The sequence below is a fragment of the Tachypleus tridentatus genome, chromosome 2 (genome assembly GCF_004210375.1).
Source record: "Tachypleus tridentatus isolate NWPU-2018 chromosome 2, ASM421037v1, whole genome shotgun sequence".
Taxonomy (NCBI): Eukaryota; Metazoa; Arthropoda; class Merostomata; order Xiphosura; family Limulidae; genus Tachypleus; species Tachypleus tridentatus.
This window is the reverse complement of record NC_134826.1, coordinates 139888311-139960399: the sequence shown is the minus strand read 5'-3', so window position 1 is coordinate 139960399 and position 72089 is coordinate 139888311. Positions and strand designations below refer to the sequence as shown.

The window sequence follows — 72089 nt, the reverse complement described above, 5'->3', positions numbered from 1 at the left end:
TTATCATAGTCCAGTTCCAAGATATGTAGGTTGTTGTAATGTATCATAGTCCAGTTCCAAGATATGTAGTTTGTTATAATGTGTTATAGTCCATATTCTAGTGTATTATAATCCAATTCCAATACATGTAGATTGATGAAATGTATCATAGTCCACTTCCAAGATATGTACGTTGATGTAATATATTATAGTCCACTTGCAATATATGTAGATTGATGTAATGTATCATAGTCAAGTTGCAATATATGTATCTCAATGTAGTGTATTAGAGTCCAGTTCCAGTATATGTAGGTTGATGTAATGTATCGTAGTCCAGTTCCAATATATGTAGGTTGATGTAATGTATCTTAGTCCAGTTCAAATATATGTAGATGGTTGTAATGTATCACAGTCCAGTTCCAAGATATGTAGGTTGATGTAATTTATCTTAGTCCAGTTCCAATATATGTATGTTGGTGTAATTTATCATAGTCCAGTTCCAATATATGTAGGTTGGTGTAATATATCATAGTCCAGTTCCAATATGTGTAAGTTTATGTAATGTATTATAGTCCAATTCCAATATTTGTAGATTGATGTAATGTATCACAGTCCAGATCCAACATATGTCGGTTGTTGTAATGTATCATAGTGCATTTCCAATATATGTCGGTTGTTGTAATGTATCATGGTCCAGTTGCAATATATGTACTTGCATATAATGTATCATAGTCCAATTCCAACATATGTAGGTTGATGTAATGTATCATAGTCCATTCCAATACATGTAGGTTCATGTAATGTATCACAGTCAAGTTCCAATACATGTAAGTTGTTGTAATTATCATAATCCAGTTCCAAGATATGTAGGTTGTTGTAATGTATCATAGTCCAATTACAACATATATAGGTTGATGTAATGAATCATAGTCCAGTTCCAATACATGTAGGTTCATGTAATGTATCACAGTCCAGTTGCAATACATGTAAGTTGTTGTAATTATCATAGTCCAGTTCCAAGATATGTAGGTTGTTGTAATGTATCATAGTCCACTTCCAAGATATGTAGAGTGATGTAATGTATCATAGTCCACTTCCAACATATGTAGGTTGATGTAGTGTATTAGTCCAGCTCCATTATATGTAGATTGATGTAATGTGTCATGGTGCACTTCCAATATATGTAGGTTCATGTAGTGTATTAGTCCAGTTCCATTAAATGTAGGTTGATGTAATGTATCGTAGTCCAGTTCAAATATATGTATGTTGATGTAGTGTATTATAGTCCAATTCTAATATAAGTAGATTGATGTAATATATCATAGTCCAGTTCCAAGATATGTAGATTGATGTAATGTATTAGTCCAGTTCCATTATACGTAGGTTGGTGAAATGTATCACAGTCGAGATCCAACATATGTGGGTTGTTGTAATGTATCATAGTGCAGTTCCAATATATGTCGGTTGTTGTAATGTATCATGGTCCAGTTGCAATATATGTACTTTCATATAATGTATCATAGTCCAATTCCAACATATGTAGGTTGATGTAATGTATCATAGTCCAATTCCAATACATGTAGGTTCATGTAATGTATCACAGTCAAGTTCCAATACATGTAAGTTGTTGTAATTATCATAATCCAGTTCCAAGATATGTAGGTTGTTGTAATGTATCATAGTCCAGTTCCAAGATATGTAGTTTGTTATAATGTGTCATAGTCCATAGACTAGTGTATTATAGTCCAATTCCAATACATGTAGATTGATGTAATGTATCATAGTCCACTTCCAATATATGTAGGTTGATGTAGTGTATTAATCCAGTTCCATTATATGTAGGTTGATGTAATGTATCATAGTCCAGTTCAATGTATGTTGATGTAGTGTATTATAGTCCAGTTCCAAAACATGTAAATTGATGTAATGTATCGTAGTCCAGTTCCAATATATGTCGGATGGTGTAATGTATCATTGTTCAGTTCCAAGTTATTTAGGTTCATGTAATGTATATTAGTCCAGTTCCACTAAATGTAGGTTGATGTAATAAATTATAGTCCAGTTCCAATATATTTAGGTTGTTCTAATGTATCACAATCCAGTTCCAAGATATGTACGTTCATGTAATGTATCATAGTCCAGTTCCAATATATGTCGGTTTTTGTAACGTATCATAGTCCAGTTCCAATATATGTAAGTTAATGTAATGTATCATAGTCCAGTTGCAATATACGTACTTTCATGTAATGTATCATAGTCTAATTTCAACATATGTAGGTAGATGTAGTAAATTATAATCCAGTTCCAATATATGTAGGTTGTTCTAATGTATCACAATCCAGTTCCACTATATGTAGGTTGATATAATGTATTATAGTCCAATTCCAATATATGTAGATTGATGTAATGTATCATAGTCCAGTTCCAAGATATGTAGGTTGATGTAGTGTATTATAGTCCAGTTCGAACATATGTCGGTTGTTGCAATGTATCGTAGTCCAGTTCCAATATATGTAGGTTGATGTAATATATCTTAGTCCCTGTTCTAATATATGTATGTTGATGTATTGTATTATAGTCCAGTTCCAATATATGTAGGTTGATGTAATGTATCGTAGTCCAGTTCCAATATATGTATGTTGATATAGTGTATTATAGTCCAGTTCCAAGATATGTAGGTTGTTGTAATGTATCACAGTCAACTTACAATATATGTAGGTTGAGGTAGTGTATTATAGGCCAGTTCGGATATATATAGGTTGATGTAATGTATCATACTCCAATTCTAATATATGTATGTTCATGTAATGTATCATAGTCCAGTTCAATGTATGTATGTTGATGTAGTGTATTATAGTCCAGTTCCAATACATGTAAATTGATGTAATGTATCATAGTCCACTTCCAATATATCTACGTTGATGTAGTGTATTACTCCAATTCCAATATATGTCGGTTGGTGTAATGTATCATTGTCCAGTTCCACTAAAAGTAGGTTGATGTAATAAATTATAGTCCAGTTCCAATATATGTAGGTTGTTCTAATGTGTCACAATCCAATTCCAATATATGTAGATTGATGTAATGTAACATAGTCCAGTTCCAAGATATGTACGTTCATGTAATGTATCATAGTCCAGTTCCAATATATGTCGGTTTTTGTAATGTATTATAGTCCAATTGCAATACATATAGATTGATTAAATGTATCATAATCCATTTCCAAGATATGTAAGTTGATGTAATGTATTATAGTCCACAATCAATATATGTAGATTGATGTAATGTATCGTAGTCCACTTCCAGTACATGTATGTTGATGTAATGTATCATAGTCCAGTAGCAATATAGGTACTTTCATGTAATGTATCATATTCCAATTCCAACATATGTAGGTAGATGTAATGTATCATAGTCCAGTTCCAATATATGTACGTACATGTAATGTATCACAGTCCAGATCCAATACATGTAAGTTGCTGTAATTATCCTAGTCCAGTTCCAAGATAAGTAGATTGATGTAATGTATCATAGTCCAGTTCCAATATATGTATGTTGATGTAGTGCATTAAAGTCCAATTCCAATATATGTCATTTGATGTAGTGTATTATAGTCCAATTCCAATATAAGTAGATTAATGTAATGTATCACAGTCCAGTTCCAAGATATGTGGATTGATGTAATGTATCATAGTCCAGTTCCAACATATGTCGAATGTTAAAATGTATCATAGTCCAGTTCCAATATATGTCGTTTGTTTTAATGTGTAATAGTCCAATTGCAATATATGTACTTTCACGTAATGTATCATAGTCCATTTCCAACATATGTAGGTCGATGTAATGTATCATAGTCCAGTTCCAATAAATGTAAATTAATGTAATGTATCGTAGTCCAGTTCCAATATATGTAGGTTAATAAAATGTATCGTAGTCCAGTTCCAATATATGTATCTTGATGTAGTGTATAGTCCGAATCCAATATATGTAGGTTCATGTAGTGTATCATAGTCCACTTCCAATATATGTACGTTGATGTAGTGTATTAGTCCAATTCCAATATATGTTGGTTGGTGTAATGTATCATTGTCCAGTTCCAAGATATTTAGGTTCATGTAATGTATCTTAGTCCAGTTCCACTAAATGTAGGTTGATGTAATAAATTATAGTCCAGTTCCAATATATGTATGTTGTTCAAATGTATCACAATCCAGTTCCACTATATGTAGGTTGATGTAATGTATTATAGTCGAATTGCAATATATGTAGATTGATGTAATGTATCATAGTCCAGTTCCAAGATATGTACGTTCATGTAATGTATCATAATCCAGTTCCAATATATGTCGGTTTTTGTAACGTATCATAGTCCAGTTCCAATATATGTGAGTTAACGTAATGTATCATAGTCCAGTTGCAATATAGGTACTTTCATGTAATATATCACTGTCCAGTTCCAATACATGTAAGATGTTGTAATTATCCTAGTCCAGTTCCAAGATATGTACGTTGATGTAGTGTATCATTGTTCAGTTCCAAGATATTTAGGTTCATGTAATGTATCTTAGTCCATTTCCACTAAATGTAGATTGATGTAATAAATTATAGTCCAGTTCCAATATATGCAGGTTGTTCTAATGTATCACAATCCAGTTCTACTATATGTAGGTTGATGTAATGTATCATAGTCCAGTTCCAAGATATGTACGTTCATGTAATGTATCATAGTCCAGTTCCAAGATATGTACGTTCATGTAATGTATCATAGTCCAGTTCCAATATATGTCGGTTTTTCTAATGTATCATAGTCCAGTTCCAATATATGTAAGTTAATGTATTGTATCATAGTCCAGTTGCAATATAGGTACTTTCATGTAATGTATCATAGTCTCATTTCAACATATGTAGGTAGATGTAATGTATCATATTCCAGTTCCAATATATGTACGTTCATGTAATGTATCATAGTCCAGTTGCAAAATATGTATCTTAATGTAGTGTATTATAGTCCAGTTCCAATATGTGTAGGTTGATGTAATGTATCGTAGTCCACTTCCAATATATGTAGGTTGATGTAATGTATCATAGTCAACTTCCAATATATGTAGGTTGATGTAGTGTATTATAGTTCTGTTCCAATATATGTAGGTTGATGTAATGTATCTTAGTCCAGTTCAAATATATGTAGATGGTTGTAATGTATCACAGTCCAGTTCCAAGATATGTAGGTTGATGTAATTTATCTTAGTCCAGTTCCAATATATGTATGTTGTTGTAGTGTATAGTCCAATTCCAATATATGTAAGTTGATGTAGTGTATCTTAGTCCAGTTCCAGTATATGTAGGTTGATGTAATAAATTATAGTCCAGTTCCAATATATGTAGGTTGGTGTAATGTATTATAGTCCACTTCCAATATATGTAGATTGATGTAATGTATCATAGTCCAGTTGCAATATATGTACCTTCATGTAATGTATCATAGTCCAATTCGAACATATATAGGTTGATGTAATGTATCGTAGTCCAGTTCCAATATATGTATGTTAATGTAGTGTATCATAGTCAACTTCCAATATATGTAGGTTGATGTAGTGTATTACAGTCCAGTTCGAATATATGTAGGTTGATGTAGTGTATTATAGTCCAGTTCCAATACATGTAAATTGATGTAATGTATCGTAGTCCACTTCCAATATATGTACGTTGATGTAGTGTATTAGTCCAATTCCAATATATGTCGGTTGGTGTAATGTATCATAGTCCAGTTCCAAGATATTTGGGTTCATGTAATGTATCTTACTCCACTTCCACTATATGTAGGTTGATGTAATAAATTATAGTCCAGTTCCAATATATGTAGGTTGTTCTACTGTATCACAATCAAGTTTCACTATATGTCCGTTGTTGTAATATATCATAGTCCAGTTCCAATATATGTCGGTTGTTGTAATGTATCACAGTCCAGTTCCAATACATGTGAGATGTTGTAATTATCCTAGTCCAGTTCCAAGATATGTAGGTGGTTGTAATGTATCATAGTCCAATTCCAATATATATAGATTGATTAAATCTATCATAGTCAATTTTCAAGATATCTACGTTGATGTAATGTATTATAGTCCACTTCCATTTTATGTAGATTGATGTAATGTATCGTAGTCCAATTCCAGTATATGTATGTTGATTTAGTGTATTATAGTCCAGTTCCAATATATGTATGTTGATGTAGTGTATTATGCAATTCCAATATATGTAATTTGATGTAGTGTATCTTAGTCCAGTTCCAGTATATGTAGGTTGATGTAATAAATTATAGTCCAGTTCCAATATATGTAGGTTGATGTAATGTATTATAGTCCACTTCCAATATATGTAGTTTGATGTAATGTATCATAGTCCGGTTGCAATATATGTACTTTCATATGATGTATCATAGTCCAATTCCAATATATGAAGGTTGGTATAATGTATCATAGTCAAGTTCCAAGATATTTAGGTTGATGTAATGTATCTTAGTCCAGTTCCAGTATATGTAGGTTGATGTAATAAATTATAGTCCAGTTCCAATATATGTAGGTTGTTCTAATGTATAACAATCCAGTTCCACTATATGTAGGTTTATGTAATGTATTATAATCCAATTCCAATATATGTAGATTGATGTAATGTATCATAGTCCAGTTCCAAGATATGTACGTTCATGTAATGTATCATAGTCCAATTTAAATATATGTCCGTTGTTGTTGTGTATTATAGTCCAGTTCCAATATATGTACGTTCATGTAATGTATCACAGTCCAGTTCCAATACATGTAAGATGTTTTAATTATCCTAGTCCAGTTCCAAGATATGTAGGTTGTTGTAATGTATCATAGTCCATAGACTAGTGTATTATAGTCCAATTCCAATACATATAGATTGATTAAATGTATCATAGTCCATTTCCTAGATATGAACATTGATGTAATGTATTATAATCCACTTCCAGTATATGTAGATTGATGTAATGTATCGTAGCCCAGTTCCAATATATGTAGATTGTTGTAATGTATCATAGTCCAGTTGCAATATATGTACTTTCGTGTAGTGTATCATAGTCCAATTCCAACATATGTAGGTTGATGTAATGTATCGTAGTCCAGTTCCAATATATGTATGTTGATATTGGGTAATATAGTCCAGTTCCAATATATGTAGGTTGATGTAATGTATCATAATCAACTTCCAATATATGTAGATGGTTGTAATGTATCACAGTACAGTTCCAAGATATGTACGTTGATGTAATGTATCTTAGTCCAGTTCTAATATATGTATGTTGATGTAGTGTATAGTCCAATTCCAATATATGTAGGTTGATGTAATGTATCGTAGTCCAGTTCCAATATATGTATGTTAATGTAGTGTATCATAGTCAACTTCCAATATATATAGGTTGATGTAGTGTATTATAGTCCAGTTCGAATATATGTAGGTTGATGTAATGTATCCTAGTACAGTTCCACTATATGTTGGTTGATGTAATGTATCATAGTCCAGTTTCATGTATGTATGCTGATGTAGTGTATTATAGTCCAGTTCCAATACATGTAAATTGATGTAATGTATCGTAGTGCACTTCCAATATATGTACGTTGATGTAGTGTATTAGTCCAATTCGAATATATGTCTGTTGGTGTAATGTATCATAGTCCAGTTCCAAGATATTTGGGTTGATGTAATGTATCTTGTCTAGTTCCACTACATGTAGGTTGATGTAATAAATTATAGTCCAGTTCGAATATATGTAGGTTGATGTAGTGTATTATAGTCCAGTTCCAATACATGTAAATTGATGTAATGTATCGTAGTCCACTTCCAATATATGTAGGTTGTTCTACTGTATCAGAATCAAGTTCCAATATATGTCCGTTGTTGTAATGTATCATAGTTCAGTTCCAATATGTGTCCGTTGTTGTAATGTATCACAGTCCAGTTCCAATACATGTAAGATGTTGTAATTATCCTAGTCCAGTTCCGAGATATGTAGGTTGTAATGTATCATAGTCCATAGACTAGTGTATAATACTCCAATTCCAATACATATAGATTGATTAAATGTATCATAGTCCATTTCCAAGATATCTACGTTGATGTAATGTATTATAGTCCACTTCCATTTTATGTAGATTGATGTAATGTATCGTAGTCCAATTCCAGTTTATGTATGTTGATGTAGTGTATCGTAGCCCAGTTCAAATATATGTAGATTGTTGTAATGTGTCATAGTCCAGTTCCAATATATGTAGGTTGTTGTAATGTATCGTAGTCCAGTTCCAATATATGTAGGTTGATGTAATGTATCACAATCCAATTCCAATATATGTATTTTGATGAAGTGTATTATAGTCCAGTTCCAATATATGTACGTTTATGTAAAGCATCATAGTCCACTTCCAATATATGTAGGTTGATGTAGTGTATTAGTCCAGTTCCAATATATGTCGTTTGTTGTAATGTGTAATAGTCCAATTGCAATATATGTACTTTCACGTAATGTATCATAGTCCACTTCCAACATATGTACGTTGATGTAATGTATTATAATCCACTTCCAATATATGTAGATTGATGTAATGTATCGTAGTCCAGTTCCAGTATATGTAGGTTGATGTAGTGTATTAGTCCAGTTCCAATATATGTAGGTTGATGTAATGTGTCATATTCCAGTTCCAATATATGTCGGTTGTTGTAATGTATCATTGTCCAGTTGCAATATATGTCCTTTCATGGAATGTGTCATAGCCCAGTTCCAATATATGTATGTTGATGTTTGGTATTATAGTCCAGTTCAACATATGTAGGTTGATGTAATGTATCGTAGTCCAGTTACAATATATGTAGGTTGATGTAATGTATCACAGTCCAATTCCAATACATGTACATTGATGTATTGTATTAGTCCAATTCCAATATATGTCGGTTGGTGTAATGTATCATAGTCCAGTTCCAAGATATGTAGGTTGATGTAATGTACCTTAGTCCAGTACCACTATATGTAGATTGATGTAATAAATTATAGTCCAGTTCCAATATATGTAGGTTGTTGTAATGTATCACAGTCCAGTTCCAATATATCTAGGTTGTTGTAATGTATCATAGTCCAATTCCAATATATGTAAGTTAATGTAATGTATCATAGTCCAGTTGCAATATAGGTACTTTCATGTAATGTATCATAGTCCAATTCCAACATATGTAGGTAGATGTAATGTATCATAGTCCAGTTCCAATATATGTACGTTCATGTAATGTATCACAGTCCAGTTCCAATACATGTAAGTTGTTGTAATTATCCTAGTCCAGTTTCAAGATATGTAGGTGGTTGTAATGTATCATAGTGCAGTTCCAAGATATGTAGGTTGTTGTAATGTGTCATAGTCCATAGACTAGTGTATTATAGTCCAATTCCAATACATGTAGATTGATTAAATGTATCATAGTCCACTTCCAAGATATGTAAGTTGATTGAATGTATCGTAGTCCAGTTCAACATATGTAGGTTGATGTGATGTATCGTAGTCCAGTTACAATATATGTAGGTTGATGTAATGTATCACAGTCCAATTCCAATACATGTACATTGATGTATTGTATTAGTCCAATTCCAATATATGTACGTTAATGTAATGTATCGTAGTCCAGTTGCAATATATGTAGGTTGATGTAATGTATCATAGTCCAGTTCCAATGTATGTTGGTTGATGTAATGTATCATAGTCCAGTTGAAATATATATGTACTTTCATGTAATGTATAATAGTTCAATTCCAACATATGTAGGTTGATGTAATGTATCATAGTCCAGACCAATATATGTAGGTTGATGTAGTGTATTATTGTCCAATTCCAATGTATGTAGGATGATGTAATGTATTATAGTCCAGTTCCAATATATGTAGGTTGATGTAATGTATCGTAGTCCAGTTCCAATATATGTATGTTGATGTAGTGTATTATAGTCCAGTTCAATATATGTAGGTTGATGTAATGTATCGTAGTCTAGTTCCAATATATGTAGGTTGATGTAATGTATCATAGTCCAGTTCCAGCATATGTCGGTTGTTGTGATGTATCGTAGTCCAGTTCCAAGATATGTAGGTTGTTGTATTGTGTCATAGTCCAGTTGCAATATATGTACTTTCATGTAATGTATCATAGTCCTATTCCAACATATGTAAGTTGTTGTAATTATCATAGTGCAGTTCCAATATATGAAGGTTGTGATGTAATGTATCATAGTCTAGTTCCTACATATGTCGGCTGTTGTAATGTATCATAGTCCACTTCTAATATATGTCGGTTTTTGTAATGTATCATAGTCCAGTTCTAATATATGTTGGTTGTTGTAATGTATCATAGTCCAGTTCCAATATATGTAGGTTGATGTAATGTATCACAGTCCAATTCCAATATATGTAGGTTGATGTAATGTATCACAGTCCAATTCCAATATATGTAGGTTGATGTAATGTATCATAGTCCAGTTCCAATCTATGTAGGTTGATGTAATGTATCACAGTCCAAATCCAGTAAAAGTAATACACAGTTAGTAAATGTTAAGAAGTGTAAAAGTAATACACAGTTATTAAAGTTAAAAAGAGTAAAAGTAATACACAGTTAATAAAAGTTAAGAAGGGTAAAAGTAAAGCACAGTTAGTAAAAGTTAAGAAGAGTAAAAGTAATACACAGTAAAACTTAAGAAGGGTAAAAGTAATTCACTGTTAGTTAAAGTTAAGAAGAGTAAAAGTAATATACAGTTAGTAAAAGTTAAGAAGAGTAAAAGTAATACACAGTTAGTAAAAGTTAAGAAGAGTAAAAGTAATACACAGTAAGGAGAAGTTAAGAAGAGTAAAAGTCATACACAGTTAGTAAAAGTTAAGAAGAGTAAAAGTCATACACAGTTAGTAAAAGTTAAGAAGAATAAAAGTAATACACAGTTATTAAAAGATAAAAATAGTAAAAGTAATACACAGTTATTAAAAGTTAAGAATAGTAAAAGTAATACACAATTAGTATAAGTTTAGAAGAGTAAAAGTCATACACAGTTAGTAAAAGTTAAGAAGAGTAAAAGTAATACACAGTTAGTAAAAGTTAAGAGGAGTAAAAGTAATACACAGTTAGTAAATGTTAAGAAGAATAAAAGTAATACACAGTTAGTAAAAGTTAAGAAGAGTAAAAGTAATACATAATTAGTATAAGTTTAGAAGAGTAAAAGTTATACACAGTTAGTAAAAGTTAAGAAGAGTAAAAGTAATACACAGTTACTAAAAGTCAAGAGGAGTAAAAGTAATACACAGTTAGTAAATGTTAAGAAGGGTAAAAGTAATACACAGTTAGTAAAAGTTAAGAAGAGTAAAACTAATACACAGATAGAAAAAGTTAAGAAGAGTAAAAGTCATACACAGTTAGTAAAAGTTAAGAAGAGTGAAAAGTAATACACAGTTAGTAAAAGTTAAGAAGAGTAAAAGTAATACACAGTTAGTAAAAGTTAAGAAGAGTAAAAGTAATACACAGTTAGTAAAAGTTAAGAAGAGTAAAACTAATACACAGATAGAAAAAGTTAAGAAGAGTAAAAGTCATACACAGTTAGTAAAAGTTAAGAAGAGTAAAAGTAATACACAGTTAGTAAAAGTTAAGAAGGGTAAAAGTAATACACAGTTCGTAAAAGTTAAGAAGGGTAAAAGTAATACACAGTTACTAAAAGTCAAGAGGAGTAAAAGTAATACACAGTTAGTAAATGTTAAGAAGGGTAAAAGTAATACACAGTTAGTAAAAGTTAAGAAGAGTAAAAGTCATACACAGTTAGTAAAAGTTAAGAAGAGAGAAAGTAATACACAGTTAGTAAAAGTTAAGAAGAGTAAAAGTCATACACAGTTAGTAAAAGTTAAGAAGGGTAAAAGTAATACACAGTTCGTAAAGTTAAGAAAAGAGTAAAGTAATACACAGTTAGTAAAAGTTAAGAAGAGTAAAAGTAATACACAGTTCGTAAAAGTTAAGAAGAGTAAAAGTAATACACAGTTAGTAAAAGTTAAGAAGAGTAAAAGTAATACACAGTTAGTAAAAGTTAAGAAGAGTAAAAGTAATACACAGTTAGTAAAAGTTAAGAAGAGTAAAACTAATACACAGATAGAAAAAGTTAAGAAGAATAAAAGTCATACACAGTTAGTAAAAGTTAAGAAGAGTAAAAGTAATACACAGTTAGTAAAAGTTAAGAAGGGTAAAAGTAATACACAGTTCGTAAAAGTTAAGAAGGGTAAAAGTAATACACAGTTACTAAAAGTCAAGAGGAGTAAAAGTCATACACAGTTAGTAAAAGTAAAGAAGAGTAAAAGTAATACACAGTTAGTAAAAGTTAAGAAGAGTAAAAGTAATACACAGTTAGTAAAAGTTAAGAGGAGTAAAAGTCATACACAGTTAGTAAAAGTTAAGAGGAGTAAAGTCATACACAGTTAGTAAAGTAAAAAGAAGAGTAAAAGTAATACACAGTTAGTAAAAGTTAAGGAGAGTAAAAGTAATACACAGTTAGTAAAAGTTAAGAGGAGTAAAAGTCATACACAGTTAGTAAAAGTAAAGAAGAGTAAAAGTAATACACAGTTAGTAAAAGTTATGAAGAGTAAAAGTAATACACAGTTAGTAAAAGTTAAGAGGAGTAAAAGTCATACACAGTTAGTAAAAGTTAAAGAAGAGTAAAGTAAAGTCATACACAGTTAGTAAAGTTAAGTTAAGAAGAGTAAAAATACACAGTTAGTAAAGTTAAGAAGGGTAAAAGTAATACACAGTTCGTAAAGTTAAGAAGTGTAAAAGTAATACAGTTACTAAAAGTTAAGAAGAGTAAAAGTCATACACAGTTAGTAAAAGTTAAGAAGAGTAAAAGTCATACACAGTTAGTAAAAGTTAAGAAGAGTAAAAGTAATACACAGTTAGTAAAAGTTAAGAAGAGTAAAAGTAATACACAGTAAGTAAAAGTTAAGAACAGTAAAAGTAATACACAGTTTTTAAAAGTTAAGAAGAGTAAAAGTAATACACAGTAAGTAGAAGTTAAGAAGAGTAAAAGTCATACACAGTTAGTAAAAGTTAAGAAGAGTAAAAGTCATACACAGTTAGTAAAAGTTAAGAAGAGTAAAAGTCATACACAGTTAGTAAAAGTTAAGAAGGGTAAAAGTAATACACAGTTAGTAAAAGTTAAGAAGAGTAAAAGTAATACACAGTTAGTAAAGTTAAGAAGAGTAAAAGTCATACACAGTTAGTAAAAGTTAAGAAGAGTAAAAGTGATACACAGTTGTAACTCTGTACAATAAGTGCTGTACCATATGGATAATGAATTATATTAAAATATATAAAGCATAATATTTGTTATATAATGGTAACGAAATGCTTGGATTAAATGTGTTCAAATTATCTGTATATAACTGGAACCTAAATTTGGTAAACATCTCAGATAGAATACGAAACAGAATTTTTCAAACAATCCGTTTTAAAGTTCTCTTTATCTCTTTGTGTGTAGTGTTTCAATAAATGACTTTAATGTCCTTAAACATAAAATTAATTGTTCATTAGACAAAATTCTATATTAATTTGAATGATTGGTATATTTTGGTGTTATTAATCAAACTTTCTGAACCTATATTCATTATACCAACAACTACAAGAAGTAGTGATTCAGTCATGTTAAGAACCACTAAACAATAACATACCGTTACGTCACATGTTGATGTGTGAATCACAGTGTTATTAATTCATAACACGTTGGTGTGGCTTTTCATTCTCAACATAAACAGGAGACAGATGAACGGACACCACGGTTCACAGTATGTTGTATAAAACGTAGTAGATAACGTTTTCTGTCCAATCTGGATTGGATTTCCTTTTTTCTTTGTGACTTAACACTGAATGGATGTCACAAAATTATAAATTACAAAGTATTTCTGAGTAAAACTTCATGGCCTGATGTACTGAGAAAGCCGAACGCCATCTAGTAGTAAGAACTAATAAAATACGGGATTGTTCATGAAAACACAGAGAAATGTTCGGTGACACATGAGTTTTCGTTTATACGCTAACATCGTGAAGAAACAGGACACGAACTATAAAATATAAATATTCTTTGTAGGGATGACACTGATCTGGAATTTATACTTAAAGAAACCATCTACATCAAACAACTTTAACCAACACCGAATATCATGTAGTCTTCATTAAAATCGTTCCTTATAAAATATGAAATGTTTTTTTTTTATTTTTAGTAATTAAGTTTCGATATATTTTAGTTTTGATTAAATAATTGTTATTTCAGCAATGTATTTTAGTTATTTAGGTAGAAATAATGTATTATTTTTGTTTTGCTTTAAATAGTGAATGTGAAATATGTAGGATATTTTACGCTACGTATTAACAACTGCAGCATTATATAATATTCAAGATATATATTGTAGGTAAATCCAATCTAAACAATTAAGTTATATTTTCTAATCTCACTATTTCATAAACGACATGACGTGCATATCTGTGTCTATTTGACTGAAATAATAAATACAGTGTGTCACTATTTATCAAATGTTTCTATTAAGAAAAAACTATAAAAAATTCCCACTCAAGCATTCTAAATTCGGATAATTTTAAAAGTAACTACAATACGAACAACAAGCGTTTGTTTCTCCATAGAAATGAATATTAAATACTCTTCGTATAACAAGAGCCCTACCTTCACTAGGACTAAACCTGAAGATTTGATTATATCTTTTTTATTGATATTATTTATGGATACAGTTATAAGAAATGGAGTTTAATACTTATTTTTCAATAAACGGTACCACATTTAACAGATAATAAAATATAGTGTATATTAGAACAGTCCGAAAACCTTTCCCATGCAGTACGTGTCGTAAAAAGATTCTCTCTTTATTTATAGAAAATGTTCAATTTTCTAAACTTTTCAACACGACGTTATTGAAAACAGACAAGTATTTGCTAACATTAATTACTAGGCTTCTCACTGGTTATGGAGTAAAGTTAATGTTACTTACTAATTGTCTAACTTTTGTTTCTTATTTCAAGAATTTAATTAAGATGTATAAAATGTTTCCATGGGAATATACAATTAAAATATTTATAGAAAACTTTATACCTACAAATTGTGCTGGACGAAGTACCCATGAAATGCAGTGTGAGAAACTTCCATAAAATTTTGTTTTTTCTTCGCACAGTTCGGTTCTCATTTTAATATCTTGTCTCCTTAGTTACTATTCGTGGCCGCTCTTTCAGACGTTGAGGTGTCATTATGTGACCTTCAATAACACTATTCGTAAGTAAAGGAGTAGCCCAAGATTAGGCAGTGGTTGGTGATGACCAGTTCAGATGTTACACTGAGTTAGTTTGTCGGTAAATAATTTGACTTAAGTTTAAGTAATGATAATTTCCCACTGTTGTTCTTTTAGTTAGTTCAGGAGGCTTAAGAATTATAGCCAGATAGTTGTGGTTATACATACATTGACATATTAGAGAAATGATTAATAAATATTCTGTCAGACAGTTTTCAAACTCCCCCCCTCCTCACTGGTACAGCGGTAAGTCTAGGATTTACAACGCTAAATTCATGGATTCTATTCCCCTCAGCGGGCTCAGTGGACAGCCCGATGTGGCTTTGCTGTAAGAAAACACACACACAAACTTACGAACTGTGTAAGATTTTATGTTTGTTTGTTTTGGAATTTCGCACAAAGCTACTCGAGTGCTATCTGTGCTAGCCGTCCTAATTTAGCAGTGTAAGACTAGAGGGAAGGCAGCTAGTCATCACCACCCACCGCCAACTCTTGGGCTACTCTTTTACCAACGAATAGTGGGATTGACCGTCACATTATAACGCCCCCACGGCTGGGAGGGCGAGCATGTTTGGCGCGACCCCGCGACCCTCAGATTACGAAGCACACGCCTTAACGCGCTAGGCCATGCCAGGCCTAACTGTGTAAGATACAGAAATAATAGTAACTCGACGGACCGTAAGGTTTAATATCCAGCACTGTCAAGGACTTGGAAGCGATGTGAAAATAACAGATTTATGGCCAGTGAGAACCACACCCACATTTTTCTGCTTTCCAGGTTCATATAAAATCAGACTTGAAATACTTACTTGGAGGACTACAACAAGGCGTTAGTTACCATGTACTCCCTCTGTCGGTGAGTATCGTCATGATTCCGAGTAAACAGAAAAGAAGCGCAGTCGCTTTGATGACTTTCCTATAAAAACAGTTATTTATTCTCTTCTGACATTTATTTTCCTTTGGAAAGCTGTTTACATTTCTTTCCAATAAAATCCCTAATACGTTTCGTGGACTTTTGTTTCTAGTGATTCTACGACTAATTTTTATTTTATAGATTTTGAAAACTCCGGTAAATCCTTTAAGCTGTATCTATTTATTTTAATATTCAATCTTGTATAACAGTCACAGCCTGATATAAATTTTATTGTAATGAGTTAATGTGTTTTTTAAGAACACACAGTTCTATAAATCACTCAACATCTGGGAATTCTGATGTTTTGAAGTACATTAAAAGGTTAAGCTATTGGTTAAAAGAAAACAAAACAAACCTGAAACTGTTTACAGTTTTATTATCAATGTTCAGGTGTGAAATATGTTGAGGAGTGGTAATTGAAGTAATCAATAAAAATCTAAACAATGCCAAACAGGACAAACACCAGAACATTTTTGAATTTCTATGTCACTACTTTTAGAAAGATAGAATTACTTATAAAGTAAAAAATACAACAAATACTTCACTAAATATACTGATATTTTCCCATAGTTTTCTAGATACTCATATGTTTATTTTTCTTCAAATTTTAAAATAGTTTTTACCATCGCTGAGTTTGTTATTAAATAAGACAACCACTAATATCTACCTGACATGCGCAGTTTCTGAGGAATTGTCCATACGTAGCTGCGTCATCAACATTCGTACAACGTTGACTGAGAAGACAGTGTTACCCTAAAAAAACAATACCAATAACATTTCTATTTAAATTCCCGTCCGTCTACATCTATGTACATACGTATATATGTGTATATATAAATACAGTTATCATAGTAAATGAAGCGAGTAAATGTATGAGAACCTACGTAAATTATTTATATATACATCAACTTGTAGTGATTTGAGTCGAGGAACCAAATGGTGATCCATGTTTGTATATGATGAGATATACACCAGCAAATACGTAGTACAAAATAGTAGACTAAGACTTGGCGGTTGGTAGCGATGATTACTTGACTTCCATCTGGTCTTTCTGCTACATTATGGCCGACTAGCGCAAATAGCCCTCGTGTAGCAGTGACTAAAGACTAATTGTAAGATTGTGTGATACTCTAGAGTAAGTGTGTTACATGAGTTTTGATTTTCTATGTTTGTATAGTAAGTGTTCTGCTAAGAACAATTTAACAATAACAAACCGTTATGTCACATTCTGATACATAGTGTTATTAATTCATAACAAGTTAGTGTAGAATATCCTGTTTGTTGTTAACATTATTCATACCTGTTCTACTGTTATTTACAAAGTTAATGTTGTACTTTGACTTCATCCATAGCTTTTCACACTCAACATGAGAAGTGAAGCCGTTATAAACAGGAGACAGATGAACTGATGGACAGACACCACGGTTCACAATGTAAAACAAGTAGTACGTAATGTTCTCTGTCCAATCAAATATTGTCTACAGCTGCTTTCAAAGTCGGTCTTCACTGATTGGTGTTGATATCGAATTATGTAACATAATAAAAGGGTGGGATAAAAAGTCTGTAAAAAGTAAACCTCTAAGAAAATTGTACGAAAAACGAGGCTTGAGTATTTACTATGTCAAGAAATGAGAATTAGATAACAAATACAACAATAGGATTTGGGATAAGAAGTTAAAAAACAATAGGTAAATTGTATACTGGGGAATCTCGTCAGACTTTGGTTTCTCACATCTTTGTGACTTACACTAAATAAATATTACAAAATTATAAAGTCCAAAGAAAATCTGAGTAAAATTATTCGTACAGATTTATAATTGTTATTTAATGTTGTATGTTGTTCAGATATACCAGTGAAGTAATCAACTGGGCATGTATGATGTTCAATTTTACAGGGTAATTTAGCGAACCAGGTATCTGTGTTGTTCAATTTTACAGGGTAATTTAGTGAACCAGGTATCTACGTTGTTCAGTTGTACAGGGTAATTTAGTGAACCAGGTATCTACGTTGTTCAGTTGTACAGGGTAATTTAGCGAACCAGGTATCTGTGTTGTTCAGTTGTACAGGATAATTTAGTGAACCAGGTATCTGTGTTGTTCAGTTGTACAGGGTAATTTAGTGAACCAGGTATCTGTGTTGTTCAGTTGTACAGGGTAATTTAGTGAACCAGGTATCTGTTTTGTTCAGTTGTACAGGGTAATTTAGTGAACCAGGTATCTGTTTTGTTCAGTTGTACAGGGTAATTTAGTGAACCAGGTATCTATGTTGTTCAGTTGTACAGGGTAATTTAGTGAACCAGGTATCTATGTTGTTCAGTTGTACAGGGTAATTTAGTGAACCAGGTATCTATGTTGTTCAGTTGTACAGGGTAATTTAGTGAACCAGGCATGCATGTTGTTGAGCGGTATCAGTAAAGTAATCAACACGATATGTATGTTTTACAGATGTACCAGGGGCGGAGACCTTCTCGTGGTTAATGACGCTTCCATACACGACACTGCAGATAGCTGTTTACCCTTGTTTTGACAGTACAATAAGCATGTTTTGTTTCATCAATGGTTGAATAGTTTTCCTTGTCTGTTTCTGTATTTAATTAATTCAAACACTAAATATTAAAAATGTTTTGATAAAAGAGTAACATACGAGTACTTACCATGAAGAACTCGAGAGGACTGTATCGATACGACTCGTGTATCTGTATGAAATTTGGCAAACTTTCAGTACACATAATATATATTTGTGCTGGCATTTAGTGATTCAATAAAGAGGTGCACTGAGTAGTACATGTTGTCTTCATTTGTTTGGTGAACATGTTACCTGCAAAGTAAAACTTACTTTGTATGTAATACTATTAAGTAACATCACAAATTAACAATGACAGAATGAACAGACAAATATTACGACTGTGGTTTTGAAGCGTGTTTCGCGGACACCTGTGAACATCGATCAAGCAAGCTCCTTTTGGCTGTGATCTGTCCAGCAGTGTCTTGTAAGTACAAACAATACATTCCCGATGCTTAGTCACAGGGTTGAGTGCCCCAAGAAAAAATTTCAGTCTGCCCGCGAGGGCAGTTCAGTGTCTAAATTAGGCTTTTTTGCTAGCTATGGGTTAACTAAAATTGGGGGAAGACCTTATCGTGATTTATGTTGTTTCTATACACGACATTGCAGATAGCAGTTTACCCTTGTTTTGACAGTAAAATAACCACGTTCTATTACACCAATGGTTGAATAACTTTTCGTATCTGTTACTCCCGTATACGTTTATACCCTCGTCCCTAAGACATGTGTTCGACAACGGCCATTTGCAAACTCTCTCTTTCTTAACCTGAGGATGACCTAGGAAGGTCGAATTGTTTTTCTCTCCTCAATAAAAGTGTCAGTACCCATAGCAGCCATTGTGATACACAATACATGTGTTAATACCCATACCAGACATTCTGATATGCAATACAAGTGTTAGTACCCATACCAGACATTATGATATCCAATACCAGTGTTAATACCCATACCAGACATTCTGATACACAATACATGTGTTAGTACCCATACCAGACATTCTGATACACAATACAAGTGTTAATACCCATACCAGACATTCTGATATACAATACAAGTGTTAATACCCATACCAGACATTCTGATATACAATACAAGTGTTAGTACCCATACCAGACATTCTGATACACAATACAAGTGTTAGTACCCATACCAGACATTCTGATATACAATACAAGTGTTAATACCCATACCAGACATTATGATATACAATACATGTGTTAGTACCCATACCAGACATTCTGATATACAATACATGTGTTAATACCCATACCAGACATTATGATATACAATACATGTGTTAGTACCCATACCAGACATTCTGATATACATTTTATCTGAAGTAGGTTTCTCGTCATCAAGATTTTTTTACTTTAAATACTGAATCTGCAAAATATTGAAAACTTTGTCTCTGTTCCCTTCTGTTGTATGAATCTTCATCTTCAATATAGTTATAATATTAATCATCAACCTTGAAATTTGCTTTCGTTCAGAAACATTGTTCGAAACGTGAATCCAAAGTTTCTCCACTTTAAAGAACTAAACCGAAATGTTCAAAAGTCGTTAGATTATCAGATTTGTCTGAAGAGACTATTGCTTTGTTTTACATTGGGCTGAAGCTACAGGAGGGCTATCAACGCTAGTCGTATGTAATTTAGCAGTGAAAGAATAAAGGTACCTAGACATCACCATCCACTAACCACTCTTTCACAAACGAATATTGAGACTGACCCTAACAATGTTCTCCCTCCCCCCACACATATCATAAAGGGTGAGCATGTTTTGTGGAGTTGGATCAAGAATTTCAAACAAAGCATCAACAGAACATAAATTTTACTGAAAAAGTTCAAAGTGTTCTGTACTAACCATAGAATCGTTGATTCCAGTGTTGATTATACCGATGTACTGTACAAGTGGAACTAATAGAACGAAGACAAATTGTTCAGCGTGAACATGTCCAAAATTTGAGGATGAATTGACTGACTAACAACATTCATTCCTAGCTTCATCCTGACGACCAGATTGTTAACCTGTGTAATTATAGCATAAATAATCAGTGCTAGCTAAAGGTCTTCAGTTCTCTCTTCCACCACGTAGACTCTACGTACCTAATTTAGTTTACACTTTCAAATCACAATACAAACACCTGAAGGACCTTCTTATGAAAGATAAAATAACTCTTTGTCGATTGAGTAACATTTTTATGACGAAAATAAAGAACTTTGCCTTTTCTAGTTCTTGTGATTTTATCCCTAATGTTCGTCCTTACCGTTTAAGCTCTGAAGAAATATTTTAAAAGAACTGTCGTTAAATAAATGGGCCTGGCATGGCCTAGCGCGTTAAGGCGTGCGCTTCGTAATCTGAGGGTCGCGGGTTCGCGCCCTAGTCGTGCCAAACATGCTCACCCTCCCAGCCGTGGGGGCGTTATAAAGTTACGGTCAATCCCACTATTCGTTAGTAAAAGAGTAGCCCAAGAGTTGGCGGTGGGTGGTGATGACTAGCTGCCTTCCCTCTAGTCTTACACTGCTAAATTAGGGACGGCTAGCACAGATAGCCCTCGAGTAGCTTTGTGCGAAATTCCAAAAACAACAACGTTAAATAAAAATATATATGTTACATCGTCCGACAATAACATTGTTATTCTTAACTAAAATAATTACTTGATTAAAATGGTGGTTATTCTTTACAACAAAAGCACATTTAAAATCCTTATTAATACCTATTAATTCATTATCATCGAACGTAACGAAACATTTCAAAGATACCTGAGAGAACTTAGAAAGAAAAATATCATAGACATTTGACTGATAATGAGACGACACCAAGTAAACCATCACAGTGTATTAAGTCGCTATTGTGGGTTATATAGATATAATTATCCTAAATTTACTAAAATCACGAACTAAAAGCACAGTTAATTAATAATACAGCAACATGGTATAGGCTATCTATTAACCATTGCAGCATTATCGCCCCCCAGTGGCTCAGCGGTATGTCTGCTGATTTACACGCTAAAATCCGGATTTCGATACCCGTGGTGGGCAGAGCACAGATAGCCCATTAATTATTGGCCTGGCATGGCTAGGTGGTTAAGGCATTCGACTCGTAATCCGAGGGTCGCGGGTTCGAATCCACGTCACACCAAATATGCTCTCCCTTTGGCCCCCAGTGGCTCAACGGTATGTCTGCGGACTTACACGCTAAAATCCGGGTTTCGATATCCGTGGTGGGCAGAGCACAGATAGCCAATTGTGTAGCTTTGTGCTTAATTCAAAACAAAACAAAAAGCAGCATTATCTTATACTGAAAAAATATATTTTAGTAAATCCAATATAAAGTATTAATTACGTTATATTTTCTAATTTAACTATTATCTAAAGGACATGGCGTGCATATTTGTATCTATGTAACCGAAACAACAAATACATTGTTTCACTATCTACTAAATGGCACCACACAAAACAATCTATAAAAATTCCCACTTTGGTATTCTAAATTCAGACAATTATAAAAATAACTACGATACGTACGACAAACCTTTGTTTATCAAAGAACAGAATTTTAAAGTACTGTCTTTGTATCAAGAACCCGACTTTCACTAGAACTAAATCTGAAGGTTTTATTGTATCTTCATTGATGTAATATCTAAATACAGTTTTAAGGAAAGGAGTTAAAAACTGTTAATTTTTAAATAAACGATAACACACTTAATAGACCAAAAATAATGTTTGTTTCGCACAATGAGAACAGTTTTCCACTGCATTAATTACTGTAAAAATAATGTTTTTGTCTTAGAAAATTACACATTTTTCTAAAGTTTTCAGTACGATGCTATCTGAAACAGCCCAGTATATACTAACTCTAATTGCTGAGCCTCACAGGTTGCAGAGTAAAATGAATGTTACTAGTTGTCTGACTTTTGTTTCTTATTTCAAGAAGTTGATTGAGATTTTTAGAATCATCTTATGTGAATATACAATTAAAATATTCATACAAAACTTTATACCTACAAATTGTACTGGTCGAAATACCTATGAAATGTAAGGTGGGTAATTTTTTGCTATAAAATTTTGTTCTTTCTTCTCAAAGTTCGGCTTTTATTTTAATGTCTGGTCTCCATAGTTACTGTATGCAAATACTCAGTAATTTTGTGGTTTAACTTTATTGTTGCCTTTCTTCACAGTTTGTATTGGTTTCAAGTGTAACTATACTCTTGAATCAATTGTTGTTATGAAATGACGTACGCCAAAGAGAAGGAAATGATAATAAAATAAAATTGATAAGTGAGCGGTAGCAATGGGAAAACTCAGAAGATATTCAAAGTTGAGTGATGAAAACGAAATTTTATCCTTTTATTTATAATCTAGGTACAATTTCTTTATTAGATTTAAAGGATCTTAAATCTGACAAGTTTTTTTATCGTCTATCGATTTATTCTGTACATACGACTTTAACCTTTTATATATATTTATTTATATTCAGTATATGCGTGTATTATATAAAATATAAAAATAGAGAGTTTGTTTGGAAATTTCGCACAAAGCTACTTGAGGGCTATCTGTGCTAGCCGTCCCTAATTTAGCAGTGTAAGACTAGAGGGAAGGCAGCTAGTCATCACCACCCACCGCCAACTCTTGGGCTACTCTTTACCAACGAATAGTGGGATTGACCGTCACATTATACACCCCACGGCTGGGAGGGCGAGCATGTTTAGCGGGACGCGGGCGCGAACCCGCGACCCTCGGATTACGAGTCGCACGCCTTACGCGCTAGGCCATACCGGGCCTAAAAAATTGAGAGAACCACAAATATTTTAAGATTATATTAAAGTAAACAAATAGATTCTGCTAAGAAACAAGCATTTAAAGTTTAAAGGTATACACGTTTACTAACAGTGATAAAAACAAACTGTAAGATTGGGTGATACTCGTGGTTTTTTAACACTCCTACGAAAAAAATATTTACATCCACTAAAGTGGTTTTGGGGCCTATTAGGCCCCATATATTTTTCCAATAGAAACACAGTGATTTAGCAACATTCATTACAAACAACTTTAGAATGGCTCTGACAAACATTTTTTTTACAATTTGAGCAAACAATTTTCGACTGTCTATCTTTTGATCTGCCGCCCAAATGGCATCGTCCTCTTTTTCCCTCTTTGCAGGCGGTTCACACGAGGTTGTTTTGTCATTATCTTTGCAGTAAATTTCTTTGATTTCAAGCACCAATTGCCGTATAAATTCTCTTCTGGCTCTTGATTTATGTTGACGAAGAAATTCTGGATGTTTTGTCGAGTATAGAACGAAAGCATTGTACGCAGCAAGATCTAGAATGTTATAGAATATGCAAACTGACCAGCGCTTTGATCGCCTCTTTGTTGTATAATATCTCACCAGTTGATTGAGAGTGTCGACACCTGCCTTCGTTGCATTGTAAAGATTGACGATTTCGGGCTTTCCATTCTCTTCTACTTCACCAGACTGATGCTGAAAACTCAGTAGTAGCACATATTTTCCTGGTTTGTCTGAGTGCCTGAGAAGAGTGATGTCGTCATGGAAGAAAAACTTTGGTGATAACTCTCTAGATTTTGCATTTATTTCAGGAGGCAGGAAGGTTCTTGATTTCCGTTACATAGTTGTTCATCCACTGTCAGGTATTCGCTTGGGTTGTAACTGTTTTTGCAATTTTCAATGAAAAATTTCCAGACTCCAGAGATGGCGGCATCTTTGATTTCTCTATTTCTTTGAGAGTGGATGTCAAATCTGATTTTTGAGCACATTTTTTTTTAATTTATCTTGTGTAATCAGTTTTCGCAAAAATGGCAAACCGAATTCGGTTGAAAACATTTCGTCTATCGATGCATTTTTGGATTTGCTTATTCCAAGGAAAAGATTAGCTGCGATCCATTTCCAGAGGTCTTCTTCAAAAATTGGTTCTTTCATGACGGTGTTTGTTGAGTGAATGATCTGTTCCATCATATTATCAGAAATGAAAATTTTGAATGTTTAGAATCGTGTAGAGACTCTTGGAACAGCTTGCCTTGTAATGCTTGGGTTCCCATTGAATATATTGAGAGCTGCGGTTCTCCTGTTGATCCTTGAAGGTGTTGTTGAATAACTAAAATTCTTATCTTTGGACAAAAGTTCGTTCACTGGCATCGTAGTAAGATCTTCTTGATCACTTTCTTCACTTTCAGAAGGGTACGGAGCGATTTGTTCATCATTTTCGGCTTCAGAAGGATCATCATCACAACTTTCAGAGTAGTCTTCGAAATTATCATGTTCACTTTCATCGTCGGATGGTTTTGTCAGTAAATGTACAGCTTATCAAGAGATATCATTTTTGACACGGTTTGAAGATTTCAGCTCCTGTATATATAGGATTTGTGGATTCTTCTAGAATATTCTAGATTATTCTAAATACTTCTGTAAAGTTTCTAGAATGTTCTAGAACAGGCGTGGGCAAACTAGGCAATAATCAGGACCGTCTAAAATTATTGCTGGAGTAGAGTTATTATCCTAAATATCCATCTTTTGAAAAAAAGTTGTAAAATTAATATATTTTTACTATAATTTGCTTTTTTCGGTTGCCCAGGCCTGTTCTAGAATTATTTAGGAAATAAATAAAGTCATTTTTATGTTTTTTGATCTGGGGCCTAACAGGCCCCAAAATACCCTTAGGAGATGTTTTAAAAAAAATTTAAATATTATTTCGCAAATTTCTGAAAAGTCAGGGTCAGTTAATGGCAATTTCATTTAAATACAAAATTATTAGCCTAATATTAATAACCTTTCAAGTTGCTCTGGGGCCTATTAGGCCCCAATTTTCGTAGGATTGTTAAACTATAATTCATGGAGCCCTTGAAATTAACGTATTTGTCATTTACTTTCTATGTTTTAAGAAATACAACAAAAATGTAAACATTAATGAATAAATAGTAAAATGCATGTGCACATTATACAGTAATGTACGGTAGCAGAAGTAGTGTAGTTTTGTAGGCAAATACGTAGTTAGGCCTACTGCATTTGTGTTATTGTCTAAACTAAGATAAATTTAACACCACATTCAAAACTTGACAACTTTATAACAAGAGAACACTAAATGTTATGAGCAAGTGCACAAATAACACCTTCATACACATATGCTGCGAAATTCGACAGACATAAAATGGATGAGCAGTAGCACTGAACACCTGCGACCTCAGATCCTACAACAATGGTTCCCAACCTTTTTTATGGCCCGCACCTCTAAAAAATTTTAATATGTTCTCGCACACCTCACAGTAATTATTTATTTAAGAATAAAGGTGAAGGTGGTCAAAACAAATTTTTATAATTAGTTGTAATGATATATAAACAAAAACGAAACATTTGGAAAAGAAAAAAATATTACAACAAACTAAAATTTGCATAAACCGGTTTCTACATGGCCAACAAAAAATATGTTATTTGGTTGGGAACCACTGTCCTACAGTGTTTACTGAACCGGCGAAACTTTGAACCATATAATAAATATTTTTACACATTTTAATTACAATTTTATTACCTTTGGAAATTTTGTTTGTAAATGTTGTAGGAAACATAAGCCGCTGAGTTCAATATTCGACCTTTCACCGTGACTGAACCTGAAAATGTGATTATATTTTTAATGGTGTAATTCATAGTTTTAATAAATGGAGCTTTTCTTAAAAAAGTATTTTTTAAACAAATGATATCACATTTAATTGATAAAAAATACAGTCTATATCAGTACAATCTGAACACTTTTCGCCCGTAGTACTTGCTGTAAAATAGAATCTTTTTTCTTATAAAATATTCACTTTCACTTTTGTTTTCAGTATGACATAATCTAAACCAGCCCAAAGTTTGCTAACCCTAATTGCTTAGCTTCGCACAGGTTATATAGTGATGTAAATGTTACTTACTAGTTGTCTAACTTTTGTTTCTTACCACAAGAATTTAATTCATATTCATACAAAGAACTTATGAGAATATGCAATTAAAATATTTATACAAAACTTTATACCTACAAATTGTACTGGTCGAAGTACCCATGAAATGCAAGGTGAGAAACTTTTGACTATAAAATTTAGTTCTTTCTTCGCACAGTTCGATTCTTGCTTTAACATTTCGTCTCCTTAGTTACTATATGCAAATATTCAATAATATTATGCTTACATTTTATTGTTGTCTTTCTCAGTTTGTATTGGTTAGAAATCAAGCAATATATCATGCTTGAAGTACCTGGCTGCCAGATGTTCACAATGAATAATACAGTGAACAAGGAGAAACTCTGTAAAGCTGGGATCACTTTTCATAAGTGCAATTAATCCTTCATTTTTCCCCACCATTGCAGGTGCTACATCTGTTGCACACTGACGAGTTTACCCAGTGGAATATCAGTATTTGTTCTGTCAAACGCATATTTAATGTCAACACTACGAGTTGTTTTTTTTTTTTTTGGTGCCAGAAAGTCCAACATTTCTTTCACAGTTACATCAGAGGAAACATAACGAATAAATACCGCCAGTTGTGAGTTGTCTTGTATGTCTGTAGATTCGTCAAGGGCTAAGCTGAATGCAAGAGAATTCTTTAAATCATATTACGTGCGACTTCAGTACTGATCTGGGAGATACGTCTCTCTTTAGTGTGGCGTGAAGCTACTGGTTGTGCTGTTAATCACTGAAGATTTGTGTTATTTGTTAGTGACACTGCAGTAACTTCAGCTGTATTCTTGTTAACAAATTCACCATGATAATATGGGCGTTTAGTACGAGAAATATTCCATGATATAACAGAACTAGCTTCAGTCGTTGTATCAACTTCCTCACTGAACATTGTAAACAGTGTCTGCTGGCTATTTATTGATGATTTTAACACAGTTAACTTGTTTTATCTGTAATTATGATTTAGGTGGATAATCAGACGATACGTTTTTGTGATTTTTTTCACAGTGTTGTTTCAAGTTACTGGCTTTGTAATGACTGAGTAACACGTTGCAGGTAATATATAAAGATTTACCTCCTTTAACGGTGAATGTAAAATATTCCGCCCACTCTGGCTTAAAATTTCTGTTTTCTGTATCAGTGCTAGCCGTCCCTAATTTAGTAGTGTAAGACTAGAGGGAAGGCAGCTAGTCATCACCACCCACCGCCAACTCTTGGGCTACTCTTTTACCAACAAATAGTGGGATTGACCGTTACATTATAATGCCACCACGGCTGGGAGGGCGAGCATGTTTGGCGCGAACCCGCGACCCTCAGATTACAAGTCGCACGCCTTAATGCGCTAGGCCATAATAAGATTGACCTAAGAATAACTTAATGTGTGATCTCGACAGATACCACGTACATGATGTAAATAGTCTTAAATACCTCTCCCCTTTTAACATGTATTTAAGGAATGTTACACAAACTGGCCACTACGCACTAGTTGTTGTTGTTTTGAATTAAGTGCAAAGCTACACAATGAGCTATCTGTACTCTGCCCACCACGGGTATCGCAACCCGGATTTTAGCGTGTAAGTCCGCAGACATACCGCTGAGCCACTGGGGGGCCTACGCACAAGACACTTAATTATTGTTTTCCATTATTCTTTCATAATTTTCTTTTATAATTCTCTTATATTTTTATTATATTAATTAGTTACGACTAATAGTAGTATCGTTTTCTCTGTGGAGAAAAGTAACATATAAAAAAATATTTTGAAATGAAAATCAAACAAAAAAAATATTTTAAAAATTTATTTTCGTGTCCATGCATGGACGGTGTCCTGAAGCGGGCCCGAGTACGGTGCTACACTCTATCGGCCTAGCCCAAAGCTATAACAACTAACCATGAACGTCATCAACGTTCGGGAAGGAGGAAGAGGCACCTGACCTTTCTGGGTATTTCACATCAATACCCAAATACCCACTTAGAGCGAACGAACGAATGTAGTAATTGAAAGCTTAGTAACAAGGTTTATTTGTAAGTGTAGTCATTGAAATTTGTAATTAGCGTTAATCATTTGATTCTTGTTAATTAATTTTTTTTTTATAAATCACCACAATAATATATTATTAATCTGCTATTACTAGAATATCCTCATTATGCGGACATATTTAACACTTAAACTTTGAAGAAAATATAGATTATAACTCAGAATCCGATTCGAACTTAATGAAATTGGATGTCTTATTCGATTTCGAGCCAAATTTAGCTATCTGGAAACTTAAGTGACACACCAACTTGTTACGTATATGTAGGCCTCTTGTAACCAGGCTTAGATTTAATTATAATTTTAAGTTGTGAATGTACATATTGTAAGTTATTAGTAATAATGCGCGAAGGAAGTTGTAATAATGTGATAAAAATGTAGTAATCATTAAGAGTTTGTTTGTTTTGAATTTCGCGCTTAACTACTCGAGGGCTATGCGCTCGTCGCCCCTACTTTAGCAGTGTAAGACTAGAGGGAAGGCAACTAGTGATCACCACCAACCGCCAACTCTTAGGCTACTCTTTCACCAACGAATAGTGAGATTGACTGTAACCTCATAACGACCCCACGGCTCAAAGGGCGAGAATGTTTGGTGCTACGGGGATTCGAACCCACGACCCGCAGATTATGCGGGCCATAACCCATCTGGCCATGCAGGGCCACTAAGTAAGAGTAAGACTTAAGATAATTTGAATTAGGTTGGTTAAGAATCCCAGTGGTAGTGATACTACATTAACAATAATCTGAGTAAATGAATAACATATGTTGTCTATAATACTTACAGAACCATTTTTCTAAAGTTTTATTATTTTAATCTTGTTAGTTTAATACTTGTAATTAAACCATGAATTATGATGTTCTTACTTCATGGTTGAGGTCTAACAAATAACTTAATATTTAGTATTAAATTTGTACTGGCAGTACAATAATGTTTGATACTTAGAAGTTTTTACAATATTAATAAAATGTTTATTTTCTTACTAATATTCAAATATAATAAACCAAAATCTGTTTGTTTCAAGTTCTGTTCTTCATCTAAGAGAAGATTTTCCTGAAAGAAACAAAACAAACTGATTCAGTACTTCTGTCTATATGTGTGAAATTATTAATATCTTGTTAACAGTATATCACAAAATGAACACTGCAGAAGTTGGAAATATGTTTTGATACATGAAAAATTACATGTACACATAATATGGACTGCACAAGGTGAAAGTTAATGTGTGTATAGGTAACTCTAAAAAGATAATCTGAAAACAGTCAAGGAATCTCATTAAAACATTATAATCTAAACTTGTAACTTTTAATATATATTGATATAAGATTATTGTTCCATGGTAAATGTTTCATAATGGCAACTTCTAATATATTAAGTGTATATTCACACAACTTGGTAGATTTTTACTAAACATTACAAGACTGTTGCACACTAAAAGTCATAATTTTTAATAGATAATTTGTTTTATTAATATTTGTTCATTTGCATTTTAACCTGGAGGTTAACTCTCAGTCTTCTACTTTGAATTATCATTTTTATCACAACATCACAAAAAAGATGTCTTTCAAAAATAAACCTCCCATGGACTTTGTGGACTACTTTCATAAGAGATTTTGTAATACTGGATCAACTAATTCATTTTTTTTAGCCTTTCTGCAATAAAATATATCAAATACAAAACCTTAAAAACTTTAATACACAAACATTAAACTCGGCATGGCCAAGCGTATTAAGGCGTGCGACACGTAATCTGAGGATCGCGGGTTCGCATCTCCGTTGCGTCAAACATGCTCACCCTTTCAGCCATGGAGGCGTTATAATGTACGATCAATCCCACTATTCGTTGGTAAAAAGAGTAGCCCAAGAGTTGGCGGTGAGTGATGACGACTAGCTGCCTTCCCTCTGGTCTTACACGACAAAATTAGGGACGGCTAACACAGATAGCCCTCGGGTAGCTTTGTGCGAAATTCTAAAACAAAGAAACATCATTACAATTTATGATAATGGTTGTTACAAATAAATAATTTATTTATATAAATTTTACAAACTCACAAATAATTTAGTTTCTCTTTGGTTCAGAATTGAATATTGTATCGATGATCCAGGTCCACGATTACCGAATTAATTCTGACTTGATGTTGTTATACCTTGTTCAAGTTAACTTGCCCTTTATTCTTAGCTGTCCTTGCACCACTTACAAGGTAACTTTTACCGACGAAGATATTTAATGTCCTCTAAGAAATACTAACGTCATAAATTAATTCACTTATGTTAAATGGATTGTAATGTTCGAAATCTATAAATATTCCTGGTACAATTCTGTGGTTTTACGACGTTGATCACATTACAACTTACGAAGCTTATAGTGTACTGACTCTAGCGACCAAACAACATACTATATTTTCCCGCGTTTTTGCGATAGCTTTTATAGCTCATAGTTTCTAGAAAGTTCGGTAGACAACAATTGTTATTTATGCTCCGCCAATCAACATACTATTTTTTCCCGCGTTTTTGCGATAGCTTTTTATAGCTCATAGTTTCTAGAAAGTTCGGTAGACAACAATACTGTCAATCACTGATTATTACACACGTCATACATTGTTGATTCTTAAGCTCGAAAATATTCTAAATATTTAGAAACAGTTGGGACATGCGCAATACACATTTACAAATGTAAGTTACGTTTATTAAACTTAAATAAATGTATAATAGTAAATCCGTAACGTGATGGATAAATTTTAATGTCAGAGAAAAGGAGAGCTGGTGAGTAAAAGTGGCTCACAGAACTGTTATTGCAGTGGTTCTCAACCTTTTTGTATGTTTCAAGAAATCATTCTCTTCTTTAAGGTCGATTCTTGACAGTGTTTCGAACTCTTTGACTGACATGTTGTAGATAACTAGTTTTTCTTCGTGGTCAATGTGGAGCCCAAGACGTTACCAAAGATGTGGGAAATGGCTTGTGTCTATAAAAACTTTAAACACAATACAATAATACTACGAGATACTTGACAACTATAGTTACCTAATAAACGGTAAGATTAATCTTTCACTGAATATCAAAATCAATACTCATGAATAAACTAACTTTCATTTAAACATAACTATTTCTTAAATAAATTTGTCCCGACGAAAGTTTCGAAATTATTCAACTGAAACTTAGGTTTAACGTTGAAAATATGCCTCTTTTTAGAGTAAATTGGTAGACATCACGAAAAACCATGAGGTTTTAAAAGTCTCGTAAAAAAGGGTTTCATATGTTCAATAATTACAATGGTCAACACATTCAACAAACATTGATATTTTTTGTCACAGAATTCATTTGACTGACGTACAGTAACGTTCTCCATTTTTAAACTGTTTTGACCACTTTTGTATTTACATGTTTTAACTCTCTCGTGTAGTATTTATCTATTATTTACAAATGAAAATGTTGTTCTAAATGTCTGTTCATAGATCCTACACAGTCTCCTGTGTATATATGTTTCTACTTAACAACAAACAAATCAACTAACTACTCACAGGACCAATGGTTAACAATTTTGTTGGAAGAAAGTCTTCTTTTATGAGCTAGAAACATCAAACAAGACCAGCACCAATGAAAATAGGTATAACATATGAAAGATAAAGACCACTATCAACACATAGTTGTGCTGCGTATTGACACTGCTAGAACCCTGGTTTTGATACCTGTGGTGAGCAGAGCACATATATAGATCTTTATGCTTAAATATAAAACAAAAGATAAAAGTGAAACGCAATTGAATCCATTCTTGAAAATTTTGCTTCAGTTCATATTAAACAGTCAACGTACCAACAAAGTTTTGAATTCCTCAAAATCTATTATAAACAGGTAACCAGGAACAGGGCTCATAAACCGTGGAAGATAACGATATTTACTTTCTGATCTTATATTTCTCAGACAGTTCATAATCTAGAACTCTCAACTATTTTACATCAACATAGAATGAGGAATAGCAGGATAACATTTACGTAACTTTCAAAATAATGTAATTACATTTTTTTAAAGTAAATGTTTCTGTGAATATAAACCTAAAATTTGTGTCAGAAAGAATTTACCTAAAATAGTTATTGTTTATTCAAATACAAGGGTTTTATTTCCATAGTGTGCTTCGACTTTGGAAGCAGTATTTTTAACATAAGAAAACAGAGTACCTGCTAACATTTCATGGCTTTAACGTTTCACTTAACTAAAACTAGAATCTCCAATCATCTCTTAAATAACACTTTGACTTTATATTTGTATCTGATATGGCTGTTTAGTAGGCATTTAAATATGCTATGCTGATAAAAGAAAATAATGTGTACATTCGATACGACAGAAAAGTAATTTCTAACGCCAAGAATAACTAAGAAATAATTTAAATAAACGTACCCACTAAACTGTGGTGTTTCCATGTAAGATCGTTACTATTACTATTTGTAAAGCGATACTGTAGATCAAATGAAAAGAAATAATCTGTGTAAGTTTCAATGTGTATTATTGTACTTATTATAAATTATACTTTCACAATCTAAAACTGAATCATCTATTAAAACATACCTTTTCAGTACGTCACTATATTACTGAAAAAGACAATGGTTCGATTCCCTTGGGTGGGCTCAGCAGATAGCCGATGTGGCTTTAACTATAAGAAACACACACACACACACACGTGTTTTTTTTTAAAAGAATCTTTATTTGAGCTACAGATACTAAAAAGACATGACACCAACATAGAATGAGGAATAGCAGAATTACGTAACTGTTTCTTTATTTAAATTTTACATAATTTTGTTTTTAAACGTTTATTCAATTTCAAAAAAATCAAAATCAAAAGTGATTTTAACATCAAAATAAATTTTCCACGCAAAGCTATGAACTTCAAGGAAGTAGTCATGGAAATTGTACTGTTCTCAAACAACATAAGCAAAAACTATTAATTTGGTTAATATTAGTACACATAAAGTTGAAAGAAGTAACTACTAAGTCTAATTCAAATTAAAAATATACTTCTTATGTTTTCCAAAATTTCAATTTCTTTATGATACGATGAACTGCATTTTTAATTGTAGTCATGTTTGGCCTTGGTTGTTCTTCCCGGACGATGCGTTGTCTATGAAGTGACCATTGGGTAGTGAGATTTTCAGTTGATTTATTGCGCCACTCAGAAGAACACGTGATGGTGTATCCTAGTTTTCACACAGATTGAAACAGAAGGCAATTATATATCGTCTTTACAAACTTATGATTTTTAAAATACGTGGACACCTTCCATCCAAGATGTTTAAATTGTTTGTCAGCCTTTGGTTTCACTTTTGGTAAAGTTTCCATCAAACTTTTCTTTGAGCCGTGAATCGTCATTAAATATCCACGATCAGTAAATTCCGTCTGAAACACTAATGTTTTATCAATACAGCCGATGAAATCATCCTCACGCTCTTTTTGATCTTGAAGAAGCTTTGGTGATAAAAGAACTTCTGCTGGTTCAGTTTCATAACATGCAATTCCTTGTATGAATGTATTAATACTCTGATCGTCTTCAGGAATAATGAATGTCTTTATATAATGAATAAAGAAAGGGAATATGGTCCCACATCATTGAAACTGATATTTCTTATCTTCAGGAAGATACCAATGTTGTTCACGTGCTGGAGTGTTCACGTGGTAAGTGAACTGCCTAGTTTACATTTGGAGAGCGTTTCAACTGGAATCCTGTGTCTGATTCCACCAATACTCAAACGTATAGTCTTTATTCCTTCAGGAAATATGGAAAAATATCAAGCTCTACTTATTTTACCTGAGATTTTTATTTCTCAAAATCTCATTATTTTACTTGCTATCGTTCATTAACTTGTCATATAGTAACTATGTTTCATAAATGTGTACATATTTTCATATCTAAGCATTACTTTTTAATTATTGCTACGTAATACATTGTTTTATCAATAAACGACAATAACTATCATTGAATAACTTTTCTTTCCACGTGTCCTCATTTCGTAACCAATCAACAAAATACTTGACAGAGTGACGTACGATGGCTTGAGGGGTGAGTTGGAACCTTCATCTTCTATTTAAATAAACGTCACTATATGTGTGCATCTGTTCATTAAACGTTTCCACATTTATTGATAAAAGAGCACCAAACTTGACACAGTGATTCAGTAAGACATGGGCTTCTCTTTTACCAACGAACAGTGAGATTGACCGTAACCTTAAAACGCTCCCACGGCTAAATGGGCGAGCATGTTTGGTGCGACGGGGATTCGATACCGCGACCCTCAGATTACGAGTCGAAATGCCTAAACCGACCTGGCCATGCAAGGTCACCAAGACTTAAGATAATTTGAATTAGGTTGGTGAAGAATCCCAGTGGTGGTGATACTATATTAACAATAATATGAGTAAATGAATAACGTTAATACGTAATATTAATAGTAATTCAGTGGCATGGTGATTTGACGAGCTGTGAAGTGTGATAAATACAATTAATTGGATACTTTATCATGATAGTAGTTTCATACTTTTGACTCAGAAGTTCCAAACTTATAAAAGGCAATTGTGCAAAGTCAAGTAACAAAATCTTTCATTATAACATCCATTTAATGTTGTGGAATTGTTTGGTATCCTAATAACTTTAAGTTTCAAGCAAAGTAGTTTAACTGTATAGTACTGATAATAGTGTCTCACAAATAATCAGTTAATATTAGATTCACACAAAACAATTTATGGAATAAATATACCCTCCAAGACCAACATATATTGTCTATAATATTTACAGAGCCATTTTTCTACAGTTTTATAATTTAAATTTTGTTAGTTTAGTACTTGAAATTAAACCATGAATTATGATGTTCTTGCTTCATGCCTGAGGTCTAACAAATAGCTTAATATTTATTATTAAATATTTATACTGTTGATGTTCATCATTTTTATATTTTTGTATCATTGTGCATAAAACTTAATTATTGTATTAGTTTTTGTAGTATTAGTTGGAAGAGTTCCAGAAGTGAATAAAAATTTAATTTGTAAGAAGAGTATGGTATAAAGTATACATTATTTGATTAGAATAACCATTATAATTTAAGTTTATCAGTGTCTTATTTTGAGACCTATGATATTTATATGTATCAAAAGCTTGTTTATATACTTCAGGGGAACTGTATGGGTTCAAATGGGGAAACCTTGATAGTTATGCAAGTTATACCATTTTCTTTCACTAACGATGCATAAGTAAAGGCAGAAATGGAATATCAGTAATCATAGAAATGACGCATGTGTTAGTTTGTTATAACTTGAAAGCAAATTAAATAAAAAATGCTGCATTGACTGAAAATGTGGGATGTGTTTTCCTTCCTCAGTGGGCCATACTTTTTCAGAGCACATGATCTGCCATTGCTCCTTTTGGTCTTTGTATCCAGGCGCAATTGGATGAATTGTGTCTGTCCTTGGATAACATTACAGAATCCATTGGTCAGCCCATCCGACCGTGGCTCATTACAGTCCCCAAATGTGACCTTTCTTTAAGTCATCAAAAAGGCAGATACTCCCAATTGGAAGTACCGTCTTTTGTTTACTGAACATCTTTAGAAAAATCTTTCCATTCCAATTTATACAGATGTCTTTTAACACTTTTATAACTTTACCTTTTGGTACTGGCCATAATGACACATAACCCGGAACCAGGACTGGAAAGACCAACTTCAGGTAACGGGTGGTGGTTCTTGTACTTACCTGTTGGTCTTCCTTGTGGGTTATGATCATGAGCATTATGCTACAGAAAGTCCTTTACAACTTTGTATACTGGATGTGAACATTGGTTTTATGCCATTTTATGTTTTTTAATTGCTGTTTTGGTTTTACCTTCATTTCCTTTCATGTATTTTACTTCATTTACTTTATGTTTACCATTTCACTAGACATTTGGCGAATTATTATTACGATTTTGCTACGTGTCTTTTAAAACTTTTATTTTACTTTACCTTTTGATAATGGCTCTTATGACACATAACCCGGAACCAGGACTGGAAAGGCCAACTTCAGGTTGGTTATGATCAAGTTATGATCATTACTGTTATGCTAAAGAAAGTCCTTTACAACTTCTCTTACTCTGCTTTCTCTCTTAACATTGTAGACTAGGTGTCAACACTGGTTTTATGTTTTTTTTCTATTTTTCAATGCTGTTTTGTTTTACCTTCATTTCCTTTTATGCATTTTACTACATTTAATTTATTTTTACCTTTTTTACCGGACATTTGGCGCAGATAGCCTAGCTGCTTTGTGCCATAAAACATGAAATCAACCAACGAACCAACCAACCATCTTGGACCACCTGACTGGACTTGAAACATTGACGATCACAGAAGACTTCAACAATGAGAGAACACCTTGTTTCTGTCTTCTTTGATCTTGAGCTCCCTCTTGGTGATGTTGTTCTTCCCATGGTCCTTAAGGCAAAATTCTTGGAGTTTATTTTTCACCATAAGCTTTCTTTCATTCATCACATCAAACAGCTATGTATCAAACGTGTGAGGGCATTAAACATCTTTCATGTCTTCTCTGCCACCTCTAAGCGAGTGGATCAATGTTCTGTGCTCAAGGTGCTTGCATTTGATCCAAATTGGACAATGAGTTTATGATTCTGCCAGGACCTCACCTTTAAAGATGCTGTACCCCATTCACCATCTGGGTCTTTGGCTCTGCATGGGGATTTTCTCACTTATTCAGTCCAAAGCTTGTACACCAGATCCTATGAACCTGTTCTCAACCTCCAATATTTGCTCTTTCTGAATAGATGGTCTGTCTTTTTTCCTTTAGGCTTTTGTATGCAAGGAGAGTTGGTTGAATTGGGCATGTCATTGGATGATATTGCTATCTCCACTGATCAGCATTATCCCACCATGGCTTATTACCATCCACACCTGTTACCTTTCTTTGAGCCATCTGAGGATGGTAGATACTCCTGATTAGAAGGTACTGTCTTCTATTTGCTGACCATGTTTTGAACCATTCTTCTATTTTGATTTACACAAATGGTTCAAAAATTAGGCAACTCTGTGGACTGTGCCAGAGTTTGTTGTGACTCGGTGTTTGCTTTGTTATTTGCTGCCAAGTTGCATGCCATTTACCTTGCCCTGGATGACATTGTACAAATAGTACAATGATTGTACTATTTGCAGTGATTCTAGCTCTGGAATCACATTAAATTCCATCCTGTTCTTGTCAATATTAAACAGCAACAACTGACCCATCTTCTTCATCTTCCACTAACATAAGTTTTGTTTGGATAACTGGCCATGACAGTACTTGTGGGAATGAGCTCATTGACACCTCAGCCAAGTCCACGTGCTTTGGTGCTGTCACAGCTGTGCCTGTTCCATATATGGACTAAAAGGTCTTGTATTCAAGACTTGGCTTCCTACCAGTTGTCTTAGAATAAACCTTCTTTGGCCATCTTGTTTTCATAAGGATTGGAAGGAGGAAGTTGCATGCAAATCTCATAGACAGACTTACAAACAACATAGTGTGTGTAGATATGAGTATCTTTGTGGAATACATTTTGAGAAAATATTAACTAGTTTATTGTATCTGAACACCAGATAATTAGTACTTGCATTAACATTTACACGTTCACACTTGTTATGTTAAAATAAGCTTTGAGATTTGAAGCTGGGTTCCAATTGTTGTTAGAACTTTATATTAAATCATTTACCAACCATCATAATAGATGTTCAGCTTGAAAACAACCTCAAAGTGACATTTTTAGTGTTAAACAACTTACATTATTGATACATTTACATTATTCTGAAATTTAGGTCTGTGTTTGTAAGGAAGCAGATGAATTTTTCAGCACATTTTTGTATAAAACTGAGTTAAAATACAAAGATCTGATACTTAAGATTAAAAATATGTTTTTGATATCTTATCGAACAAATAGTTAGTAGCAACATAGCTTCTCCTAATCAAAAGGTTTTATTGTTTTAAAACTCATGTATACCTACTTAAAGTTCACCTAAATATGGCAACTTTAGTTTGCTACTTTCACATTAATTTCTTCATACATTAACTTTATTACTTGCCTCCAATAGACTTTTGCGATATTATTTTGTAATTTTTGACCAAATTATATTGAATAGAAGTCCATAATTGTGTTAATATACATTTTGATACCTTTCATCCCTTAAATTCTCGGCTAATTTAGGATTTCTAGTTATTACTATAACTATTTGAAAACGCTACAAGCAGGTGTGAAGTTTTTGTTTATTTTGAATTTTGCGCAAAGCTACACGAGGGTTATGTGTCCTTAATTTAATAGTGTTAGAGTAGACGGAAGACAGATAGTAATCACTACCTTGGCTACTCTTTACCAGCGAATAATGGGATTGACTGCCTCATTATAATGGCTGAAAGGGCGAACGTTTGGTGTGACGGGGATTTGAGCCCAAGGCCCTCGGATTACGAGTCGAGTGCCTTAACCACATGGCCATGCCAGAGCATTGTAAAAAGTTGGATTTATACTAGTGAACATATCCAAAGGTACTATCACATTTAAGATAAGATAAGATAGGAGGTAAGATGCAGTGTTAAGTTTGAGGTAACTGGATACAGTTCAAATACACGAAAACTTATTGCGGAGGACTCCAGAAACTGGATTTAACTAGTCTGTATAAAAATGGATCTTTAAAACTTTAAAATTGATTTTGAGATAAGGAATCTCACAGTATTACTGAAAAAAATGTTATGGGAGGAAATAGAAAGTGTAACAAACAAAACAAATGTTGGACGTAACGCTTTTCATTTATTTTTATGATAATTTATGGTAATTTTTTTCACTAATTCGTCACCTAACAATCAATATTAGAGACATGACAGAGGTTTGGTGAATTCAACATGAAACTTTTTGAAAAGTCTTATGATGACCTACGTCTTTTACTATCAGTTAAAGTAAGTAATTGCGTGTTTTAACGTACAAGGTAACAGTAGTAAAACTGTATTAAGTTTACTAAAAGTAGAGTTAGTACTGTATTTACTTGGGAGTGCTAATGCCAAATTATATCTTATCAGACGAAACATGACTTACAACATGTTTGACTGAACATTAATAAACTGTGAATCTTGAAAACATCAAAATCACTTTTCAAAAAAAAACTACAGCACAGTTCTTATGTCTCAAAATGAGCCAACTGTCATAGAAAATGTTCTTACATAAAATTATTACAATAAATATCTATTTTAACTAAAGAACTTACGGAACACCCATTTCCACCACGGTGTTAACAAACTGGTTCCCTACCACAATTAGAGCTAACTGTAAAGAGAATTCAAACAAACACCCTCCTGTTCTACACTAGAAGGAAATGTAGAAAAACACTTTTAAAATTACTGTTATATCACTTTATGAAATATCTCAGAAAGGACACAAGACTGAAAAGTACAATAAGGTATAAGTTAGTGAGTGAGAACACTAATAACTTGCCCAGGACCAAATGGTCCAAAAAAATAATGTTTCAAACCTAAAAAGTTAAAGAATGTGTGTGACTGACATGAAAAACTTTGATTGATTCTTCATAGTTTAACTTTCTCACAACAGGCTCAATCCCAGGAACTGACCTAACAATTATTCTGTGCTTGTTATAGTATTACAATGTATTCATAATTATTCTGTGCTTATTATAGTGTTACAATGTATTCATAATTATTCTGTGCTTGTTATAGTGTTACAATGTGTTTATAATTATTCTGTGATTGTTATAGTATTATAATGTTTTCATAATTATTCTGTGCTTGTTATAGTACTACAATGTGTTCATAATTATTCTGTGATTGTTATAGTATTACAATGTGTTCATAATTATTCTGTGCTTGTTATAGTATTACAATGTGTTCATAATTATTCTGTGCTTGTTATAGTATTACAATGTATTCATAATTATTCTGTGCTTGTTATAGTATTACAATGTATTGATAATTATTCTGTGCTTGTTATAGTGTTACAATGTATTCATAATTCTGTGCTTGTTATAGTATTACAATGTATTCATAATTATTCTGTGCTTGTTATAGTGTTACAATGTATTCATAATTATTCTGTGCTTGTTATAGTGTTACAATGTATTCATAATTATTCTGTGCTTGTTATAGTATTACATTGTGTTCATAATTATTCTGTGCTTGTTATAGTGTTACAATGTATTCATAATTATTCTGTGCTTGTTATAGTATTACAATGTATTCATAATTATTCTGTGCTTGTTATAGTATTACAATGTGTTCATAATTATTCTGTGCTTGTTATAGTATTACAATGTGTTCATAATTATTCTGTGCTTGTTATAGTATTACAATGTATTCATAATTATTCTGTGCTTGTTATAGTATTACAATGTATTCATAATTATTCTGTGCTTGTTATAGTGTTACAATGTATTCATAATTATTCTGTGCTTGTTATAGTGTTACAATGTATTCATAATTATTCTGTGCTTGTTATAGTGTTACAATGTATTCATAATCATTCTGTGCTTGTTATAGTATTACAATGTATTCATAATTATTCTGTGCTTGTTATAGTATTACAATGTATTCATAATTATTCTGTGCTTGTTATAGTATTACAATGTATTCATAATTATTCTGTGCTTGTTATAGTATTACAATGTATTCATAATTATTCTGTGCTTGTTATAGTATTACAATGTATTCATATCATTTTGACAGGCATTAAGTAAACACAAGTTTTTTGCACACCAAAGATAATATTTTTAATGGAGTATTTTTACTAAAAATGTATCTATGAATACTTACATATGTATAAATATATAAATAGAGAATTTCTGCAAACTAGTCTGAGTGTTCATTTCAATGTTTAGATTAAAAATACTTTCTCTTTAGTCTCAAAAATCACAAACTTTTTTGTGTAATATCTGAACCTGAAGCCTTGTTACTGGTGTAACCCCTGAAGCAGTAAAGAAATAGAACTTCAAATTGTGATATTAAACTACTTATATTTATACTAAATAGTTTTATGATCATAATAGTATGTGAATGTACATACATTGTTAAATTTTATTGTTTTATTGCCTTTATAACTCCTTACTAATTACTATTTATGCCTTAATAAGTGTTAAATCATGTGACAAATATGCAGCTCTTCTTATGCTTTTGAATTCCATTATGCACGAGCTACTCATGAACATTTTTTAAAATATTATTAGTTTTTTGTTTGTTTGTGTGTTTAGGTATTTTTTAAAATTTTGTTTACAGTGTTATTTCAGTTCTTTGCATCACAATATGACATTTTTTATGTTTATTTTTGTTTAGAATTTTGTGCAAAGCTCTACAAGGGCTATCTTCACTAGTTGTTCCTAATTTAGCTGTGCAAGACAAGAGGGAAGGCAGCTAGTTATCACCATCCACTGCCAACTCTTGGGCTACTCTTTTACCAATGAATAGTGAGATTGACCATCACATTATGACGTTCCAACAGCTGAAAGGGCAAGCATGTTTGTTGTGACAGGGATTCAAACTCGCAACCCTCAGATTATGAGTCGAACGCTTTAATCCACCCAGCCATACCAGGCCTATTATTATTAGTAGTAACAGTGTTACTTATTTTACTTAATTTAACCTAACTAAACTAAAGATATTCCTATTTTACACATTGCATTTCCCATGGCAATCAAGGTTGAATTGAAAGTAAAATATGGAATTATATTTACAGGAAACATTGCAATATGATAAATCACTTGACAGATGAAAACCATGGCTTTCTATTGGTTTTTAAGTAACACCTTATTGAGTGGCTCAAACACTTATTGGTAATTTCTAATAAAGAGGACGTCACAGGTGAGTGTGGCAAGATGGATTTGATTTCATGTCTTTGGAACCAAGTAATATCAAAGACTAATGAAAATTATAGTTTGCCTAAGCAAAATTATATCATAATAAGTATTTCTGTATATATTTGTTAGCAATGTGAACAGTTTCACTACTTTGATCACAAGACTATATAGTATTACAACTGTATATACTTTACTGTGTTTCACACTGATCCACCAGTTTATTTAACAAAACACTCAGACTTGATCAATAATAAAACTAAGACTGGTAAAGTGATAAAGTGTGCTGTTAGTGATGTTCAATATACTTTACTGTGTTTCACACTGACCCACTAGTTTATTTAACAAAACACTCAGACTTGATCAATAATAAAACTAAGACTGGTAAAGTGATAAAGTGTGCTGTTAGTGATGTTCAATATACTTTACAGTGTTTCACACTGACCCACTAGTTTATTTAACAAAACACTCAGACTTGAACAATAATAAAACTAAGACTGGTAAAGTGATAAAGTGTGCTGTTAGTGATGTTTAATATACTTTACAGTGTTTCACACTGACCCACTAGTTTATTTAACAAAACACTCAGACTTGATCAATAATAAAACTAAGACTGGTAAAGTGATAAAGTGTGCTGTTAGTGATGTTCAATATACTTTACAGTGTTTCACACTGACCCACTAGTTTATTTAACAAAACACTCAGACTTGAACAATAATAAAACTAAGACTGGTAAAGTGATAAAGTGTGCTGTTAGTGATGTTCAATATACTTTACAGTGTTTCACACTGACCCACTAGTTTATTTAACAAAACACTCAGACTTGATCAATAATAAAACTAAGACTGGTAAAGTGATAAAGTGTGCTGTTAGTGATGTTCAATATACTTTACTGTGTTTCACACTGACCCACTAGTTTATTTAACAAAACACTCAGACTTGATCAATAATAAAACTAAGACTGGTAAAGTGATAAAGTGTGCTGTTAGTGATGTTCAATATACTTTACTGTGTTTCACACTGATCCACTAGTTTATTTAACAAAACACTCAGACTTGATCAATAATAAAACTAAGACTGGTAAAGTGATAAAGTGTGCTGTTAGTGATGTTCAATATACTTTACAGTGTTTCACACTGACCCACTAGTTTATTTAACAAAACACTCAGACTTGATCAATAATAAAACTAAGACTGGTAAAGTGATAAAGTGTGCTGTTAGTGATGTTCAATATACTTTACTGTGTTTTACACTGACCCACTAGTTTATTTAACAAAACACTCAGACTTGATCAATAATAAAACTAAGACTGGTAAAGTGATAAAGTGTGCTGTTAGTGATGTTCAATATACTTTACTGTATTTCACACTGACCCACTAGTTTATTTAACAAAACACTCAGACTTGATCAATAATAAAACTAAGACTGGTAAAGTGATAAAGTGTGCTGTTAGTGATGTTTAATATACTTTACTGTGTTTCACACTGACCCACTAGTTTATTTAACAAAACACTCAGACTTGATCAATAATAAAACTAAGACTGGTAAAGTGATAAAGTGTGCTGTTAGTGATGTTTAATATCCTTTACAGTGTTTCACACTGATCCACCAGTTTATTTAACAAAACACTCAGACTTGATCAATAATAAAACTAAGACTGGTAAAGTGATAAAGTGTGCTGTTAGTGATGTTCAATATACTTTACTGTATTTCACACTGACCCACTAGTTTATTTAACAAAACACTCAGACTTGATCAATAATAAAACTAAGACTGGTAAAGTGATAAAGTGTGCTGTTAGTGATGTTCAATATACTTTACTGTGTTTCACACTGACCCACTAGTTTATTTAACAAAACACTCAGACTTGATCAATTATAAAACTGAGACTGGTAAAGTGATAAAGTATGCTGTTAGTGATGTTCAATATACTTTACTGTATTTCACACTGACCCACTAGTTTATTTAACAAAACACTCAGACTTGATCAATAATAAAACTAAGACTGGTAAAGTGATAAAGTGTGCTGTTAGTGATGTTCAATATACTTTACTGTATTTCACACTGACCCACTAGTTTATTTAACAAAACACTCAGACTTGATCAATAATAAAACTAAGACTGGTAAAGTGATAAAGTGTGCTGTTAGTGATGTTCAATATACTTTACTGTGTTTCACACTGACCCACTAGTTTATTTAACAAAACACTCAGACTTGATCAATTATAAAACTGAGACTGGTAAAGTGATAAAGTATGCTGTTAGTGATGTTCAATATACTTTACTGTGTTTCACACTGACCCACTAGTTTATTTAACAAAACACTCAGACTTGATCAATAATAAAACTAAGACTGGTAAAGTGATAAAGTGTGCTGTTAGTGATGTTCAATATACTTTACTGTATTTCACACTGACCCACTAGTTTATTTAACAAAACACTCAGACTTGATCAATAATAAAACTAAGACTGGTAAAGTGATAAAGTGTACTGTTAGTGATGTTTAATATACTTTACTGTGTTTCACACTGACCCACTAGTTTATTTAACAAAACACTCAGACTTGATCAATAATAAAACTAAGACTGGTAAAGTGATAAAGTGTGCTGTTAGTGATGTTCAATATACTTTACAGTGTTTCACACTGATCCACTAGTTTATTTAACAAAACACTCAGACTTGATCAATAATAAAACTAAGACTGGTAAAGTGATAAAGTGTGCTGTTAGTGATGTTCAATATACTTTACTGTATTTCACACTGACCCACTAGTTTATTTAACAAAACACTCAGACTTGATCAATAATAAAACTAAGACTGGTAAAGTGATAAAGTGTGCTGTTAGTGATGTTCAATATACTTTACTGTATTTCACACTGACCCACTAGTTTATTTAACAAAACACTCAGACTTGATCAATAATAAAACTAAGACTGGTAAAGTGATAAAGTGTGCTGTTAGTGATGTTCAATATACTTTACTGTATTTCATTTCACACTGACCCACTAGTTTATTTAACAAAACACTCAGACTTGATCAATAATAAAACTAAGACTGGTAAAGTGATAAAGTGTGCTGTTAGTGATGTTCAATATACTTTACTGTGTTTCACACTGACCCACTAGTTTATTTAACAAAACACTCAGACTTGATCAATAATAAAACTAAGACTGGTAAAGTGATAAAGTGTGCTGTTAGTGATGTTCAATATACTTTACTGTGTTTCACACTGACCCACTAGTTTATTTAACAAAACACTCAGACTTGATCAATAATAAAACTAAGACTGGTAAAGTGATAAAGTGTGCTGTTAGTGATGTTCAATATACTTTACTGTATTTCACACTGACCCACTAGTTTATTTAACAAAACACTCAGACTTGATCAATAATAAAACTAAGACTGGTAAAGTGATAAAGTGTGCTGTTAGTGATGTTCAATATACTTTACTGTGTTTCACACTGACCCACTAGTTTATTTAACAAAACACTCAGACTTGATCAATAATAAAACTAAGACTGGTAAAGTGATAAAGTGTGCTGTTAGTGATGTTCAATATACTTTACTGTGTTTCACACTGACCCACTAGTTTATTTAACAAAACACTCAGACTTGATCAATAATAAAACTAAGACTGGTAAAGTGATAAAGTGTGCTGTTAGTGATGTTCAATATACTTTACTGTGTTTCACACTGACCCACTAGTTTATTTAACAAAACACTCAGACTTGATCAATAATAAAACTAAGACTGGTAAAGTGATAAAGTGTGCTGTTAGTGATGTTCAATATACTTTACTGTGTTTCACACTGACCCACTAGTTTATTTAACAAAACACTCAGACTTGATCAATAATAAAACTAAGACTGGTAAAGTGATAAAGTGTGCTGTTAGTGATGTTCAATATACTTTACTGTATTTCACACTGACCCACTAGTTTATTTAACAAAACACTCAGACTTGATCAATAATAAAACTAAGACTGGTAAAGTGATAAAGTGTGCTGTTAGTGATGTTCAATATACTTTACTGTGTTTCACACTGACCCACTAGTTTATTTAACAAAACACTCAGACTTGATCAATAATAAAACTAAGACTGGTAAAGTGATAAAGTGTGCTGTTAGTGATGTTCAATATACTTTACTGTGTTTCACACTGACCCACTAGTTTATTTAACAAAACACTCAGACTTGATCAATAATAAAACTAAGACTGGTAAAGTGATAAAGTGTGCTGTTAGTGATGTTCAATATACTTTACTGTGTTTCACACTGACCCACTAGTTTATTTAACAAAACACTCAGACTTGATCAATAATAAAACTAAGACTGGTAAAGTGATAAAGTGTGCTGTTAGTGATGTTCAATATACTTTACTGTGTTTCACACTGACCCACTAGTTTATTTAACAAAACACTCAGACTTGATCAATAATAAAACTAAGACTGGTAAAGTGATAAAGTGTGCTGTTAGTGATGTTCAATATACTTTACTGTATTTCACACTGACCCACTAGTTTATTTAACAAAACACTCAGACTTGATCAATAATAAAACTAAGACTGGTAAAGTGATAAAGTGTGCTGTTAGTGATGTTCAATATACTTTACTGTATTTCACACTGACCCACTAGTTTATTTAACAAAACACTCAGACTTGATCAATAATAAAACTAAGACTGGTAAAGTGATAAAGTGTGCTGTTAGTGATGTTTAATATACTTTACTGTGTTTCACACTGACCCACTAGTTTATTTAACAAAACACTCAGACTTGATCAATAATTATAAAACTAAGACTGGTAAAGTGATAAAGTGTGCTGTTAGTGATGTTCAATATACTTTACTGTGTTTCACACTGACCCACTAGTTTATTTAACAAAACACTCAGACTTGATCAATAATAAAACTAAGACTGGTAAAGTGATAAAGTGTGCTGTTAGTGATGTTCAATATACTTTACTGTATTTCACACTGACCCACTAGTTTATTTAACAAAACACTCAGACTTGATCAATAATAAAACTAAGACTGGTAAAGTGATAAAGTGTGCTGTTAGTGATGTTCAATATACTTTACTGTATTTCACACTGACCCACTAGTTTATTTAACAAAACACTCAGACTTGATCAATAATAAAACTAAGACTGGTAAAGTGATAAAGTGTGCTGTTAGTGATGTTCAATATACTTTACTGTGTTTCACACTGACCCACTAGTTTATTTAACAAAACACTCAGACTTGATCAATAATAAAACTAAGACTGGTAAAGTGATAAAGTGTGCTGTTAGTGATGTTCAATATACTTTACTGTGTTTCACACTGACCCACTAGTTTATTTAACAAAACACTCAGACTTGATCAATAATAAAACTAAGACTGGTAAAGTGATAAAGTGTGCTGTTAGTGATGTTCAATATACTTTACTGTATTTCACACTGACCCACTAGTTTATTTAACAAAACACTCAGACTTGATCAATAATAAAACTAAGACTGGTAAAGTGATAAAGTGTGCTGTTAGTGATGTTCAATATACTTTACTGTATTTCACACTGACCCACTAGTTTATTTAACAAAACACTCAGACTTGATCAATAATAAAACTAAGACTGGTAAAGTGATAAAGTGTGCTGTTAGTGATGTTCAATATACTTTACTGTATTTCACACTGACCCACTAGTTTATTTAACAAAACACTCAGACTTGATCAATAATAAAACTAAGACTGGTAAAGTGATAAAGTGTGCTGTTAGTGATGTTCAATATACTTTACTGTATTTCACACTGACCCACTAGTTTATTTAACAAAACACTCAGACTTGATCAATAATAAAACTAAGACTGGTAAAGTGATAAAGTGTGCTGTTAGTGATGTTCAATATACTTTACTGTATTTCACACTGACCCACTAGTTTATTTAACAAAACACTCAGACTTGATCAATAATAAAACTAAGACTGGTAAAGTGATAAAGTGTGCTGTTAGTGATGTTCAATATACTTTACTGTATTTCACACTGACCCACTAGTTTATTTAACAAAACACTCAGACTTGATCAATAATAAAACTAAGACTGGTAAAGTGATAAAGTGTGCTGTTAGTGATGTTCAATATACTTTACTGTATTTCACACTGACCCACTAGTTTATTTAACAAAACACTCAGACTTGATCAATAATAAAACTAAGACTGGTAAAGTGATAAAGTGTGCTGTTAGTGATGTTCAATATACTTTACTGTATTTCACACTGACCCACTAGTTTATTTAACAAAACACTCAGACTTGATCAATAATAAAACTAAGACTGGTAAAGTGATAAAGTGTGCTGTTAGTGATGTTTAATATACTTTACTGTGTTTCACACTGACCCACTAGTTTATTTAACAAAACACTCAGACTTGATCAATAATAAAACTAAGACTGGTAAAGTGATAAAGTGTGCTGTTAGTGATGTTTAATATACTTTACTGTGTTTCACACTGATCCACCAGTTTATTTAACAAAACACTCAGACTTGATCAATAATAAAACTAAGACTGGTAAAGTGATAAAGTGTGCTGTTAGTGATGTTCAATATACTTTTACATAATTACTTTCTAATGTTACTTTAATACATTCTGTACAAACAGAAAAGTTAATTAAAAATTCAGATAACATGCATAATGTGGCATAAATTAATATTCTAAAGAAATAAGTTCTGTTTTGAAAAGTGTGCATAATTTGGATTCATTCACCAATAAAATGTATATGTTTTTTCAAGATGTATAAATTATTCTGATAAACTTTGTGTGACTGTAACAGTATTTATCTGGCACTAAAATAAATATGGATAAAAACTTTTGCAGTCAGATTCTGGTTAAAGTTTGTTATTCTAAATGATGAACAAAATGACCTATGTCCATTTTAGAAATGCCAAAATTAGAAACAGGTAAAACTTACACAATTCAGTAAGGAAGGTGGCTATTCTTCTATAAATCTAGAAAAGGTTAACAGTAAGTCAGTTGTTTCTACAATTTTATTCAACAATGTAGAAAAGAACAACTAACCCCTAATTTTGTAAAGGTAAAACTTTCAAAAAAATTTAATAAATACACAAACATTATTCAAAATTTAATACAGAAAAAAACTATTTAAAGCCATGTTGAACATAAAATACAAAGAACTACATGACTTACAAAAACAAAAAAGGAACCCAGACCATCAACTGGCATGCTGCATTAAACCAGAGATTTACAGACTTATACAACAAAACATAAACCAACTCAATACTAAGAATGGCAGAGACAAAAAGATCTGCCACAACAAAAAACTAGAAAACTAAGATGCAAACAACAGAAAAGACACCAAAACGACAAACCGTTGACTAACCTCAAAATTAATAGATCTGACTGACAATTAAACACAGACGAGATACATCTACTTAACAAAGGACTCAACTTTGCAATAGCACCTAGGAACATTCCAACCATAGAAATCAAAACAAAAACAAGGAAACAATCAAAAACAACCAACAAAAAGAAGATAACTTAGATAATTTTATTGACATCCAACAGTCAAACTTCCCAGGTAAAATTAAAAATTTATATTTTCCAGAAACACCTAAAAACAACATCTTAAACGATTTTTTCAAAGAATTTTCTCACAAAACCATCAACATAATTTCACAAAACAGAAAACTAAAAAACAATCTTACAAAAAGAGGCATTAATTCCATTAAAAACCTAAAACAAGACAAAAACATAAAAATTCAGAAGCAGATAAAGGTTACGCTATAGTCATAATGAACACGAGTGAATACATCCAAAAAATGAATAACATCCTATCAGACACGAACAAATTTAAACCAATACACACAAATCCAACAAAGACACGAGACACAACTTAACAAATTACTACTAAAAATGGAAAAAGCCAACACAATTTCACAAACACTTTATTCCATTACGACCAACAATGTCCACATATGAATTATTTAATTACAATCTTGGTAAATACATAGCATGGGCGTTCTCCAAATATGAAACATCAGCCTAATCTAAATCAACTTAATCATAAAGTCTTAATGGCCAGTTTTGATGTTATATCCCTCTTCACAGAAGTTCCAACCACTGAAGCCTGCAAGATAGCCTTAGAACTCTATATGCGAGACCCTAACCCAACTATAGACATTCCCAGCAACCAATTAGCAACCCTCATAGAATTCACCACGATAAAGACAAACTTCATGTTCAACAACCAAAACTATATACAAACAAATGGCCTAAGCATGGGCAACCCAGTATCACCAGTTCTAGCCAATATTTTTATGACACAAGTTGAAGCACAAGCAATTAACACAGCATTACATCTGCCACTAAACTGGTACAGATATGTAGATGACACGGTTGTGGAATTCAAATCTACAGAACACCTACTTAATTTTTTCAATCACATTAACTCTATACATCCCAACATTAACTTCACATGTGAACAGGAAGAAAGCAATCAAATATCATTTCTTAACCTCAAAAGTACAAGAACCGATAAACAATTCAAATCAGAAATCCACTCAACAATCACCCATACTGGACTATACATTCCTTGGCACCCAGCACATGAAACAAAACAAAAACTCAACATACTAAGAAACCAAATAAACACAGCCATAAAACTATGCTCACCAAATAAAATTAACGATGAATTTTACAAAATGAAAATATACTTCACCAACATCAATAAGTTTCCTCCACAAACCTTAGAAAACATTATACGCACACACCTAGACAGAAAGCAAAATCAACCAACAAAAGTAAATATATCTCACGAATTAAAAAGTCACAAAACCATATTCTGCTGTATACCATATATTCCTGACATCAGCAGACAAATAACAAACATTTGGCAGAAACTAGTAACAAAATATGACATTCCAGTTAATACCAAAAGTATTCAAAAACCAGGAACAAAACTGAAGTCTATTCTATGTGAAAACTACTCTGACAAACTCCACACCAACATTATTTATAAAATACAATGTGATAACTGCCACGACTTCTATATTGGAGAAACAAGTAGAAAAATGGAAACCAGATTCAAAGAATATAAAAATCATCTACACACGTTTTCGAGCACTGCAAGTCAAATAAACACAAAACAACCATAGAAAACACTCAAATACTAAATAAAGAAACAAACATAAATAAAGGCAAAATTAAAGAAGCCTTACTTATACAACAACTTAAACACAAAATAAACCAATATAAAGAAACGCCTTAATACCTATATTAATATAATAAAATAAATAAATTATATTGGACCAAAGTATGACCCTACCAAGTTTCAAGATAATCTACTAAGATATGTAGGTATGGCAGTCGATTGAAAAGGGTTTGGAAGAAGATGAAACAACAGAAAAACTGTATCTCTCTTATGATGATGAGGAACCCAAGTGAAGTAAAAATGTATCTCAAGATGGCTGCTATGGGTATTAAAACTCTCTTTGTTATCCTGAAGGCCTAAGAGACCTAAGAAGGTTGAAACATTGTTCTCTAATTTATTGTAATAAAAGTTCTAATACTCATACCAGCCATCTTGAAATACAGTACACCTCTCTGTGGAGACATAATTATGAGAAATAACTGTCTCGAATGCTATACTACAGAAAATTGGAAACTGGATTCACTGAAAATAATAAAAAATCCTCCCAAGTTTACAAATTGCATCTTTTAAAAACAATTTTACTTTAAACATAGAACCAAAAATCAATGACCATGAAGTGATAAAAATCATCTTAATTTTAGAATGCAGCCTTACTCTAAAACAGTACCATCTGTGGTACTCGGATATCTCTATTAAGCCTTTTAGTGATCTCTAATCATTTGGGTAAAAAAAACCTTTAAAAGTAGACTTATTCTTGAAACACCACTGAAAACCTTTCTTGTAAATAGACTGGACCACCAAAAGATTGATAATAAGCAAAATACATGATTTCATGATTGTTGAGACAAAATTAAAATTTGTCTACTTAATTGTATTATTTTTTATTCATGTTATTGTTACACAAAACTACAACAAAATCGACTGAGCATTTTGAATCACAACATTGACAGATATGCTATATGGAATACTGTGAATGCCCATGACTTACTTAAAAATTAATTATTTTTCAGTGAAAGATGCGTTATGTGGTTATAAGTACATAACAGATGCAAAATTGTTCTGAGTGGACTTACGTTAAACAAGTTTACACAAAACCTTGAGAAATAATTACTTCAAAAACACACAACTCTTTATTTAAGGAGATGTTTTAAACACTTGTTTTATTTGAAAGAGCTGTTTTTCTGCTGGAATAATTTTATAGGTGCCTAGTGGGGGACATGTCTCACTCTAAACACATATTTTCTCATTGCTGTGCATTAAAAAAGTCAACATAGGAGATAATTAAAAACTACATATTTAAAATCCACAAATAGAGAAAATTAAAAAATGTAAGCAAATAAAACTGTAGATCTATTGCTGACAGTTTACACAAGCAACAACTCACCATTTTCATTCTACCACTATAAAATTATTTCAAATGATATTTATTGTGTTACAGGACTCCACTAAAATTTCTGCAAGAAACTGACAGTACTTTTAAATTTACTTCCCCATCCTTAATTATGTCACAGTATGAAATTTTCTAAGTTCTTCATTTTTAGCCATCATAAAATCCAGTGTTTTACTAGTATGTATATCAGTTGGAAACTACAGCTTGTGCATTTCTAGTGTTTTTATTGAAAACATCCACAACAAAATTAGGGGATTCTGATGATGGATATTGTTATTCAAGCCACTGTTGTTCATTATTACTCAAGTATATTTCCCTGGCGATATGTCAACAGGTGTTTGACACTAGATGATTACCATAACAGATGTTGCTATTCAATATCACATTGGAAATTCTTTCTACTGTCTTTTGTACTTAGCAGAAGTCACAAGTACATATTCAGTATTTATTACCACTGCATATATTACTCTTTCACATAGCTATTGCAATTTTAAATAGGTAGTTGTGGTAAATGTTATTGGTAATTGGCAATTTAGCAAAGTGTGCCACTGAAAGAATTATTTGTGTTGCCTTATTCTAACAAACACTTGTATACAGCAGGCTGTTGAAGAACAAACATATTGTTATGTAAACCTATCAAAGTAAGCATGTGACTGTGTATGTTTATGTTGCACTAACCTTTGTTTTGTATTATATTAAAAGAAACATTATTCCATTCTGATGAGATTCCTTTGTTACTGTTCATCTTTTGTTATATAATAGTTCAAGCTGATGGAAGCTACTCATTAAATTTGTGATCATACAATCTTTACCTTCACAATGGTCCTTTGAGAACAATTTTACAGTTTGTTTGTTACAGGTGTATACCAGTAAATATGTTTATTTTCTCTTGTACATTTGTTATTTATTTTTAATATGTGGTGGATGAGTGGAACATAAAGCAGAACTAACAGTAAACTGTTAAGAAATATGTAGCATTCAACTGAATTCACATACACTTGTGTAGTTTAGAATGTATTCTGTATAAATGAATATAAAAATCAACTTAAGTAACAATATAATTAAAACTCATTCTAGACTGTCAGAAAAATAAAGAAACAACATGAATCAAAATACAGAGACTGTATTGTCAAGCCTGTAGCTAAAGTCTCTAAAAAAATAAATAATTACAGCTGGAAGTAATGTCTGTATTATTTTCTTAAGCTATAAACCCCTCTTTTAGCTCCATGCCTACAGTACTTATCAAAATAGTTTGTTTATTTTTTAAGAGTCCCAAGTTGTCAGCTTGAAAATACAATTTTTATATTTTGATTCAAATTTTCCGACGATCCCTACATCGCTTCCCAAATTAATAATTTTTAATAATAATGTACACAAATTTATATGCAAAAACGGCTCGTTTGGGCTGAGAAAACACTTTACATAGAAGAGCGAACAACGTTTCGACCCTTCGGTCATCGTCATGTTCATGTGACGATGACCGAAGAAGGTCGAAACGTTGTTCGCTCTTCTATGTAAAGTGTTTTCTCAGCCCAAACGAGCCGTTTTTGCATATAAATTTCTCAACAAGTGGGTTTCTCGTCATCACTGATTAATGTACACATACACATACATACATATTACTGTATATAGATAAGTTTCTCATTCCCACTGAAGACCAAACACTGTTACTGTGTTAAATAAAGTCTTAATTACCTACTGAACCTGTTTCTAAAGTTCACTGTTCTCAAAATTGATTCTTCTTTAAATCTGAAATCTTAAATGTTCACATAGCTCTAGTGTACACACCTACATACTCAAATTAATTCATAAATAAATACTCACAAGTAGTAACACCACAGACCAGGAAAATATGGTACACGGTACTCGTCTCTTCCAAAAGGAAACACATGGTTCATTTTCATGTTACAGTGTACATCACAGAAGCATTTAGAAAAACACATCAGTGTAAAACTAAGTAATGAATTTTCATAACTTGTAAGAAATAAAGTTCAAACACGTGGCCTTAGAAAAAGAACCAGAACTGATAAAAAAACTGCTGTAATATTCCTTCTGAAGTTCAATTTACATTATTTTTGAAGGAGATAATAAAACCACAACTTAGGTATTGGAACATCTAACCTGTTTTTTTGTTTTGTTTAAAAAAAGGGATAAAATTTAATGAGCTTTAAATGATTTGCTTTGTTTTGAATTTCACACAAAGCTACACGAGAACTATCTGTGCTAGTTGTCCCTAATTTAGCAGTATAAGACAAAAGGGAAGGCAACTAGTCATCACCACCCACTGCCAACTCTTGGGACACTCTTTTACAAACAAATAATGGGATTGACCATCACATAATAATTACGAGTCAAGTACCTTTACCACCTGGCAGCCAGGCCAGGAACTTTAAATAAGAACATTTCAAACAAGCATAAAAGTTGACATTTTAAACTTTCAATCTCAAACAATGTTCTATCAAGATCTTTTAAACTTTTATTATTAACATTAATTTTTTATACTTTGTTATCTTTTAAACTATACGTGGTGCATTTATACAGAATTACTTTAAAAAAAGTGTTTTATCACCTTCTTTAAATTATACCTTTGAAGACCATTTACCCAAAATAACTGTATTTTTCAAGAAGAATAAGGCATTTTTTTAAATTTAATAATTTTCAATACTTTTAAGAAAAAATTCATACAAAAGATACACAGCTTGTTAATTTTGTTTGATAGAGTATATTTAGTTACAGTTTTGTTGTAAAACCAATACCAAACACTTCTACTGTCATCATAAAACTTACAATCTGAAAATCAACACTATCATCATCAACAGATAGATCTTGTATAAAAACAAAACAAATGGAAAACTGGACAAAAAGTCAGATTTTTGTTTTGATGTTTATTATAAATTGATAACAGTGATGTTCTTACCCTTGTAATAAATTTACTTTCCTTTTCTTTAATGTTGATAACTTAGCTAAATATTCTGGCCTTGGATGTTCCTGGTGATATAAAAACAAACCACATTATGATCAAGAGTTCAGGTAAAACATCATATCTGTGTGTCAAGAAATTTACATTTTTAAACATGTATTTTTGAGAAACTTTCTCAAAAGTATACCTCTAGAAAACATTCAAACATTATTTTTATAAGACAAAGTTTGAAAAGATGTTAAAAGTGAAATACTAGAGAATAGCTGTAAATATAATACTGGAAACAAACAAAGTTAAAGGTCCTGAACACCCAATCAAGGCAGGAAAACAAGGTCATTTACCCATCAGGAACGTCAAACTGTATATGTCACAACCTTTTACAGAGTTAAATTCAAAATGTAATTAAGCTAGTTTATTATCGATGTATACAAGTAAACTTTACATCACAATGTAATTACTGAATCAAATTTTAATTGTATTTAAGTTCTTAGATTCTCCCTTCTTCTATAATTTACTTATTGAATGATTTTATGTAAATTACAGTGAAATCCTTCTAAAGCAGCCACCTTTGGAACTGAGACAAACTGGCTTGATTAGAGGGGTTCCACTGTACATAATTAAGGATTGTGTAAACAAAAAGGGACTGTTATTGAATGACCACTTTCAAGGGGTGACCAAACCTGGTGGATGACCACTTAGAAGGGTTCCACTGTAGTTATTACTCAGACAAGGCAAAAATTTTACAGCTTTCTATTTTATTTATTTATGATGTCATACACTAGGAAATTAGAGTCATTTGGCATGCACACAGCCTCTCTTTTACAAGCTACCAATAGTTCTCTCAGATGTTGTATATCCATAGACTTACTGCTGTACTAACAGGGGGCATTTAGTGTGGTAGTGCCATGAGTAAAGAACAAAAACAGATGCTGGTAAACAGTACATTTTATGTTTTTCATGAATATTCTTTATTTATTACTATAAAAGTAACTAAAATGAAAAAAAACAAGAAAGTTGTTAGGTTAGATTAGCTAAAATAATGAATAGTAATAAGAAATATTCTTCATATTGTTTAATGTAATTCAAAAGGGTAACATGAGCTGAAGGTTCACCAAGTGATTTAAAACTTGTGATGAAGTATTAATAGTTACATGTGGTTCAAAAGTCGATAAAACTATGAGATTAAGAATAAACAGATGTCACAAGTTTGTAGTTATTTAGGATAAACTATCACAGTTTGCTGTCATTTTAGCACAATAAAAATGTAATTTACAATTATTTCATAATTTTTATGATGGTTATGAGGGTGTTTAAATTGACTGATCATTTAAAGAGTTATAGTTTGTAAAATAACAGATAAAATAAACTTTTTACTGACAGCAAACATCTGATATTTATTAAGGATGTTTAAAGAACTACATAAGTGAAATTTGAAAATTTGTAAATGAAGTATTTCTAATTTTAACATAAAAAATCACTTTGTAATCAGAACAGTCAACACTATGACAACATATAATTAAAATATTTTTATGATTACTGTCAAAGTTTGTGATGACACAACTAGTACCTTCAGAATCACAGTTGGTATACTGCCATGGTTAAAATTTGATGTTAAATACACAAGTCCATTGTGATAAAGTTAGTTACTAAGGTACACATTACCTCTAAAGTGACAAAACTAGTCATATCCCAGTGGTGGGTAATTACTTCCAAATACTTTTTCCACGATTCAAGAAATATTACAGCTGAAAGTAAATAAAAACAAAGTGAAAGGTTTATCATCAGTAAAGACAGAAATTGTAACAGAATATAAATCACTCTTTAAACTGATGTGACTTGTGACAATTACTTCAATTATTTATGTTCACCAAAGTGTTAGTAATTAAAAACTTTGTAAAGTGTTTTCTTTTTTCCTTGAAAAGTTCCAAATTACAGATAAATAAATCTCAAAGTAATAACATGTTTTTGGAATTATTTTGAAGTCTTTGATGGAAGATTTTAGTTATAGAAGTTTGAAGTCTTGGATGTGAAGCAAATTTGATGTGCTTTGTGTTGGTTTGAAATTAAGGCCATTCCAAGTAGTGTAAATATACAATGTTGGACGCTTTTATGTTGAAGTAACCCTTTTGCTATGGGTGTCCATTACTACACATCTCATGAGGATTTTCTTAGTGAGTTACTTTCCCAAAATTCAGGTCCTTTGTAAAGGTCAGTTTTATATTACTGTACATAGTAACATGAGCACACATGCACCATGTCATTGTAACTTCTATACTGTTTTCCAGGCACAGTTGAAAGATCAATATAATAAAAATAATAAATGTATATTCAGAGAGTGGACAAGAAAAGTGTCCCCCCTTAAAAATGCTGTTAATTTGTTATATATTTTATTAGATAACAGAACAATGTGTAAAATGCACTTCACGAGATCTGTTCAAATATGATATCAAATAAATTAACATTTTCAAGGGAGGGGCACTTTTCTGTCCTCTCCTTGTACATGAATGTATAATGTTATCAAATTTAAGCTATTTTATATGAATTATAGTTTGTAGTTATTCCAGAATGAAAAAAGCATTATTTATATTAATTTCCTTATTGTTTATAGTGGTCAAATCTATCAATACAGAGTTTCATTAGCAAAAATAACAGACAAACATTAAGTTTTTTTCTGTACAAAAATGTTTGATAATTATCTGGAGATCATAAAAATTTTGAATGTGAAATTTGAACATTTTTTGATGCATACAAATATTTTTAATCTTAAAATCAAAATTACTATGCATGTTGCATAGTCAACATGCAAAAAGAAAATAAACACAAGAAAAGCATTACTTAAAAAAGTCTTAAAACTAAATAACAAAAAATTTGATATTTTGTGCATGAAAGTTCTAACAGAGTATGAAGTAGAGAATAATATTTATTCAACTTTAACATGTAAATCTATATAATACTTACCCCAGAGTGACATAAAAACAGCAAAAAATACAGCAGCACCAATGTAGAAAAGATGAGTTATTCTGACAAAAGTGCATGTCTGGCCTGATATTCCATATCTACATCACATAAAATGATGTCCTCGTAGTCTTCACAAATGTCCTTACTGTAAAAAAATGCAATTTTGTTTCAAGTTTATATAATAAACACAGTACAGCTGAATATTTATATCAATCATAATATACAACTGTCAATTTCAATGATAATGCCACATAAAATAACTGACTAATTGAAATTATGTTTAAATCAATTTATCACAAAAATTATTAAAATATTTTAATGGTTCAAAACACATCAACCAATAAAAATTAATGGTTCCAATTATTATTCCAGCTACAAATAGCTTGTGTGAAAATAATTAATTAGCTAAACACTGATTAATTACGTCCAGTGATTAATCACTTACCACATTCCATCAATCACATAGCTCTAAGTTACTGATTTATCTGAGGTATAAATTAGAAAATGATCAAACATGAGTTATAAAAATAATAAACTGTTTGGTAACTCTTTTTTCTCCCCCTTATTCAAACCTGTGAGCATCACCCATCAAGGTGAAGCACCCATACAGAAAACACAACACTCCTCCTTCTGAAGCTGGAATCAGCATACAGGTGTAATATCCAAGCCAAACAAAGTACAGGCTTATCTTAACTCCAAAACACTCCCTGAAAAAATTGAAAGGAACAAACACTGAAGTGATTCTTATCAAACAAAATATAGTGCATGAAATAACTAATGAGAAACTCAAAAATATCCATAATAATTTTTTTTTTTATAAAGATTTGTCTGAATTTTCAACTTTGACTAGTATATGAGCAAGGTGATTTTCATGCTAAAATTAATACAATTTATATATTTTTAATATTACAGTTTCCAAATTTCATTTGCAAAGCTTCTACAATCTTCTAATTGAATATCAACTTATTTTTTGGTAAAAATGTATGTTATGTATTATTTTCTCTACACTTACACTACATGAGGTTAGGCCATTTGTTTAACCTTGTAACCAAAAAAAATATGAAATAATATTTTTCCTTTCTAAACTCCCTGCAGATTACAATAAAAGCTTATTATTATTTATCCCGACTATCGTCAGGCTTGCTTCAGTTAAATATGACAACTTCCTATATACTAAGCCTATGTAACAAGTTAGGAATAACCTTGTATACACTTAGTTCAAATTACAGCAAAAAATTATGTAATACACACGATCACATGTATATACATATATTGCAAAAAAATTAATCTATTTCTTCATTTATATTTTCTAACGTTACCTAATAAGTATTTTTTTATTTATAACAAACCAAATTTGTACATAAAAATAACAAAAATCTAGTACTTAATTGTGAATGCTGTAATTCTTTTTGTTGTCAAAGATTTAAAGTGTTGTGAGATGCTAACCCAAATTTTCAATGGTGATGTTTTTGATTTTTTTCCAAAATTATTTATTAATTTCAAACACAATTTAGAGCACAATCAATAATAAACACAAAGCATACAATGTCCAATAATTATTACAATTTAACGGTTTTTCTAAACAAACATTGTGGATCAAAACAATTTCCTTAAGCTAGTTAAAGTAAACTGAGTGACAGCCGATTTAAATCTATGTTCCGAAAAACTTCAAAGCCATCCTGTGAACGAGATGGCATTATACATAAAACAGAAGATTAAATGTTTATTTTCTGATGGTTATTAATAATGTAGTAGCAAATGTCAAAGACAGAAAGATATTTTGTTTCTTGTGGTGAAATATTATCATGAAATGTATGTGTATGAAGAAGGGGACACACAAAGAAATTAAATCAGCCTTCAAAAACATAGTTGTAAAGTGTCGTCTAAAGAAAATACAGAAATATCCAAATTATCTTTGTTAACCTGAAGATAACATAAGAAGTTTGAAGCCTTTTTGTCTACTTTATTTTAATAAAAGTTTTAATACCCACACTGGCCGTATTGAAATACATTGTTACATCAAGTAGGTTTCTCGTGATCACGAAGTACATTCTGTTGAAGACTCAAAAAAAAACCCTTAAATGTTGGAAGTACATAATAATTGCAGATTGTGAAAATGCAATTACAATTTTTATTGCAGCACAGCCTTAGTTTTCTCAACATTTCCAATTTGACTTCTTTTACTTCACAATGTCTTTCTGACCCTATCTAATGATATAACTGTGAAATACACACAGTAGTAAAACTTATCCAACTGACTGAAGTACGAAGTGTACAAGGGCACTGAACATTTTGGAGCTGTTATGAGGCAGATTGATTTTTTGTTCAAAACTGGACTGTTTGTCTCTTTATCTTAGTTTCTCTCAGGACCTTGGTCTTGAACATGCTGTATGCTGTTCAACATCTGATACTTCAGCCTTAAACAGGGTCTTTCCACACTTCTCTAGTTCAGAGTCTGTACACTGGGTTTCACTGGCTCTACTTTTTGGGAATATACAGTCTGCCATTCTTCCTTTTGGTCTTCATATTTAGGTGGCTGACTGAGTTCAGTATGTCATAGATTGACGTTGCTGTCTCCACTGATCAGCCCACCACACGATGTTTTATTACCACCTCTGCCTGTTACCTTTCTCTGAGTCATCTGAGGAAGGTTGATACTTCCAATTGATTGTACTATTTTCATTGCCAAACATATTTTGTACCATACTTCTATTCCCTAGTATACAGATGGTTTAAAATCAGTTTGTTACTTTAGTTTTAAATTTCCCTTTCTCTCTTTGTTCTGATTTATTTGTTTTTGGTACTTCCTTAGTTTGGTGTTCATATCCCTCCATCTTATATCTAGGTGCTTTGTCTTGTCTATTTTGTTTTATAGTTCTGTCCTTTGGGATTGCTCCCAACCTTTTGGAATCCAAGGTTTAGACTTCAGAGGTTATTCTTCTTTGGAACCAGTCCCAGGCTTTGGTCCTTTCATTGCCTTCCTCTCTCACTGCATCTCCCAGTTTTCTTTCTTCTCTAACAACCTGAAGCTTTGTATGTCCTATCTCATAATTTCAATCTTCTTTTTTCCTACTTTACCTTTCAGATTGTTCTATTTTCTATCCACTACTCACTGATCATCTGTATCTTCATTATTAACAGAAGGAATTGTAGAATCTGTCTCCCACTCTACTCTGGATTTTTATTCTAGTCTTTTTGTTGTCCCACAGCACAGCCTCTTTTCGTTGTTTGTCTTTGGCGATCTCACAGACTGGTATGTGAACTAAAAGTAACACATTTGTCTACCATAACTTATATAATTATGCAGTTTCCTTTTTCTCTGGATTTTACCTCCTACCAATTTTTATTCTCCAATATACCCAGAAGATTTAGTGTGATGACTTTTGTTTTATTTTATTTTCCAGTCATTTTCATGTGGTTTATATACGTATTATGGTACCTTGATTAATGTGCACATTTCAACACATTGAAAATTCCTCATTGATAAGAAAAAATAAAATGAATGGAAGAAGGTGATAGTCATCTGATACAATGTTACATGAAGAACAACATCTTACACTTCTCATTCCTGGTGCCATGGGAAACCACCAAGTTGCTGTCTTTACCTCACAGGTATTACTTAAAAAAATCTGTATTCAACAGAGGAGAATGGAAAATATTAAACCCATCTCCTCCTTCTAAGAGGCCAGTGTTGAAATGAAAGTTTTCTGGGAATATGATTAACATTGCCAATTCTGAACTCTTATAAAAACAAAACAAATAAAATAAACAATTCTTTCCTGATCTTTCTTACTTCCAGTTAATTTTCTTTGCCTTGTCAAGAGACAATTTGTGCTTATATAGAGATTGTGTGATCTTCCAATTGGTAGAGGGCTACAGCAGTGTGATTGTCATAAGCTGTTATAATGCACGTGGAAGCTTGTTCAGGGTTGATGGCATGTGGTAGTTGTATGTAAGTGAATATCTCTTAGTGGTTCAGAGGTAAGTAGCTATACGAAAAACATTTTTACATGAGGGAGATTTTAACCCTGTCTCTTGACTATTGAACTATCCCAGAATGAGTTAAAATATGATGACATTTCTTGTCATTATAGTTTGCACAAACTAAGTTTTACTCTGGACAAAAGTTTAAGGAAAATAAATTTTAAATGTGATTACCAAGTTACAGATAAATATATTTCACTTGTAAAGGGTTCAACAACACTTGTTTTAGGAATTTGATTTGGTTTTAGGACTTACGGTATCAAGATAATTATACTCGCTATAAGTATACAAGTATAAAAGTGGAAACTTTTATTTCAAGCCAATTCGAATTGCTATTGGTTGTGGAACATCTGTTATTTAGAAGGTTTGTTTGAAGTTCCTTCAGCATGAACCTAATTTAAGTTTCAAAAAAGCAGTAATTTCATTCCTTCTATACTTATGTTAAATAGTGTTTCTGATGAAATATAGTGTGCATGTTGTTGTATATAAGATTTCTAAGACAAATGATTTTTTCTTTTTCTAAACTCTTTCTCATGATACTGATATTTGTTTTCAAAAAATATTTCACATTTGAAATGTTTACACCTAAAGTATTATGTCCCTTGAAATATGTTTTTCTGTAATAAAAGAGAAAGTGTGCAGATGTACTTGGTTGTCAAAAATTTAAATGGTACAAAATAATGAAGGTACCAAACATTTGTAATGGACATGTATGGAAATATACAGGATAAATAGAACATAGATTTAAGATACTCTTTTAAATATAAATTATTTCATTGAGTTCTTCCATTTACGTGTGTGATAGGATTGTTGGTTTTAATTCCTAAGAGAAGTTACTTGCAAACAATTATATACTTTGTAAAAACTAATGATACCATGAAATTCATTGTCTTTATCAATTTCCTCTACTTAAAAGTAGGCAATTTCAAAAATGTAATTTGATTTTTATATTTTACATAGAATTTAAAAAATGTTGTGATCTTCATTAAATATTTTAACTGTATAGTTGGCAGTGGTAATCTGCATAACCAGCAGTAGGATAAACTTAAAATGCAGACCAAAAAATTTTCCTACGTACTCTGGAGCGAGGGGGTATACAAACAAAGAAGTGTGTGAAGCACCCAAGTAAAATATGAAAAATTACTTTGTTTTTATAACAGTCTAGCTCCTGCTCAGTATACCTCATGTTCGATGATTGATATGAAAGTCATCGACATTGAGCCTGACAGTAAGAGGGAGTTGTTCAGTGATGACATTAATCTTTACACTGAAAAGTGTGACACTCAAAACACAGCTCGGAGGGACTCCAAGTTCCTGTAGAAAAGAACAGGAAAGTTTCGAATCCACAGAAACTTGGAATTTCCTGTCTATTAAAAAAGTTTCAATAAAAATGGGCAAATGACCACATCACCCATATATATGGAGGTCTCACAAAATGTCATACCTCCATGTTGTATCATAAGCCTTTTCAATGTCAAAGAGTATTGATACAAGATGTCGTTTCAGAAAAGCTTTTTTGATTGACGTTTCAAGTAAAATCAGGTGGTCCACAGTGGAGCTCTGTTGTCGGAACCCACACTGGGTGGACGAGAAGAGGTACCTTGATTCGAGGGACCCAGGCAACAGGTAGAGAAAACAAACAGTGATAGTACAACCCAAGGAAACACAGATGGCAACGGCCTTGAAGGGTGTGTCGAGTGGTGTATGTCAGGCAACTGTGACATGACGTCTTTAAGTGACTGAACCTCTGTCACTGGAAACATCAGAGAGGGTTTGGAATGTACGGCTGTTCCCTGCAATTAAGATAACCTGCCTTGATGGTGACAGGTGCACGTGGTGAAGTAAATGTCAGAATGAGGATATTGTTCAGTGATGTAACTCCATCTTTGTGAGTGAAGATACGCCTCACTGCAGAAACTCGAGTGGAGAACCCAGCTAAAATCTCTGACTCGGGAATGTTCTCCAAATCCCTCTCAACAAAAAACTGTTGGAGGTTTCCACTGATATGTCTCCAAATCAAAGTTTCTTTGCTGACTTTGGAGAGCTAGCAAGTCCCTTCTGAATAAAAAAGGAAGACATTTGCCCTCAAGGTTTCTCTGAAAGAGAATGTAGGATAAGAAAATGAGGAACAACTGGTGGTACAGATGTTGAAGATTGCTGATCAGAATCTTCAAGACGTAATTCTTTTCCTATTGACTGTTTTTCACTATTTTATTTAAATTTTTGTTTGGAGGATCAATAAGAGAAAATAAAATTTTGGTGTCCTCTGACCCCACCCACAATAGAGCCCTATGAGGAGACGCACTACAGTGTCAAGCAAGGATACTGCAGCAACGACAGGGTTTTGTGAGTACTACACCCAAACACTTGCATCAGACACAAAGTCCGCAACACCTGTTGAGAACTTTTAACACTGGTACCTGGTTGACCATAGCCCAAGTGAACCAGCTGATTTGAACTGTTATTTATACAATTTGTAACATTTCTGATTGTGTCAAGAGAGTGTCATAAACCTGACATCTATATTTATATGTATGTTCCTTCTTGCTTGAAAGATTATCTTTTTCATGCTAATAAAACCCTTCCCAGAAATGTTTTTCTGTAAGAGTTTTTCTCCAAATATTACTTACTTACTTGTCATTTAAATGTTAAAATAAAAATTAAATTTTGAAGAAGTTGGAACATAAGCTAAAATGATACAGGATATTTTAATATTTAAGAGTTATTTGCTTGAATCATTTCATGATATTATTCATTATGATGAAGAGGATTTAACAATCTGGATTAAACAGAAGTTTATTTATACATTGCTATTTATCTTTAGTTAAGAAATATTTCTGTTAGAGATTCCATCTTTCGATTTCCCATCCTATGTTATAATTCTTGTACAAATTTTACAATCCAAGTCATTCCCTTCCTTGGTGATCACGTTTGTATATATATTTTCCTCCTTAAATAGCTGATTGACAAATAGCAGGAATTTACACCAACTGTTATTATCTTTGAAGGAAGTTCACTGAATAAAGTAAATTAACATTTTTCCAGGGATATTTTTAGTATGATACAGCCATGTTCTCAAAGCTCTCTTTGCCTTCAATTGTAAATTCAAGAAGGTTTACTGTTAGTAATAGGGATAACACAAGATGAGTCTGTAAAAATATTTTATATATCATTTTTTTACTTCCAATAAAAAACTTTCTTATAAGAACACAAGGACAGTTTCACACCATTAACTCCTTTTCTAAGCCTTTTTTCAAGGAGCTTCCACTAATAAAAAATTAACATCTCATCCTAGACCTGTAGTACTGTTATCTAGTATCATTCTATTTACTTTTCTAATATTTTTATTTAGTTTTCTCTTTATTAGAAATTACTACTTTACTATATTTAACATACATTTTGTTTGCAAATTTTCTCTGAACTTTATTTGCATTGTCATGTTTCTCTGTTGTCAAATATATCAATCCCAACAGTTATGACAAGTTGAGCAGAATGTGTATTTACTGGGAATCATTGAGTGTTTTCATTCTGCTTTGACTCCTTTTCATTTTGTGTGCAAAAATGGAGGAATATTTAAATGTTATATGCTTATATTTCAACAGCAGTGTTTGTTACCTTAAAATTCTTGTTATTGTAAGTCCACAAGAAATGGCTGAAGCTTACAACTAAAATTCAAAGTATTCAAAGATTATCATTCCTATTTTAAAGTTTAATAATTAACTACTTAAGGAAATACAATCATGTAGTTTTCTTTCTTGTAACACAACTCATCAGATTTTATTGACATGTTGATAGACTTCTACATGTGCACCATTAGTGGCTCTCAGTAGGTTTAACTGATGTTTAATTTCAGTCAATGTTTGCTGCAACATCTCAATATCAGCAGCTCTGACATTTGTTATACTGGTCTTTAGCTCTGAGATGTTTGCTGTAGATGATACATGATGTCCTTATCAAACCACCTTACATTTTTTGTTTGTAATTATGTTGCACCACAGTTACTGACTTGGTCTATAAAGCTAACCAATGTATTTGTATATTACAAACAAAACAACCTTTTCACTGATATAGGATTGTAATCCAATGTTGAAGAACCTTGTTTTTTTGGTTGTTGTTGAATATGCAGTTTTGAAAGAAAGTTGTAGTTATAATAATTTTAATTTTTTTTAACAAGATATCGGTGATGACTCAAGGTTGACTGTGTTTTACTTTTAATCCCAGGACTCCATAGATTGAGCTGGTTTTAAACTCTTTATACTTTCAGTCTCTCATTATAAAATCTGCATGTCTACCTAAGTACCCCAACTTTGCAATGCTTTCGTATATCACTGGATTGAAATGTTATTTTATTTAATAAAGAAATCTATATTGTTCTAATTAAATGTCATTTTTGTGTTAGGATGAAAATGATGATAAAATCAAAGGATTTCATTTTTAATGTTTACATATTTAATATAACTTCATCTTTATTTCAGTTCTTCATTAATGACATAGGAAAATAATGTTTTTTTAACTATATTATAACAGTAATGGTATATTATTCAAAAGATTTGGAAACTGATTTGAATAGAATATGTAAAAATAGCCCCTTGTTAAATAAATTTGGTACGAATTCACAGAGCATATGGTTTTCTTGTTAATATTAAGTACAGTTATAAATAATGCATCAGAAATCCAGTGGAAGCAACTATGATAATCTGAAAGTTAATTATAACATACAGACTCTGATCAGTGCAAAACTGTTGGTGCTGGATTTAGTTTTCTAAAAGACATGTGCAGCAATTTTTCAAAATTAATTTACAGCGGGAAAAACATATGCACAAGAAATGATGAAAAGCAAATATTTGTAATTATTATTACTTTGTAAAGTGGCATAGTGGTATGTCTGCAGATTTACAAAGCTCAAAACTGAGCTGTAATACCCATGGTAGCAAAAGCACAAAGATTGTGCAGTTTTGTGCTTTACAAACAATTACATTATAAAGCAAAATTAAAAGCATTGGCCATCAGTGATTAATGGAAGCGGTGCTTAAATAAAAGAAAAACAAGATTGACAGAATCAACAACTTTGAGAACGTTACAAAGCTACAGGAAACTTTCACAACACGTTTTGACTATTACAAAACAATCTGTGTAGCCTACCAAGCAGAAAATGGAAACGAGAATGCAGAGATGTCTGTGCTTAGTGTTATGTTTCCTTGGTTTGTTTGTTTTTTGAATTTCAAGAATTACAAAATTTGAAATTCTATTTGTGTACAGTATGTTATATTTGTTTTTATTTAGTACATAATTTTAGAGAAATGTGAAGTATTTCTAGAAACTGGAATGATTAAGATGTATGTGTAGAAGAGAGTAATGTTCACATAAAAATATATATATACATATGTAGAGAGCTTTAATTCTGGAAAATACATTTTAAAAAATGCTCTTTTTATAAGAAACCTATTGAAAGAAATTGTAGACTAGATCTGGAGAAACATTTTTATAAGTTAAAAATTCCAGGGCATTTTACTTATCACTTGTTTTTCAGATACAACAATCTTAATTAGAAAGTGTACTTTTATTAATGAATTTAATGTAGTGTCTGAACGATTTTGCATATGTTAGAACACTGGTTTTCTTCATAATTGATTTTCTCAGACAATAATAGTCAGTAAAAATATATGTATAAAAACTAATTTTGAACAAAAATTAATGTCTTTGTTAGCTGGAAAAGTCTGATGAGAATGAAAGGTGAAATTTGAAACTTATGAACATTGATGTTTTTTTTTTGTCTGGTTGTTCAATTGTACAGGTGGGGAGGAAGGTAAATAAATTTTAGTAAAGACAGAAGTTGTGTTTTCATCTATTTTATTACAGTAACAGTTATTAAATTTACTTTTGAAAGTTGGTGCACAGTAAGTTTTAAGTTCTTAACAGACATATATAAATTCTGATTGTGATAACATGCATCCACTTAGAATAACTAGTATCCTCATGCCTTCAGTACACAGCTTACATTTGGCATAATTATTTTGCAAATAATTTTTTGTAGGAAAATAATTGACACCTGTGTTTATTTTAATAACTTTTGTGTTTAAAATGTGTTTAAACACTCATGTGTTTAAAATGCTAAGATACGCATCAACATACCTACAGATGTAATAGTTTTGTTAAGTGTACATGTGTTTTCTGCTAATTCTCTTTTACATGTGTATATGCTCCCCCATGTCTAGTTAGGTTTATGGGCATTTTTATTCCAAATTCTTTAATTCCGGGGTTTCCAAACTTTGCCAACCTGCAGACCCTCTCAACCTTTTTACTGTACTTGCACCCCCCCCCCACACACATTAAAACAGTTTTTTAGAAAGTAACTGATGTATTACATGCATGTTTTACTTCCTTTACAGTTTGATTCTAGTTTTAAAAAAACAACAAAGAAAAGACATATAAAGATGGAAGAATTCAAAAGTATTTCAAATATCAAAGAGACTTTGAAGTAAAATATGATACTGCTTAACTGAAACAATCTTACAAATTCTTGGGTCAATGTCTGGCAGTGTTAAACAGAGAACTGGTTCCATATTTATTGTACTTCTATACTTTGATTTTATATGTATCAGTTCAACTGGAAATCAACTGTCTTGTTTTGTGCAATTGCCAGGCAACAGTGTGAGGTGAACAATGAATTTGCATAATTTATGCTAATTACAATTATTAATTTCTGTATTTGTATAAATAACTATATTACTTTTATAATATCTTAGCATTTTACTTTATTCATTGCTCTTTCAGTTAAAATGGTGAAATCATAAATTTGATGTATTACTGTGGATAGTGGTCCTAATAGTACCTCAAAGTATTATCAGAGACTACAATTTGGGAACCTCTGCCTTAATACAAATGTATGAGTGTGTGTACACACACACACACACACCTGTTTATTGCTCCTTGTATTAATAACATAATATACAGTATGAAAACAAGTATAGAAAGGATAAAGAGGATGAATGGACAATACTGTGGGAATTCCACTTCTGTATCATGTCAAAATAAGTGGTATCATGTTTGATTGTTTACCTGATCATTGGCTGTCATCCACCTAATCAGAAAGTGTACATCACTATAGAGATTATAAAAACCAAATATACTATACTGATTAATAGTAGTAAAGATCCTGTTGTGGCTCACGATACCGAAATGTCACAGGACAAACATGTAGAAATAACATTTTTTGGATTGTCAGAGAGATTCCATGTGAAAACTTTTAGCAAGAATTCATCTTTTTGTAGGAGCTGTATACAAGTCTAAAGAGGGCAAATGAAACTGACACTGTTTATATCACAGGCGATTGAGGTATAAATCAGAAACTAAAAGTGAATTTAAGCAATTTGTGGTATTTTATTTGCAAGAGAAATCCTGACAATAACCTTGCAGTAAATATAGTTGAGTGTTACCTTGAAAGCGGTAACATGCACATTAACATAAAGTGCTCTCACTGGACATTTAGCTGGCTCAAAACTACTGCTAAAAATAGGTTACTGGCCAAAAGGTTTAGATGGGTATTGGACCACAAATGATGAAATGAACAAAGCTGGAAATTTATGCTGTTTCAACATCAATCTATATCCAAATAGTTCAGCAACGATCAATGAAAACTTCATTCAATGGTGGAGGAGAGAACAGTATAACAGTGAAAGTACAATATTTACAGTAAAGCATGATGGGAAACCACTAAGTTGTCAGTATGTTAGTAACATGGAGATAGAGTGTGGTGAACCAGTATGTTGACAGTAAAGAATCTAATATAACTCTCACATCCATGGCTTGGTCTCCACAGACCTTTAACATTATTCATATTGTATTGGTTTATGTGAAAACTGAAAACTTAAAGTAAAATAATTTGGCTGAAATGAGAGAGTTAACACAGGATATTTGGAAAAATAAACTATAATTAGCAGCATGAAAACTATTGTAGAAAACTAGTGTATAGTTCAAGTTGTTTTTTTCTTTGTATCAGACTGAAGAAAAGTAGTTTTTTAAATACTTTAATAAACAGAACAAAAACCAGTCTTCAATTAACAAATTAAGTCACAATAATACAGTGATACATCAGTTCTCGAACTTAATCCGTTCCAGAAGGCTGTTTGAAAAGCGAATCAATTTTCCCCATAAGTAATACTATAAATTAAATTAATCCATGACAGACCTCCAAAAATTATGCATTATAAAACATTTTAAGTGAAAATATTGCTTATTTATACCTGTATAATAATCCATGCATAAAGTCAACCACAAAAACTATAAACACAGTACAAAAAACAATAAATGAAAAATTTAACTGCACTCTACCTGTGCAGAGGAGAGCTGATGGAATAAGTGAAAGGTGGTGAGGAACGTGGAGAGTAGGATGGTTATTAATGTTTGGAAGGGAAGTCACCTTCCATAAAAACGTCAAGTAACCCTCCTTCTGGGGTTCTTTCTCGTTTCTCTCTCTTTGCACTGCTACAACCTGCTTGTGACTCACTGGACCTGTTTCTCACTAAAAACTTGTCTAATAAGATTTGTTTCTGCCTGCATTTTAAAATGTTTCAGAAGTAAGACATGACATTGTTATTGAAAAGGTTTATGCTGCGGTTTTCCACAAAACTTTGTAACTCTTCCCATTTTCCACACATTTCCTTGATTAGTGAACTAGGAACATCCTCCCTTCCCTCCTCCTCATCTGAAGACACTTCCTCAGTTGCTGCTCCTTCTGAAGGTCTTCCATGGTGAGCTCAGTGTTGTGGTCTTCCACCAACTCCTCCACATCATCATCACTCACATTCAAACCCATACATTTGTCTAGTGAGAAAATATCCTCGACAATAGGCTCAGCCTCAAAATCTCTATCTGCTACTGAGTCTGGCTGCAATTTCTTCCAGGTTGAGTTCATGGTCCTCAAAGACACTTCCCTCCAGGCTTTGTCAATGATCCTCAAGCAATGGAGATTATTAAAGTGATTTTTCCAGAACTCTCTGAGGGTTAACTCTGTGTCAGAGGTCATTTCAAAGCACCTTTGAAACAGTGTTTTGGTGTAGAGTTTTTTAA

The 72089-nt window shown here is 32.1% G+C and overlaps 1 protein-coding gene and 1 long non-coding RNA gene across 3 annotated transcripts; one reads left to right on the top strand and one right to left on the bottom strand.

Annotated features, from left to right (window-relative positions):
* Nucleotides 1-17012: 17012 nt before the first annotated feature.
* LOC143236672 (uncharacterized) lies at nt 17013-19062 on the top strand. Its single transcript, XR_013019651.1, has 3 exons — nt 17013-17365; nt 17606-17677; nt 18699-19062. It is a non-coding gene; the product is annotated as an uncharacterized LOC143236672 (long non-coding RNA).
* A 14404-nt stretch (nt 19063-33466) lies between these two features.
* On the bottom strand, nt 33467-59747 carry LOC143245241 (anoctamin-4-like). 2 transcript variants are annotated; one of them, XM_076491370.1, is made up of 5 exons: nt 59482-59747; nt 59037-59181; nt 57741-57823; nt 56076-56146; nt 33467-34546 (listed from the first exon to the last, which is right to left on the bottom strand). In XM_076491370.1, exons 2-5 carry the CDS (start codon nt 59047-59049, stop codon nt 34492-34494), a joined length of 222 nt encoding a protein of 73 aa, XP_076347485.1. In that variant the 5' UTR covers nt 59050-59181; nt 59482-59747; the 3' UTR covers nt 33467-34491. The 2 variants fall into 2 exon arrangements, with proteins under 2 accessions (XP_076347485.1, XP_076347486.1); XM_076491371.1 differs by having other exon boundaries at nt 59609-59747.
* Nucleotides 59748-72089: the final 12342 nt, after the last annotated feature.

Excerpts from the sequence above, each read along its gene's own strand:
- LOC143245241 (XM_076491370.1), bottom strand. Across the intron at positions 56,147-57,740 it reads CTAGTTTTGTCACTTTAGAG|GAACATCCAAGGCCAGAATA; the intron begins GTAATGTGTACC and ends TTATATCACCAG. Across the intron at positions 34,547-56,075 it reads AAAGTAAATTTATTACAAGG|GAATAAAGACTATACGTTTG; the intron begins GTAAGAACATCA and ends TATTTCCTGAAG.